The 72,089-nt window shown below is 35.9% G+C and overlaps 6 protein-coding genes across 9 annotated transcripts in view; 1 reads left to right on the plus strand and 5 right to left on the minus strand.

The window, feature by feature from the left end:
- Positions 1-5,313: 5,313 nt before the first annotated feature.
- LOC116170110 lies at positions 5,314-6,027 on the minus strand. The gene is made up of 3 exons (XM_031486303.1): positions 5,977-6,027; positions 5,404-5,697; positions 5,314-5,352 (listed from the first exon to the last, which is right to left on the minus strand). The coding sequence occupies exons 1-3, from the start codon at positions 5,992-5,994 to the stop codon at positions 5,314-5,316; spliced, it is 351 nt and encodes a 116-aa protein (XP_031342163.1). The 5' UTR covers positions 5,995-6,027.
- Positions 6,028-8,976: 2,949 nt separating this feature from the next.
- On the minus strand, positions 8,977-31,333 carry LOC116171022 (MAGUK p55 subfamily member 6). Of its 4 annotated transcripts, none has more exons than XM_031487654.1 (9): positions 30,940-31,332; positions 24,022-24,143; positions 11,788-12,096; positions 11,507-11,734; positions 10,756-11,224; positions 10,541-10,710; positions 10,319-10,492; positions 10,156-10,230; positions 8,977-10,079 (listed from the first exon to the last, which is right to left on the minus strand). In XM_031487654.1, exons 1-9 carry the CDS (start codon positions 31,061-31,063, stop codon positions 9,903-9,905), a joined length of 1,848 nt encoding a protein of 615 aa, XP_031343514.1. In that variant the 5' UTR covers positions 31,064-31,332; the 3' UTR covers positions 8,977-9,902. The 4 variants fall into 4 exon arrangements, with proteins under 4 accessions (XP_031343514.1, XP_031343512.1, XP_031343513.1 ...); XM_031487652.1 differs by having other exon boundaries at positions 11,462-11,734; positions 30,940-31,323; XM_031487653.1 differs by lacking the exon at positions 30,940-31,332 and adding an exon at positions 29,973-30,212 and having other exon boundaries at positions 11,462-11,734.
- Positions 31,334-33,888: 2,555 nt separating this feature from the next.
- On the plus strand, positions 33,889-40,574 carry LOC116171329 (nuclear pore complex protein Nup93). The gene is made up of 11 exons (XM_031488102.1): positions 33,889-34,174; positions 34,227-34,407; positions 34,457-34,747; positions 38,136-38,278; positions 38,331-38,561; positions 38,612-38,897; positions 39,094-39,307; positions 39,359-39,726; positions 39,779-40,015; positions 40,101-40,304; positions 40,356-40,574. The coding sequence occupies exons 1-11, from the start codon at positions 34,005-34,007 to the stop codon at positions 40,473-40,475; spliced, it is 2,445 nt and encodes an 814-aa protein (XP_031343962.1). The 5' UTR covers positions 33,889-34,004; the 3' UTR covers positions 40,476-40,574.
- Positions 40,473-41,434, minus strand: LOC116171330 (ADP-ribosylation factor-like protein 2-binding protein). The gene is made up of 4 exons (XM_031488104.1): positions 41,163-41,434; positions 40,825-41,113; positions 40,681-40,777; positions 40,473-40,627 (listed from the first exon to the last, which is right to left on the minus strand). Exons 1-4 carry the CDS (start codon positions 41,173-41,175, stop codon positions 40,553-40,555), a joined length of 474 nt encoding a protein of 157 aa, XP_031343964.1. The 5' UTR covers positions 41,176-41,434; the 3' UTR covers positions 40,473-40,552.
- An 8,110-nt stretch (positions 41,435-49,544) lies between these two features.
- On the minus strand, positions 49,545-51,038 carry LOC116170406 (pyridoxal kinase). The gene is made up of 5 exons (XM_031486777.1): positions 50,779-51,038; positions 50,434-50,677; positions 50,123-50,389; positions 49,872-50,057; positions 49,545-49,823 (listed from the first exon to the last, which is right to left on the minus strand). The coding sequence occupies exons 1-5, from the start codon at positions 50,947-50,949 to the stop codon at positions 49,717-49,719; spliced, it is 975 nt and encodes a 324-aa protein (XP_031342637.1). The 5' UTR covers positions 50,950-51,038; the 3' UTR covers positions 49,545-49,716.
- A 12,124-nt stretch (positions 51,039-63,162) lies between these two features.
- The window catches only part of LOC116170405 (protein FAM76A), a 10,375-nt gene continuing 1,448 nt past the window's right edge, over positions 63,163-72,089 (minus strand). The window contains exon 5 of the mRNA XM_031486776.1: positions 63,163-63,712. Within this exon, the coding sequence (XP_031342636.1) occupies positions 63,485-63,712 (228 nt within the window). The 3' untranslated portion in view covers positions 63,163-63,484. The remainder of the gene's footprint in view (positions 63,713-72,089) is intronic.

Below are 72,089 nucleotides of genomic sequence, written 5' to 3' on the forward strand. Positions count from 1 at the left end.
GGTTTTTGCGTATATCATTTCCCATGTGGGCCCTCTAAACGGCGGGGTTGCGTAAAAAATGTCCGATTCGATGAAATTTGGTACTTATAACCGAAATAAATTTGAGCTCCAAATGCAGATTTTTTTGATTTGCAAAAAACTAATTTTGGAGTCGTTATTTATGGGGTTATTTTCATGCTAAAAACTCCCCAGATACCAAATCAGAATATTTTTTGCACCCCTTTTTTTAGGGGTGTCTCCTTTTTGAGATGGGAACTTAAAAAAAATTTTTTTATAAAGAAAAAACAAAAAGCATAATATGTTCCAAAACCTAGGCAACCTAACTTCTGGTTTTTGTTTTTTTTTCGGTATTTTGGAGAATAAGTGCGAAATTAAAACCGATTTTTTATAAATTGCTCAGTTGCTAAGTTTTATGAGTTTTATCCTTCATGGTACTCTAATGAAAGGTCTCAACGAAAGGAATTCATTTCTACCAACTATAGCCCTCCTCCTCGACCTCTTATCGTGATCGGGTATATTCCCTTATACCTCAAGAACGGATTGTCGGAAAAGGGTACTCAAAAAGGGCAATTGAGACGTCTGCAAGAAATATATCCATTGGTGATGTAAAAACAAAAGCTATTTCGTTTAAAAAAATGCGCTTTATCTGCACAAGAGTTGTGCACAATTTATACTTGTTTATAAATCTATATAGGTATTATAAATAATAAAGTGGGTGATACATAATAAAAATAAATATCCCTTATAAATCAATATATTTAAGGTCTTTTATAAACTCATTATTAATTAATTATAAATACTTACATAAATCACGCAGTGTACATCCGTACTTACAAATAAACACCTAATTTGTGATTTAGAAAGACATCGCTCATTCTGCGAAACGTACACAAAAAATGAGAATCTGAATTTTCCTTATTAAATAATGTAATAATAAAGGCATTTTCAATAGACGAAGTGTCCACTATTGGTCTAAAACCAATCCACGTTTAAATAGAACGTCAAGGCATCAAGGTATTTATAAATATTTGTGGGATTGTAATGCTCGTTGTAATGTAGGTATGTTGGTATGTAAGTGTATTTAAATGTATTTAAGTACAGTTATTCAAAATACCTACTGTACAATATTAATTATTACGTTATTCTCGCATTTATTTATTTCAGTCGGAGTTCTTGAAGACAAATGTCGAAACAACTGTAGTAGGTACCTCGGTAGGTACTTCGTGTAGTACGTAACCTACTTACACAACGTGAGGTTTTTTCAGGTTGAAGGTATCAATTTTTGGCATTTTTCCGCAGGCGCTTGATGGTAGGCAACGAGGTAGGCAAACTTGGTTACAAACGTAGGTATAAGTAACTAAAAAGAGAACGGGGAAGAGCACAAATAACGATATAGTATGATATAGTTAAAAAGTAATATAGGATGTTATGTGCTCATTTTGAGTAATATAATAAAATATAATACTTATGAAATTTAAAAAAAATCAATATTATTAAAAAAGGGTCAAAAGTTTTTCAAAAAATTTATCTTTTTTCAATATTTTTGAATTTTTTTGAATCACTTGTTCCGTCGATTGTTTCATATTGTATTAGCAAAAAATAAATCAAATCAAATGTAAAAATTAGTAGGCGGAAGAAACGAAACTCGCCTTCCCCTGCGCTAGTTCTCCCTACATTATGAAAAATTATATTAGGTATATTATATAAGTTAAATTATGAAAACATAAGTTTTCTCAGAGATGTTTTAACGGCAACCATGAACCACAAGCGAGACCACAAGCTATTCCAACGTCTTCTTCTGTTACTTAAATCCCAGGTTAAATCCATCTTGCTAGATGGAAATGGCAAATAAAATGAGAAGATTAACACGCAGTACATAAAATGAAAATCAAAACAGTTCGCCCACAGCTTGCGCCTCGGTCTGCGCTTTGCTTGCACATAATTAGGTAGGTACCGCCTCGGGTACCGCATAGGTCGCCGCATAGGCTAACTCTGAGGCTAGCTCGGTACATTAATAATAAAGAGAATTTTGGATTGCGCCGCAGCTCACGAATTTCCATAAAAAATAGCAGAGAAGATACGAGGGGTTGATCACTCCAAAAACATAGGTTCCACCTGTGCAATATTGCACACATTGCACGATTATTGCAGACATTGCACGATTATTGCACACATTGCGCGATTATTGCACACATTGCACGATTATTGCACAATTGCACCATTATTGCACACATTTCACAAACATTGCGCCCATTGCACAAATATTGCACACGTTGCACCACTATTGCGCGTATTACACAATTATAATTGACTGCTTAAGCGTAACTATGTATTGTGGTGCTATTACAATATTGCAGACATTTCACGTAATCCGGGTACCTACATTACGTGTTTTATCTTCCTTTAAGTTGCATGTCTTAGGACCATTTTCATAATTACGCTAAAGTCTCCTTTAGCTAAAGTCGACTTTAAGGCAAATTAATGTTCTTTCTGAAGATAAACATATTCATAACTATATTCAACTACTCCCTAACTAATGTCCCTGTGGACCTTAAAAATTAAAATATGGTTAAAGTTCTCGTTAAAAGCTATCAAGCAATGTTTTAAAGCACCATGGCATGGCCGCAAAAACGAAATTTAAACAAGAAAACCACCTTTTCGTAATATTTACGAATATACATATATACATTTATTTTGTCGATTTTAGCAAACACTATATTTTGACAAATCCTCAGAAAACGTGTGCCGCATTCGAGTGTCAATACACGGTTCACTTAATTTTAAAACAATGTCTTGGTTTGAAACATCCGCCACATCGTCAGTTGCAGGGAACGTAAAAAAATTTCCGTGTCTTCTAAAAAATTTCACTTCATATACTTCCTCATTACGATTATCGGAATCATTTAGTCGTTTACTTAACACTAAGCCAATGTAATGTTTGTGGCTTTTCTTTGTTGCAAACTGAACTAAAACATAGTTTCCAATTGAAAGTGTAGGCTCGATTGTATCCGTCTCAGGCGATGTTATAAAAATCAAATTTTTCTAGACCTAATGCTTATATAAAATTTTGGAGGGAGTTGTAATGCCCCCCCCCCCTCTCATGAGTGCGTCCCTGATTTTTTTAAACATCTGATGTAATTAGTTTCATTGTTTTGTTGCCTCGAATAGATTTTGTTTTGTTTTTAGCTTCCTAGCATGTGCTTGGTGGTAGCTATTGCGATAGCCGTTTTTTGAACATTTCAAAATTTCATCAAATATCGACGTTTTAGACCATTTTAAGCAACTTTTAAAGAATAAAATTTTTTTCCGTCTGTATGTACGTACCTACGTACGTACGTACGTACGTTTGTTGGCAATTTTCTGAGAAAACGGCTCAACGGATTTTGTTGAAATTTTGTATATATGTTTTAGGCATACCGAACAGAAGAAAGCAAACAAAATTCATGCGCAAAAATCGTGTTGCGCATGCGCAGAAATGCAATTTTCTTATTTATGGAACAATTAAAACGAAATTTGGATGGTAGGTCCTCCTAATAAAAGAAAACAAAATGCATGCGCAAAAAATCGAGTTGCGCATGTGCAACATCAACTTTCTTATTTATGGAGCAATTTTAACGAAAATTGGATGGTAGGTCCCTCTAATAAAAGCAAACAAAATGCATGCGCAAAAATCGTGTTGCGCATGCGCAGAAATGCAACTTTCTTATTAATGGAACAATTTTAGCGAAATTTAGATGGTAGGTCCTTTTAATAAAAGCTAACAAAATGCATGCGCAAAAAATAGTGTTGCGCAACGTCCAACTTTCTTATTTATGGAGCAATTTTAACGAAATTTGGATGGTAGGTCCCTCTAATAAAAGCAAACAAAATGCATGCGTAAAAAATGCACCTTTCTTAAGCTTCCTTGCGAAATTTCATCAAATGTTGACGTTTTAGATCATTTTAAGCAACTTTTAAAGAATAAATTTTTCCCGTCTGTAAGTGCGTACATATGTTGGCAATTTTTGGTTTCAGCTAGGAAGCTATTCTGTCAAGAATTTGACACCTGGTTTTTAATTCATCACAGCCTACTTAATTAAAATCGAGATTAAAATATAAAAACCGTTGATATAACTGGTATCTTATTTTCAATATTATGTTATGATGGCTCGTTGAAAAGAGAATTAAAAAATCTATCAAGTAATCTAAAAATCCCATATGGCGCCTATTTAACTTTAGGAAGTTGTTAAATGTTCCTCAAAAGTAGCCATCTTGAATTTTTTTTTTACCTCAATTCTAAATTAAACGTATCAAAGACAGTAACTTTTATATAAAACTTTTTTTTATATCTCTTATACTTTCGATGATATAAGACATTCAAGGAAATGACCAATTTTAGTTTTTTTGAATTTACGTCGAACCTATGCGACATTTTGAATTTCCAAAAGGAAATTTTAATTAAGCATCTAAAAATACAAAACATTGCCCATTTAACCAATTCTCTATCCTTAATAATAACAAAGTTATCCATGCAATCCCACCCGATCTGGGACACACTGTATACCGCGATCTATAACACTTCGCACCCAACACCGCACAGCGCGGTTATAAATATTACTCACTCGAAAGACAAAAACCATCGTTGCATTTGTTTCATACTTCGTTTTATACCGGTTAGGTTCCTAATTGTGGGCGCCGAGGCGGCTGCATATTGCGCCTACTCCGAGCAGTAAAGCTCATATTGTATTTTACGAGGTATTATTATACGTATTGCACAAATATTGCACGCATTGCACAAATATTATTGCACACACACATTGCACAAGTATTGCACGCATTGCATAAACATTGCACACATTGCACAAATATTGCACGCATTGCACACATTGCACAAACATTGCATTACTACCCGCCCACCTATTGCACACAGTGATTAACCCCTCGAGAAGATAATCTAGACTCTGATGTTTTTAATTAATCGTGTCACATTTGAAATATGCATTTTTTGGCACAAAACACAAAACTTTAAATTATTAATCGAGACGGTCAATGAATTACCTACACAGTTTGGCACATGCAATTATCAAATCTTGGATCAAATCGTAACTTAGGTACACCCTATACTTATTTTGCTACAATAGCCTTAAGTATTTCGTAAAAATAAACCACCCAATAAACTCGTACCTACTTTAAATTGAGGATGTGATGACTGAAAACCTGGATCTACTACAATGTCCTATTCTAATTCAAAATCTCATATTCTCATCTGTTATAAACGTAAAGAGCTCAACGAGCGAGCTCAACTTCCAATCCAAAATAATTCCCATTTGGGAATCAGCTCTTCCGAAAGAAGCTTAGACCGCCTTCAATTACCTACTCATCGAATTACTTAACGTTGATTGTAGTGTAGACTTTGGCACTCACCTGATCAACATTCATTTCCGGCATATTCTTTTCCTCGAAATCCAATTGGGGTTGCTCATCGCTAGGCTCGGGGGAGTACGATTTCACTAACACTACGATATTTTCCTCGTCTACAGTCAGAAAACTACCGCACTGAGTGTTCGCATTTTGAAAGTTCGCTTGTTGCATTTCGGCGGAAATTGCGACCGGCTCTTTCATATCGCACTCCATTTTATTGCGAAACGGGAATACAGGTGTTGTGCGTTTGGGTTTAAATGAGTTTATTACGAGCGATAGAGAATTAGGTCTCCGGCGCTGCGGAGGTTAAAATGTGTTACTAATTATACGAATATTTACGCTACGTTAATCAAAAAACGCAAAGAAACAGGAAGCATAAACCAAAATTAGCGTGCAAATATTATTCATTCATGAACAGCTGATTTGTGTTAAAGGGATGCACTAAAAGTTAAGAGGTTAGGAGGATGTAAACTAACGTTTGATGTATGGACAAAAGTATGACGTTCAACAGGAAAGTTCTTAAAGTGAGGGAAATATAGACTCCTTAAATTATAAAATCAATCCACTAATCCTTACCAAAAACATGCAAAACATAACCACAAATTCACAACAACGTTTATACGTATTGTAAACACACACGTGCTTAACACTGGCGCCCTCTACCCCAGATACCGTTAGTCACCGTTAAACAGTAATTGTAAAATGGTATCAGCTGCATCCTTGGTAATATAGATGTCAGTATAGTTATGAGTGCGCCAAAGTCACTAGATGCAATTTCCCAGTGACTTTAGGCATGCTTTAGCCGCTTTAGGCACAGATAAAAGAGTAATGTATCCGTGCTTTATTATTATTTATATTTTTAAATTGACTGGGAAGATTTCAGAGCAGTTGTCACGAGAAGCTTACATACTTTGCGATCTTAGAATACTAAAGCGTACCACTACACATGTACATATTTCTATTTTCTACGTAGGTATACTAATAGCTCTGCTCACCCCATGTTATAATTAGTATATTATTCAACGAGCAAGTAATAAACATGAACATTTTATTTCATGTATTTCATGAACCACTTAATCAACATTTCATGAATATGTTATTAAGCCGCAGAGCAAAGCCATGCAAGCTTTATAGGGGAGTCGATGGCGTCCGTCTGTCCGTGAACACGATAACTGTCAAACGCTTGGACCGATTTGCTCTTTGCACAGTTGACCTATATGCCACAAGTAATAAGCCTATTGAAAATAGGTCAAGTCCAATGACCCCTTGGGGTCACGTGTCTCTGTCTCTGCCAAACGCTTGACCCTCGTGAAGATGCCATTTCACTTTATGAACATTTAATTTTATAAACATTTCAGTTCATGAGCATTTCATTCCATAAACATTTCATTTCATGAACATTCCATTTTATTTCATGAACAGTTATTCTTATTTCATGAACATTTCGTCTCTTTTAATGAAGATTTCATGTCATGAACATTTCATTTCATGAATATTTCGTTTTATGAACATTTAATTTTATTTCATAGACATTTTAATTTCATTTCAGAGACATTTAATTTCTTGAACATATTTCATTTCGTACATTGCATTTCAATAACATTCCATTAACATCTCGTTTCCTGAACATTTCATGATCATTTTATTTTATTTCATAGCCATTTCATTTTATGAACATTTCGTGTCGTCTCATACGCATTGATCATGAACATTTCACGTATATTGAACATTGCATTTCATTTCGTGAAGATTCCATTTCATGAATATTTCATTTCATGAACATTTCATTTCATGGACTATTTACGTCATCAACGTTTCATTTCATGAGGATTTAGCGTCATTTCATGGCCATTTCAATTCATGAACATTTCGTTTCGTTTCATAAACATTTCATTTCGTTTCTTGAATCTTTTCAAACTCATCAAGAGCAAAATGCAATGATTTCACAATTATATCTCCCTCTTCTTGCATAGCTTGCTTGCGAGCGGAAAAAAGCGCTCGAACGCGGAGCACTTTACGTAAACGCTCGAGTATCGAGCACCAAGCGGTCGCTCCGAAAAGTGCTCACGAGCGGATCGCTCGCAAGCTCTTTTTTCGCTTGGAGTGCTTTTTCGAGCGGAACGCTCGCGAGCAGTACCCAGCTCTGATTAAGTGCACTAAAAATATTCCTGCTGGCCAGATAATTTATTGTATCCTAGTAAACAACGTAAAGATTAATTGTAAATAAACAGTACCTAATCAAATTTAGCGTTTTTTAAATCCGCACGGAGTTATACGCGGTTCTAGTTTAATTCGCCAATAACTCGCATAAAAAAGCACGCAATAAAAATGGTACCTAGTCACTATCGAAGTTCGTTGCTACGAAGCGTACCTCGCACCCCTATTTTTCCACTTTTCCTTCCCATCTCAACCGTGTAGGTACATTTTTGATCTTGTTTTGCCCAATATTTTTGAATGACTTGTCTCTTTTTCACAGCAGCTACTTCTATTGGTTGGCTTTCCTGGTGTAATATTTGACCTTGGCATGCTTATGTTTCTGCTTGACATACCATTTTTTGAATAATATCGTGCAAGGTTAGCGTTGTTTCAAGCTTCCCTTAACGGATACATGCGGTTCTTACTGTTTGCACCATGTAGTACTACGCTAGTACTTATTCAGAGATATTTATTAAGAAGTAGACATAAGGATTTACGGGTATTGTTTTCCCTGTCTACTTTTAAAAGACTCATCTGAAAAACGCCTAATTTTATGCAACCAAACTTACTTCTTAAAACAAATAAAGATCTGACTGTCATATTAATTAATTTGAATACTGTTGCTTTGGATTCACAGAAAATAAATCTCTTACGCTCCTTTGACTGTTACCGGCACTACACCAATTCACAATACCAACTTTTTCTTCAGTGGAATACATCGCACAAGCACTAAAATAAAAATACGGAAGCCAAAGCCCCAATATTCAAACTAATTAAGATGACAGCCAGATCTTTATTTGTTTTAAGAAGTTAGTTTCTAGGTTAGTTTGGTTGCATAACATTAGGCATCCTTCAGAAGGGATATTGTCTTTTAAAAGTAGACATAGGGAAAAACACGTAAATCCCTATGTCTACTTCTTAAAAAGTATCGCTGTACATTTAAGTAGGTAATGCTTTATTAAATAGTATGTGACACAAGCTTATAACTAAGTAGGATCACAAACACATGAAAACAAATGTAGTCACATAGACGGTTATCTATTGGATAGGATGAACTAAACAACAAAATTGCTTGCACCATTTGCTCACTACAGCTCCCAGGTGTATCTTTCTTCTGATCACCTATGTCTGACCACACATTACCCATTCATGGCTGATGCCCTGATGAACATATATAACAGCGACATGTGTCGCTGGCGTTTCTAACCCTTCCTTCCTTCCTTTGTAAAAATAAGCATTTTCCTAGAAATTTGCAAGATAAATTTATAGTCATTTTGAATGATTTATTGGTTAGTATTTACAATACTGTTTTGAAACAGGATCATTTCTAGTGTTGTTCAAGACGTCTGAGAGTTAGTATCACAATTAAAAAGATCTAGACAAAGCAGAAATAAAATTTATTTCAATAAACAACATTTGAATGTATATGCTTATTTTTATAACACGCTATAATATGGTGTAGCATCAAATCTCCCTGAACACATGGACCGTTGTAGCTAACAAATCTATAGCACAAAGTAATAATAATTATACTATAAAATAAAATATCTCTACCTATACAATTTTAGTACGTTTTTACTCGCATTCTTATTTGCATTTGCAAATTGATTTAATTCTATAACAATTAATTGACGCAAAGGTGATGCAAAAGAGTGTAAAAAAAGCTTCCTCAAGACGTGTGTGTTTTTTGGTGATTTATATTAAGTAGGTACCTTAGATATATTCAATAAAATCTCTAATAACTTAGATTAAAGTGTTATCACATGGATACTTTGCAGGTTTCATTAGAATTAGGCCTAGTCGTCATGTAAGAGATTAGACAATTTTTCGCAATGGTTAGTTATGTCTGGTGTAGGCTGTAGAGTGTAGACGTTGCAATTGTATGGAAGAGGATTATAAAAAACAGCTAGGCAGGATTGTGATTTTAAGAATTTTTCTGGGCATAGTGGAGAGCACTTATGTAGGAGAATTGTGTTACTCAAAAAACATTCGATTATCATGGTTGCGTTATCTTCTGCACTTCTATGGCAGTAGCCTTAAAATTATATACATTAGATTATCTTAGACTCTAAATCAGACTGTAAAAACTTGAAGATATGAAATGAGAAATATAATATTCGATGTTCACATGTCGGCAGCTTGAAGCAGTTACATACAAATACTTAGTACTATTTCAGAATGAGCATTTACTTAATGAAATTGCCTCAAATTTTGAATACACCCCTTATTGATTGCATTGCAAACTGAAGTACCTACGTAATGGAATACTGCTATTAGCATAGGCAGAACTTCACTGCTTAATTAACTCAATAAATCCAATTCACAGGCACCCACTGATGTTCAGTTGCTAATGACTCTAACGCTTCTATGATTTTTCTAAACGTGGAATCAAAGTCGTTGTTAGTGATGACTAAATCAATATACTGGTCAAATGTGCGTTGCATGCTTGCACTATCCTCTAAAGTTCTCTTGAGATCTTCTTCCTAAACAAAGTGTTACTTTCAACGTCAAACAGTAGGTACCACTATATCACAGTGATACAACAGAACGAGCACTTACCTCATACAAAGACGCTAAAGATTCTAAAGTTCGCGCCCTTCTGGAACTGTATCGAATTGAGCTCTGGCGGTCAAACTAACATGCAACAAATCATTACATTGAACCAAAGATGCAAAAATAAAATTTACAACAATCATTCCCATCAAAATCAGGACAAACTTACCGATAGATTTCGATTGGAAGCTCTTAAATTTCCAGTACTCCTAGAGACATCATACAAGTCCTTCAATTGCTCCATTCCAGGTGCGGCTATAAAAATTACGTATGGTAGGAAGTCGGTACTATTTCGTAGCAGTTTTAGCGCTTGAGGACTGCAGTCCAAAATGCACATTTTCCCCTAAAACAAGAAGGAAATACAAAGCTGACCTAGCAAAAATCCACACACCTGCTTAATGATCTCTCGAATTGTGTCTAAGTGCGTTCCATATAAATGACCATTATATTCGCCATGTTCCAAAAATTTGTGGTTTTTAATTTCGTCCTCCATTTCGCTCCTCTCGGCAAACCAATACGTTTGCCCATTTTCTTCTAAGACGCGAGGAGGTCGCGATGTCCCTGCCAAAACGTTAAAATTTCCGAATTACTTCCAATGCAACTTACATGGACAAATCGTGCCAAACTTCTCGGGATCGCTGTTTATTAAACGATTTTTAAGAGTTCGCCTTCCCACGCCCTGAGTGCCTATCAACACCAACGTCTTTCGCTTGAAAGGAGGCATGCGCGTGACTTCCTCGTATAATAGCAGTTCGGCCTTGTCGAAGTCGCTACTGCTTTTCGATTTGTAGAGATACTTCTTTTTGCGTTTGGCGATCCGTGCGCCGCATATTCCAATTTTGTGAACGAAATCTGCTTCTGGAACGACGAAAGCTTTTCTACGCTCTTCCAATTCTGGAGAGGGTATCAGACCCGCCGGCCCGTCCAATCCATATCGCTTGGCCTGCCACCAATTTGGATCTTTCTGGTCCACGATTTGCAAAATGTCTCCGCGGTCAAATTTGAGTCCTATCTCTTTGCATGGAAGAAGAGTATCTTCTTGGGGATCGTACTCAAACAAAGCACGCATGTAGCACTGGAATACGTGGGTGAGTTAATGTTTGGTAAAGTACTCCTAAGGGACATCTAATCATGCAAGTCTACTGTGACACGGACATTTTGTACAACGATTTAACGTACCGTGTTGGAATCCATTAGTAGAAGTTGATGGTTAAAGTCGAGTAAAGCCAACTAATAATAGCAAAGTGAAGAATTTTGGTTAACTTTTCCAAAATGTTAGTAACAAAAGGATCGCAAATAAAAATAAGCTTACCGTTAACTTTTTTTGTTTACCACCAAGTGTGGTTCCTGCGGTTACCTGGGCAGCATGTGTTCCGGAAGTCTCGACCGATTCTCTCGGACTAATCTTCAGCGTAACAGACTCCTTTGCACGAGCGATTTCGGTTTGGAGATCTTCAGGTGTGTAGACGACGGCTCCGTTGACTTCCAAAATGATGTCGCCCACATGAAGCAATCCCTGCTTGTCAATTGAGCCGCCTCCCAGTATCCTTGCAATGACGAGATTTCCTGCTCCGTCAACTTCGACCTGCAAGGAAATGAGTTACAGATTTGTATTTAAAGAAAAAATTATTAATGTACCGTAAGTCCAAGGGGTTCGTCGTACTTTCGACGTATGCCCACCATGCGTATCGTTTCTGAAGGCATTCCGTTAATTTCCGGAAATATGTGATCAATTTGCGGTTCTCGATATTCTCCTTTTCCCTCTCCTATCTGATCGTGTGTATTAATTAGAGCTTGAAAGTGTGGTTTCGATAAAAGTCTGGCCAATTCTCGAGCCTCTCGTAGTTTCGATCGATTACAACGTAAAGTTAATTCTTTGACAAGAGCTATGTTGCCCAAACACACCGGCTTAGATAACTTTGGATGGTCTTCTAATCGATCCTGTACCTGTTATGATGGCAATAAAACATACATTAGAATAATAAACGCATTTATTTAATCTTAATGTATAAGCACAGTTACAAAATACTTGTTTATCTAGTGCAGTAGTAATTATCACGAACCGCGTGCTTTAATACAATAACCTTCCTTTATGTATAAGAAAGATATTATCTAATTATTGCGAAAATATGTCTAATGCTAATAAGTGGTATGCACTATGTTCTTAAATATTAATGCACTACTTATTTGTAAAGTCATGTTTAGTAGATTTGATGGTTCTCTTGGATACTCCAGTGGTAATAAGATACAGAAACTGAGCCTCAAAGCTGACATATCCATATCCTTGCACGCGAATCTTTTTTTCGATATCGATCCCTATATTTCCTTGTCTGTTGACAAAAGTATTATGAAAGTTTTGATAGTTACAATAACTATTAAAGCGTGACGTATCGTCTTACAAGGCAAGGCAAACCCAACTTTTGAAAGGAAACCGTATTTTGCGTCCATAAAAGCAAGAAAACCACCAAAATTACACAAGATGACTCTATATAGGCACAGACAACATATACTACAGACGGTCAATCTTAAGGGGAAAAAGCACGCTAGTTTTGTTTCAGATGTCCCCTTATTTAAAAACCTGCTATCCCTCTATTTTGCTCCATCTATTAGCGTATACAACAATGTGTTGGTTCTTCTACAGATTTCTTTTATTGGAATGGTTTTGCAAATTGTCATGGGAAAGAAGTATTGATACTTTATTTTTAGAAAGCTGTCCCACAAGAAATCCCCATATTTACATCTGGGCGAAGTGCTGATAATCTTTGCAGGTACACATACAAAGCAAATATCACTTCATATTCGCAATTACGTATTACTCGTTGTGTTTGGGTGCATAAGAAATGATATAACTTGCACCACTTTTCGAATTCTCGAAAAAAAAGTGTAATCTCCCTGTGTGTTTATATATCTACGTACCCTCCTTGCCTACTTGTCTCTCAGTTTGTGGAATAAATCTTGCAATCAGCAATTTAACTTCATTTAACTTGGATAAAGGAAACCTAAACGTAAGCAATGTTCGAATGAATATTTGCCTCATATGTAATAAATCCCATATGAGGTGTGGGTGTGCAATTATCGGTCAATTACAGCGGTAGGTAATTGCATTGTAGAAAACGAAAGAGCCCTGCGATAATTGCACATTTCATGGGAATTTTATAAGTAGGTAAGGTGAGTTTGTAATGTTTATTCGGGAAATATTCCCCCGAATTACACTCGTGCATCAAAATAAACCTAATAATTTTTAGCGCATTTTCCAACGAAGTTGGGTGCGCTATTGCAGCCACTTTCTCTGTCCATCCGACTGTCCTAGGCCACAGTTTTCAAGATATTTAAGTAGTTCGTTCTTTTGCATTCGGTATAGCCGCATCGCTCTGGTACCTGAGTCAAAGAAAATCTGCGTAGGACGCGCAATATCAACTGCGCAGTTATAAATGTCAACTTCCTTATTTATGAAGATATTTCTTTAAAATTTTAACCATAATATGCCTCTAGTAATGAAAAACATAGCGTACATAGGTATGGTCTTTTGGGGAAGTATTGATCAATTTATGGAAAATGCGCTGACGTTACTCGCCTTAGGGCGAAAACCTTTTTAATTGTTTATTCAAGTATCTTATCAGTAAAAAACTGCGTTCGGTTATTTTCATAATTTGTTAAAAGAGCATTTTGATGCACTTGTGCAATTACCAACGAAAATTGTCACAAAGCAAAGTTTTAATAGCGATCCTCGAGATGGTTTATAATTTTGTATCTATTACTGTCTACCGGTTTAGTGTGTTGTTACTTCACTAAACGAAACCATGTATATTGTGTGCAAAAAATCCCCTGAATCCGTAAATGACAGTCTAGCTGACCGGAAACTCCGGGAACATATTGCTATACACAAGAAAACGAAGAAAAAATGGGAAAATGTCGTTTTTTCGCATTTGACTTAATTAGGTATCTCGTTAACTATTCCTCTTACGGAAAAAGTGAAGAGAACGAATTTGTTTAGAATCGATTTTCCTATCAGATAGAGATACAGTTGGTATGATTTTTATTAAACAGAGTGCCAAGGGCCTATTATAAAGTTACTTTCTTGTTCTATTTCTGGGGTTTCCACTAAACTAATTCCACAGTCCGTCGATTTGCAAAACTCATCGGGAGAACAGACAATTGTTGGAATAGGTTGTTTTACGGTTCCACCATCCATAAAAATATTGAAAACGCTCTGGGAGTCATCCAGTTTGAAAGACAAAGCATCGAGAAGGGCGTATCAACAAAAACAAATGTTAATTTTTGGGTTACTTTTTTTGTATTTTTCCAGAAAAAACAATAACATTTAAAAATGAACGGTTCTGTACCAACTGAAAATTCGATTCTAAACAAATTCATTTCTATGAGCTCGAACAATAGTTATAGTTGACGAGATAATTGCAAGTCAAATGCGAAAAAAACTGCATTTTTTCTTGTTTTTTTTGTGTATAGCAATATGTTCCGGGAGCTTCCGGACAGGGAACTACATAGAATATACTTGGTTTCGTTGTGTGTAATGAAATCTACTGAATGAGATTGCTGTTCATCTGATACGATAAGGGACCGAGGGAAAAGGGCGGTATTCGGTAAAAATATTTAATATATTATATATATCCTTTAATGGTTTCGTTGTTCTAACCTTCCTGTCTCAAAATTTGACAGTTTTTCGAATTTTTTTGGAGCGAAACTAAATCGCAAGGGCGGCTAAGTATTGCATTATTGAGGCACAGAGTAAAACCTATCCTACTGTCACATAATTTGAGGCATTTTATGGAAAAAAAGAAATTTTTGAAATGACCTTCGCCAAATGTTTATTGTTTTTTTTAATTTCAAATGGCATCCACCTAAACAAATAGCTCTGGATAACCGAAAATACAACATTTCCACTGATAGAAAAAACCACACACTCCATAAGAAAATTTCAAAGAAAAACAAGTGAAAACGTCAATGTGTAGGAAAACCTTCCGAACGCTCGTAGATGTTATACGTATACCCTGTATACATGTACAGGGTGAATCAACGATTACGCGGAGTAACTTAATGCCTTGAAGATTTTTCGATAGAGTGCTTTTGTATTATGATATGGTTGAATATTTTCCAAATTTTAAAAATATTTGGAATTATACAGGGAACACAAGGAATGGTACATTTTTTAAAATAGAACCCCCTGTATTTGAATGCATTTTTGAATTTTACGTGTAATTGTATGTCTTTTTTATTATATGGTTAATATCCGAAAAACTAGTAGTTTTAAAGATAATTCGATTTGTAAGAAAAATTGGGCATTTGCAAGTGTCAGTATATTGTCAAAATTTTTATTTAAATTTTGATTCCAGGTTTTATATCTTTTATCCTGGGTTAAGTAAAAGTCAAATAAATACATCTACTATGAAACATTAACAAAATAATAAATAAAGTTGCAAAACTTCATATTAAAAAATTTCACTTTTTTTTTAAATGAAACACCCTGTATATTTTTCTGTGATCTTTTAGCTCTTCCAAAAACCTTCAACTTTTTACGAGACTTTTGATAATAGTGTCATATACCTATCTCTGATATTTTTCAAAATATCTTGGTATTTCTGGTTTTTATATTCTAATCTTAAATAAGTTATATGTAATTTACATAATACCGGGGCCATGCAAAAAAGGCAATTTTTATTGACCTCGTCCAAAGCTAAAATCATATTTATTAATTCATTATCCAGTGTTCCAGACAAAATCTTCACCCTTTATAAACGCACGTTTCTAATCGAAATTAACGCCTTAGGCCCGGTTCACATGAGCTGCTAAGTAATCGGCACGCCGAGATTGGTTTCTATCGAGATAGGCAGAAATACGTTGAGAGTAAAGGGGCAATGGGGCGCCCGATACCCTGCCCCATTACTTCCAACTTTCCGACTATCTTGATAGAAAACAATCTCGGCGTCCCAATTACTTTGCAGCACATGTGCACCGGGCCTTAGCTGTCATTACGTAAAAAAAAAGAATGCTTCGTTATATATCCATGAAGTTCAAGGAGATGTATTTATTTCATTATCTTGCATCAGATATAAAATAAAACAATCAGTTGTAAACAAACATTTAAATTATAGATAAAGAAACTGAGTGGCGAGGTTCAGCATTGAGAGACGGCTGCGCATGCTGTTCTTCCACCTAATCACAGAAAACAGAGAAGAAGAAAAAATTGCTTTGTCTAGGACAGATAGCGTACGATGTAATAGTTTGACAATAATATGGAAAAACGTCAGAAATTGACAGTTTTTTTGTTACTGTTTTGTGTATGTGCGATTCTGTCCCAAGCTTTTCAGCTCTTCTTTTTATGTCATATTTTTAGACATAATCAAGAAGAGCTGAAAAGCCAAATTTGGTTGTAAACGGTTTAGCCGAAAATGAGAGTACAGACCTAGCGACATCATCGAGATTTTGTTTGTTTCGGATTCTTTGTGCTACAAAAAAGTGGGAGGAGGGGAGGGGGCAGTTTTTACTCCCAACGCAATACGTGCACAGTGGAAAGTATAAATGAAGGAAAACGGCTAAAGAATAAATTAAATAAAACTGGAAAACAAACGAAACATTGGTTTAAATCAGTTCATCAATGTTTGCTTGAATACTCTTTTAAAAGGATTCAAGTGGAGCGATTTAAGAGAACTCGCGGAAGACTATTGTAAACAAAAGCAATTTGATAACTGAGCGATCTTTTACAAAGAGCCACTTTATTTTTTCGCTATAACTTTTGTGGAAATGCCCAAAAATAGACGTAACGGCAAACGACGTATATTCTTTCGTACACATACTTACATGAGCACGACCACATTGGGTGCTTAAGTATTTTTGTTGTAATTAATTCATTATAAATCCGTATTCGTAAAATTTCATTGAAAAAGAGCGCATTCGCATACATATTCCGTTATATCTGAGTTCGACAAAATTTTACCCCCACTTTTCCCAAATCAAGTAAAATCATGCCTATAATTTAGGACTAATTAAAGACTAATTTGTAGCCACAAAATTAGAATTTGTACCCGCTTAGTTCTGCCAGAAAACCGATTTTTAAGTGGGTCTGGAGGATCGTTCGGTAGGCATTCAGTTGTATCCGATTTTTGGGTTACAAAGTTGATGATAAACTCACATGTTAAAATTCTGGTACGGGCCGGGCCACTGGTGTACTAGTTTAATGGCAAAGCAAGTACTCATTGCAAAAATATGAATCATTAAGGCGATGAACTGAGATATAACGACAGATTTTGTGCGATAATTTTTAAACGTATTATGTATTACTTTTACTAATTCTGAGAATTGCCCTTGTTTAGTAAAACATTGTTTAAATAAGGTATATATTATTTAAACAATGAAAACTAATTTGAGTACAAATTACTCTTTAATTCACAATTTTTGATGCAACTAATAAAATTTCAATCGGGAAAAGTAAGGATGCTAATTTGATTTCAAGTTAGCATCCCCACCTTATAAATCTGTTTTACGGCAGAACTAAGCGGGTACAAATTCTAATTTTGTGGGTACAAATTAGACTTTAATTAGTCTTAAATTATAAGCGACAAAGCTTGTTTTGGACTTTCTGTTCGTCCGTCCGTCTGTGTACATGTCTGACTTCGTTATTCAATGCTACAACTCGCGAACAGTTTCGTATTTTCCAATTATGTTTTCAGTAGAGGTAGACAATGGTCAATACATATATATAAACTTTTAAAGTCTGCGAACTAGATTTTACTGGTAGTACCATAGATGTATGAGTATGTCTATTATCTATAGGTAGTACCATTGAATAAAAATAGTGTTTTTATTCAATGGTAGTACTAAGCTGTAGCCCACACACCATAAACCCGTACTTTCATTTGGTGTTTAACTATAAAATGCGTTAGCCACAATAGCCGAAGTGGCGGGAAACGTCGACTTTAGCCGCTATGACATTTCGAACAAACCATTTATTAAGCAAATAAACTGTTCAAACCAATATAGACAACGAGCGACAAACACAGATGAACGGAGGAAAGTCAAAATGACCAAAATGTAATCAGTTAGTCCCTTGGCTATTGTGTACCTATTATTGAAAACAGAATTGGAAAATTCGAAACCATTCGCGAGTTATCATGTATACAGACGGACAGAGAGTTCAAAATTATGAGCCAGCTGGGTCGCTCGTTAAAAGGGTACGTTTTCATTATTTTGCAATGTTACACCATAGCCCACATAATGTCCACCACCCCAACATGAGCTGGTGCACCGATCAGCACAATTTAGATCCTGTTATAGGACGGGTTGTAACCCCAAATTAAAACATTTCATATTTCTGTTAATATTGACCTCACCAAACATGCAGGCAGTTAAGGGTGTTAATTCGTATATTTGAATCGAATCAAAATCGGATTTTCAAGATTTTTGAAATTTCAATCGCTTACATAATGGACAAAAATTGGAAAAGAGCGTATTTCACAATCACTTTCATAGAAGAAACGATTGAATCCGAATGAAGCTTTTCAACTGCCAAAAAGAAAAGCTAAAAACCGAAACAAATTGCGATTTTGTGCCTTGACCACGTACCTCACTCGTCCCTGAAGAAAATTGATTTATCGGCAAAAAAGTATAACTAAATCATTTAATTCTCTCTAATATTATTTACTTATTTAACAATTGTATATCCTGTTTATTTATGCGATTGTTTTCATTACAACCTCTCCTTGTGCAAGAGTAGGTAGTCTACTTTAGGGAAGTGGTTACTGGTTAGGACATCAAACAAACATAAAAATGCGTACAAACTTTACCTTTACCGCAATGCAGAAGGGTGAAATGAAAGAGATAGTTTAGGCCGAATTTATTACGGGATCGAGAAAGTGGCGTTCTTATAATTTTTTCGATCTAGACAGGTTGCTTTATACCGAGGGTGCAACTGGCAGGTAGTTTGGGGAAGTCTGGTGTCATATCTCTTTGTTTGTAGACGGTAACAGCGGGAGGCTATTAAGCCATTTGTTACGCAATTATATAGGTACATCTTACACCCGAAACCGTTTTTCGACTTTTTAGATTAAATCAATTTATGCAACTTATTGGCCTATTATTATTTATGTATATAGGCGAACAATACTTGATTAACTTTTTGATAACGGAACACGTCACGAGAAATAATCAAAAAAGTCGTTAATAAAAGCGGTAAACAAGCCAGGTAAGGAATTTATTCGTGTATAAAACACGCTGTTGCCGCTTCTTATCATAGAAGCATTCACAGGTGTGGCTCATTTACCTTTAAATATGATTCACTTTAATTATAAATATAACGCTTAAGAATGCACTGTCAGTGCTGAGGAAAGCAAACAGAACTCAGCAAATTTTCACCTTTTTGATAAAAACGGATTAATCCATGTAAACAAACAGGTAATCAATTAGGCGGCGTCACTGCTGACATCATCAAAGAGAAACGATTTAACACACTTCCGTAATAAAAATGTATTTCGTCTTTATACATACGTACGCACTTTTTCGCTATTTACCTTTGCATAAAACCCACAACACACTAATCGCACATTCGCAGCGCACCCCCGATTTTAATTTTTAAATATCAGTAGGTGTTTACCGCGACATATACACTTGAAATGGGAACCGACTTCACAATAAGGCTACTAGTGGGGGACCTCAAACTTCTCGGGCCCCCACGAGTTCAACCTGAAGGGTTAAGTGCTTTTATGAACGACGAAAACAATTAACCTAAACGTAATTATTTTTATTGATCTCGCTAGTCATTGACTTACATACCTAAATATCAACATTATTCAGAAATAGGGGTGAATAGCCCAGGTACGTCGCTAACGCAAATCAATAACTCAATATACGCACTTCTCACCACTCAAGCTTGAATCGTAGACGACAGGTATTTAAGGCTTAGGCTCTAATTGCTTCAATTAGTGATTGATTGTTCAAATTCCTTTAGATTTGCAACTTGTGAATTAATCGGTAGCACAACGGCGGTGATTTTCAAACTGCTATTGTCTACGGGTAAAAACCATGAAATTTTTTCCTGTGCGGCCGAGACTTTTTCGTTGCTCTAACAAAAAAACCACGACCTCGCGTTATAATTTAGGAATAATGGCTTGTCAACTTTTAAATATTACCGGAAAATAAAATTCTTCAAGAAAGAACCGTTCCAAGAAAAGTAGGTAACTTTCTCGTGATTTGTTAAAACAAAATCTCCAATTTTATAAGTAGGAACATACAAATTTTAGCCTACAAAATTGTGGATTGCAAGTTAGAAACCATCAATAATTATGACGTGTACCAAATAATGCAACAAATTAGTGCAATTCGGTAATCGGTAGGTACACGATGACCTCTTTTAAATGGATGATTCATATCTGACATGGGTCCTCCTCCGCCTTAAGTTAATTTAATGCGATATATGTCAATTAAATTGTCGTTTATTCAATGTCGTATACGCGTGCCGGGCAGGATATATCCACATAATTAACAAATGAGTCAGTTTGTAGTGTAAACCAAAACGATATGAGGTAATTACCAGTGATTTGACGTTGTTAAGAAAAATAATTATCATTACAGAATTCTTTGGCAGTGATTCACGCCATTTTCTACGCGTATTTAAATTAGGCAATAAATAAGCACCTCCACATCAACATTGTATAAATAAAGGTGTAGGTACCTAAGTAAATCAATGAAAATCAAAACCTTCCACATGCAAACTACAAAACTAACCCTTTACACACAATCCAACTGGACACGGGTGTCGTTATATACCTATGGTGTTTGTAGGAACGGCGCCAAAATGATTCAACAAATTTAATTAAATTTTCGTTTGTACACGTTGTATACTATATACAGGGTGGTGACTTACGTAACGCATCATAGGGATTTCAATGTAAAATTCATAACATGCGATTATTGGCTCCCCAAATTATTTTAGATCAAAAATGTATTAAGGTTTTTTGTAGAAAAAAATTTTTTACGTCAATCAACCGTATTACTTTTCATTTTTTTGCATAATAAAGACGGAAAATTGGAAAAATAAAACCCGCATCTTTTTCAATCATCTGTGAAGCCATGGAATTTTCTAAAACAAAAAGATATCCAGTTATCAATATTAGCAGCAGTTCGAAATGGATTTTATGATCGACTTGGTTACTGTCTTGTAGTTAATGGTAACTTATTCGAACATTTATTGTAAATTGTTATATTAGGAAACCCTTTTCAGTAATTTAGTCTTTCTTTATGTTGAATTCGCTGTTCTAAATATAATACTTTTTTCTCCAACCACCTGAATAAGACGCTATTTTGTGACAGTGTTCGGTACGTAAAATTGACGTTTTGCGGATTAATCGCTTTCACCATGGCAACTGTACAAAAAGTGGATACTTTTGGTCCTAGTACCAAAAAGAAATTGACCTTGAAAGTTGGCCAATTAAAAAATTACAATCACGGAGATATGTCACATTGACATCGTTTTACATTGCAGGTTGTAAGATATTTCTATACATACAAATCAAATATTTTTGCATATTCAATGGAAATAATGATGTTACCTATACGTATGTACATGTATTGAAAATGATTTACGCTCGCTATTTTTATTTAAACCATGTGTAACGTAATTTACATATTCGATGAACGTAATTTTAATACGTATACAACCCGCCGTCGCGCGTAACGCCATCTACTTCAGACCCATTGCACTATTATCTGTCATTTTGAATTCAAAATTTGAAAAAGTTAATTGCAATTAATTTTAATTAAAAAACTGTATGGCAAGTTTTTTATTTCAATACAAAATATAACAATATTAATTGTGTATATAGAAATGACTGAAACTGATAGCGACATGGATTGCACTCCGCCAGAGATTTTAGAAACGGCAGAACATGCTACCTCAAGATTTGCTCCCTACAAAGTCGCGAGAGGTGAGAAGTAAGAAGTAAGAACGAATAGGTTATAAGTTAACCTAAAAACTAGAGTGGCATGACACGTGAGGACAAGAAAGCAGTTCTTATACTAGTAGTGAAACTGTGACTGAATCTAAATTCGAATATAATTTGAAGTAAAGGGGGTTGGAGAAAAAATTTTATGTTTTATTCGTACAAAAAATGCGTTTTCGGGACTCGGAAGGTTGCTGGACTCCGCTAACGCGTCGTCCAGCAACTATCTTCCTCGTCCCCAAAACTGACATTTTTTGTACTAATGAAACAAATAACTATTTGATGGAATTTGATTTGTTTTATAGCTGACGTTCCATGGCATGACGGATATTGGCGTAGTTTTTGTATTATAAAATTCCATGGCATCACAGATTATTGCAAAGATGCGGGTTTTATTTTTCCAATTTTCCGTTTTTATTATGCAAAAAATTGAAAAGTAATACGGTTGATTGACGTAAAAATTTTTTTTCTACAAAAAACCTTAATACATTTTTGCTCTAAAATAATTTGGGGAGCCAATAATCGCATGTTATGAATTTTACATTGAAATCCCTATGATGCGTTACGCAAGTCACCACCCTGTATATTATGCAGTGTATAACGGTGTATGTAGGTATAACAAGTCCCTACAGTATGCAAAGAAACTTGGCAGTAGAGGGGGACAAAGGGACTAATCTACTCTAATTCAAACCGAATAGTATAACGTTTCGACCTAGGCTGTTGGATATGGGTATGACATACCTATCTTGCACATTTTGTAAAAAAACAGAATGGAAGTCTCACTGGACGCCTTGCGTTACTTGTAGCACAGATTCTGTGCTTGTAGGTTTCATCTCAAATTCGCAATATTGACACAGGAAATGCAATTCATTCGGTCTTCCGTGCTCAAGGAACGAAAAAGTTGACTGCTATTTGGTTCTTGAAAGGTGTAACCATTGAATTTATGATAGTTATAAGTTCAATGGTGTAACCATTGTTTAAAAAGTATTTAAACAATGGTGTAACATAGTATGTGTCGGTGTCGTGTGTCCTATTTTGGTCGAGACTGCAGTGTAAGTATCTCAGCTGTTTCTAAAGATAGTGATTTGTGGTTTTCGCGACCCTGTCCCACTTTTTGTGAAACTTTTAATACCACAAAGAAAATCGATCTAGCTACTTTATTTCTGAGATACCTACCTACATGGCGAAAACGAAAAGTTTGATTTTTTGAGATGTTGTCATATTTTACTACCCATGTATAGGAAAAAACTAAAAAATCCCTTTTGGATTGTTATACATAGAATACCCAGAGACTTGTTATACCTAGACCGCGCATACAATGCCACTCGCGTATAAAAGAGTGATGCCAACATGTTTAGGCATCACATCATACTCGTAATGGCCAGTTCAGCGATATAATCCCAACAAAAACAAATAGTGAAGATTGGAGCGCGAAAGTTCTTGCCTTTACGAGTTCGGTGGGTGGCCTACCATGTTGACAACATTCAACTTGAGCTATGCGCGGTCTAGGTATAACAAGTCTCTGAGAATACCTAGTAGAATACAGTATCTAATAGTGGCGTAGTGAAAAAACAATTTTTGGGCCACCGTTTCTGAGATTTGAACCAAAAGTAAAAACCTGAATGTTTAAGGTTTTTTAATAATATAGGCCATGGTTTCATAGTCATAGAAATTTTGATTTGTTTATTGTATCCGTGATAATTGAGACAACCGATACCATCAATAAAAATAGGCTTGCGGTAGAAACATGTCGTTTCAAAAATATGATTACAATATAATATAGGTAGGTACTATTATACTAAACAACAAATACGTGTGGACAAAAAATTGTCGCATCTCCGAAAAGAAAGGTGACAATCAGAAGAGAATGAAGGTCTTCACTACATCTTAACCCGCCGATTATTGGATTTTAAACTTTACTTACTTTAACTAGTCTTTGCATTACAGGACTGTCCATCAACCCTTTGAGGAAAATAAGATCGGTTTCGTCAATTCCAGACTTTCCATCCAATTCATCGATGTTGTCTCGTAAATCTTCCAGAGCAGCTGCAACAAAAATGAAGTTATATAAATCGGCTTGTTTCTGTCATACTTTGGAATACATTTGACCATAAGCAGATATTCTCAAAATCACATGCTCCTGTGACTAGCTATCCACAGATTGTAATTTTGATAGACAATCTAGATTGGCCTGGTAACTGGTTATGAATTAATTTTAAAAACTAAGACAGATACAAAATAAACCCCTAAAGTGCATTTAAAATAAGCGGCAGAGCACCTCGGCGTGATCGAACACAATTGTAGGAATGCTCTCAGAATCTTTTGGAGGAAGTGATAGAGCCTTTAATCACGCAATCTATGGAGTGTCGAGTGGACGACAATGGGAACATGCTGCTAGACGAAGAAAATATGCACTTCTACAAGATGGAGCTTCAATACATTATGTTTTGGCTGTTAGACTGTGACGCAATCAACGGTATTCTAGTAGATGGATTGATTTCACGAATTGATCAGCTTGATTTCTTTCTTTGGAGACATTTGAAAAAGGAAGTATGGGATCTTGCATATATAAGCACTATTATTACTCGCTGCAAATGTGATTTTATTAGTGACTTTTTTATGCAATACAATCGTTTTTTTACGAATTGTTCACTTTTTTGATACGTCTATACCTATACTCCGAGGTTTTGCGAACAACGATCCACAAAATAACTTTCACAAAATATCAACAGTTAAACCCAGGGTTAAACCGCTTCACGGACACCAACTTCCTAGTGCAGGAATCGACGATGGTTTACGCCGTTTACCTATGTCTTGGACGACCCCTGCTTGCCATAAATCATGTAAAAGCTGTAATAAGTGCAACCGTGCTGATAGAATTGATGAATTGCCCTATATACATCACATGAGAAAATTTATTACAATCCACGATTTTTTACAGTTATCCTTATCGTCACTTTATAAATATAGGGGGCCAACAAAATCTATACCTAACTTGCTCGCTAACTTGAAAGACCCTCAGAATTGATTTCTTTCTATCGCGTGGAAACGTGTCTGCATTTCAAACATGTATCATTTTCATTCAGGCAACTTTATCATAAAAATTTGTGTTTCTGCGTGACTGCTCCGAATGTGTTCCTGTCGAATAAATCGAATCAAATATTCCGCTTGGCAATAACATATGTATATAGTACAAGTTAAAAAGTAATCGTAAACGATTTACAAAAAGCGCATTTCCACTTGTATTCATTTCCCATTTGTAAGATGCAACTTCTGTTAAAATCGTAAAAATCCGACCACGAACATGAAAGATAGCGTTGCACATGTGCAATACATTTTTGACGTGCTACTTCAATTTCAGTTTATAAGAAGAATTTCATTTCAATGCTTATCTAAATAAGAAAGTTGGAACTGCGCATGTGCAAATCTAAATTTTGCAACTAACATTAGATTATGCTTCCATAGATAAAAATGTTGGCACTACGCATGCGCAAAATAAAATTTTGAAACTGGTGTTAGATTTTCCTTTATTCCAAGCACCTATGTATCAAATTTCATTTATATGCTTTCATAAATAAAACAAGTTGACACTGCGCATGCGCCAAATTTTGAAACTGGCGTAAGATTTTCCTTTATTCCAAGTGCCTATGTATCAAATTTTGTTTAAATTCTTCCATAAATAAAAAATTTGGCGAGGAATGGGTTTAAAAAAAAATCTTTTTAAACACGTTTTTTTATTTTTCTGTTGCGGCTATCGATTTCGACCTAACTGGTCATCTTCAGGCCGAGCGTCATTTGATGAAGTGAAAGTGCATGTGAAATTTTAACGATGTTATATATTAGTTGTCAGGAATGAAAATTAGTGTACCAAAAAGTGAGGTTGTGTATAAGTATATTAAAACGTGTGTAACCTATAACAGAATTTTGAATCTGGCGTTCGATTTTAATTTATTTCAAGTGCCTATGTATCAAATTTTATTCAAATACTTTTATAAATAAAAACGTTTGCAATTCGGTTTATAAATGGTCGAGATGAGAACAGGGTACTGTGAATTTTGATTCGATTCGACTCAACTTTTGGCATTGCGTATTATACCTATGGCTAATATGTCCATATTGAATTTCATGCAATTCAGTTCATAACTAACGGAGATGTCAAAGCGATCGGACATTTCTAAACAAAGTTATCGTTCACACGGATAGGAGGGAGAGACAGATAAAGGAACAGACGGACAAGCCAACAGACAGACGACAGACAGCAATACAAAATTATAAACGATCTCTAGCATCGTTAATAAACGGCAAAAGTGTAAAATTATGGAACATGTAAAAAACGGTTTGTTGGTTTCTTTACAATAACTTTTTTAGCAATAAACGCAGAAAAAATTCCTTCCTTGGTGCAAGCCTCGACACCATAACGAACCAAATAGAGAAAAAGTAGAACATTAGCTCTTAAGATAAAGAACTAGTAACGTCTCAAGGAACGAGCGGACGGACGGGCGGACAAAGTGGCTACAATAGCGCATTTTTTTTATTTTTGTGGAAATGCGTTAAAAACATACAGAGCTTCTCTCAACAAAATTGTAGTTTTTACAAAAAACACGTTATGTTGGCAGATAACAACGGAAAATCCGTTAATATCAGTCATCCTTATTAGCGAGCTCTTAACGAGTTTATAATTTTGCGGTGTCTGTACGTCTGTCCGTTAGCACGATATCTCGATAACGAATTGACCGATTACGATGAAATTTTGTAGATGGAATCTTTATCAAATTTTTAAATCGGAGTTCGTGAATTGGCAATATAGCCCAAAAAATAATGAAGGCCCTTTTTGACATCTCCGTTAGAACCGAATTGCATGAAATTCAATGGGCTTAGCTTTAGGCATATAATACGCAATGGCAAAAGTTGAGCCTAATCGAGCCACATTCACAATGCCCTTATCGCATCTCGACTATTTCTGAACCGAATCGCAAACTTGGGCACTTGGGCTAAAAGAAAATGCAACGCCAGTTTCAAAATGTACCAACTTTATTATTTACGAAAGCATTTAAATTTTATACATATTATACACTTGGAATAAGAGCAAATCTAACACCAGGTTCAAAATTTGGTTTGCACATGCTATAGCTATACCCAAGAGCTGGTTTGCTATATTTGTTTACACGTTTATTTTGAATTAAGGTTAGTAATTTCAATTCCTTCTGTGGATAATGCTTCGCTATATAGGTTTTGTTTTACCAAACTCGACAAATATACGCTATAAAACGTAGGTACTGTTTTAATGTACCTATATCTCCTATACGAGAATGTTTTGTTTTGCTCTTGCATAATCAGAAACAACGTTTCAAGTTAGTCCTTCTCAGACTCAACCAATTCTTCATGAACTCCATAACAATTCTTGGGTCAGTTATTTGCCGGCGATATTTATACCGCGTTAGGGCAGTTTAGACAGTGTTACTTTCTTCATTTTTCTGATTCACATAAACTAACAATCTTTCATGGCGCCTCGAAGTCTAGCGAGATTTCTGGAATATTCGCTACATTATAAACAACTAACGGCCGGTTGCAGGAAAGCGAATTATAATCTAAATCCTACATTATTTGCCAAATCTGAGTTTAACCAAGGATTTTGACATTTGATTGGCTGCCTACTGCTATTTAAAACCAATCAAATGTCTGTGCAACTGGCCGTAAGTACTATAAATTATAACAATAAATCCTTGCAAAAATATAAGGAAGTAGCACGGGCAAGTGCTTTGTCCCCCCGAACATGTACGTTTACTTACCAAACCCACCACACGGTAGCGTGCGAGCAGTAACTGCAATCCCCGAAACCTAATCTAATCACTTCTTCGTTATATTGTTATATTGTATACAGTTTTTTTTAAATAAACCTAGGGTCCACAACATTTCTTATGAGAGCTACGCCCCAAAAGTCCCAAAACTTTGAATTATGTTTATTCTTTATTTGGTTTCTCATAAACCATAACCGATAGAAAGACGCAATTGAAAATTCATTTCTGAAAATTCGAAGAATAATTCCATCTGCCATTCTTGACAAAAAAGTCAGAATTTCAAGAAATTTACTGGATACAGTTCCACAGTTTTTGCATATGCTTTAAAAAAACCTTTTTAAAAGCTCGTTTTTAAGAGTCTGCCATCTTGGAGGAGGAATGTTTAAAAAAATTGTTCGTGATCGGAAAGAACGTACCCACAATCGTAGCCAAGCAAACCAAAGAAACGTTTGTTTTGGTCCTCTCGCTACCTGACTTTGACATTGAAATTGCTACACCCATGGCCAGATCTACATATTTTGAGCCTATGGGCCCCTCGAAATCGCCCCCCTCTCCCCCCACCACTTAAAAGCATTTTATACCCCAACCAAAATTATATTTTACTCTTTACAGAAATGTGTTCGAACGATTTTCTTTCTCCTAATTTGCTCAGATTGATTTAATTAGTAGTAAAACATTTTTTATATTATTAATTATGGGATTTATAAAGTGTTATTGAAACAAAATATAATATCTGTGGTTTGAATTACAAACAAATAACTGTTTAATTTTTAAAGAAATATACTCATTTTTTAATTAATATTTCCACATTATTACATCAACAGGAGATGATCATGGCACTAAGTCTAATTTTAGTTTTAAACATTATACGTTATTACGTAATATTTACAATGTGAAATTCAGAAGTGGTTTTCCAAAATAATAAAAGATATCAATTTCAAATAACGTATTTCAAGTTTCTTTTTCAGTGGAGTTATTAAGATATCCACCAGGATCTCCAGGTACAATCATAAAATTGGTAAAATGGCTAGAGGGCACCTTAATTAAGAGTTTTCAACAACAAAATTGCGGGAGAAGCCCTAAATTGTCCATAATATTAATACACAGTTCACATAATTTCGTTGAAATGTGAGGTTATGTTACTCCATATTTCATTATTACTTTTAAGTTGGTAAGAGTGTGCGTTATCCTAGATAGTACTGTAGAATTACTTCCCAAATTTATTTTTTTGCCGCCCCTAAAAATTTGCCGATATGAGCCCGGGCCCACATGACCTCATGGTAAATCCGGCCCTGGCTACACCCTGCGTATCACAAAAATGCGCTTAAGTAGCTCGACACATCGAGTACTTTTCTACTTTTATATACTTGTTTTTAATCAAAATCAGTGGTTCGTTTTGCAATTAAAGCCCTGTAGCATTGATTATATGTAAGTATATAATCAATGCCTGTAGGGATAAGTAGGTATACCTACGTAACAAGAGAGTTACAAACTTAGTAATCAGAAAAGTTGAAACGGTATACCGACGGTGTTTCCTCAAGGATTTTCATTTAATTAGAGAAGTTGGTAGATACTAATTTTGAGTTTGCAAAAAGCGAGGCAAAAAGGCAAACTTTTTAAGCTTTTAATTGGTAAAAAGCGAAGGCAGAAGTTGTCTAATTCCAGAATGGAACATGGAACAATCCAATGAATTCGTGGAGATGATCCCATGAAAATACCAGAGTGAAACGAAATCGAATTTTACAAAAGTTTTCTAGTCTAAATATAGAATTATAGTATAAATTACAAAACCGATCGATAGACTAATTTACTATTTAAGGAAGTAGGGAAGTCTACAATATTCGACCACTAATTAAATATGCGCCCCAAATCAATCGACACATGAAAGAAAGCGCTGAAACATTTAATTGCATTGCAGTGCTATTCAGTTTAGAGCTTTAAGTCATGCGATGGTTTCAAGCTGTTCGTGTTTTCCACATGTTTCAAATTGATCAATACGAGAAAAGCTCGGAGAAAAGCGATGTCTCCAAACGTATGACAATTGCATGGTGTGAAATAAGGAAAACGCCAAACTTACCATCTTCGCTCGATTCCACTGGCTTATCAAAGACAATTTCGCTACAACTATCAAGTAAGCGGCATTTCTCCAGTTGGACTTCTTTGCTTAGCTTTTTCATTGTGCCTATAATAAAGGCACCGAAAGGTGATCGTAACAAAAATTTCTTTTGGGCGGATGAGTAAAAGTAAAATCTCTACCACTACGTGTCGGGGAACATATTTATGTTACGTAAGGGGTTTACGCCATTGCGTCTGTTCCACGCCGCAATTTCGCGAGCACTGCCAGCCGCAGACACAGCCACAATTTTCAGGGATGTCTTCTTATGAACGCCCGGTTGCTATAGATACAAACGGCCGTAGTAAGTGAGAATCGTTGTGGCATTAAATTATGTATATCGAGCTCAAATTGTACGAATAAAATGAAAATTTTCAAATCGATTTTTGTGGCGCGACACTAGAAACCAGTGCAAGATAGGTAATTTATTATCTATCAGGCCAGTTATTTGGTGACAACTGTACTTGCAAATTTTTGCCTTTTTGGATCAGGTGCAGCAATTTCCGCAATAGTGCCATCACGTGCAAAAATGTCTTAGAAAAATTAAATGGTTCTAAATGGAGAACAAGGCACAAGACTAAGAAAGCGCTTGAATTATCCTTTGTTCAGACGGTACAAGGCAAAACACAGATTATACGAAAACCAAAATGTTGAGGAACGGACAGACCGATAGACAAATAGAGTAGTGTCATAATAGCTGCTTTCCCATTTGGAAAAATGCGCCAAAAATTATCCAGAAAAACCATTACGGCAAAGAATAAAACATAAATAGGTTGATAGTAGCTAGGGAAAGGAACGAAAAGAACTGGGTCAATGAAGTGTACAAAGCTGGAGATGGGATAAAGATATCAGATTGCTATTTAGTAACCAAGCTCTTTATTCAACGTAATGAAGTTCAAAATACGCTACCCTCAAATTGATGTTTACCTACCAATTCCGGACGCAATTTTATAAGTTGACGTTAATTTTCCAAAAGCTCGAATGTCTGCACACCCACGCAATGTTTCAGTCAAAGGACGCTGCCTCCACTTTGTTCCGCAACACGTGCGCACCATACCGAACTTTTCTTCACGTTATTTAAATTTCGAGATAATTTTATGGCTTTATGTAATGAAATTGTTTGCGAAACGGGTAGGTATGTATCCCAAAGCTCCAGGCGCGTGGGGTTTCCGTGAGTAGGTAAATTTAGATAAGTAATTTAATTACGTGCAACGCGCAAAGATAAATAAATGAAATGAAATAATAATGCATGAGCGTTTATTGATTTGAAATGAACTCAGTATAATGTTTTTAGTCCGAAAAAACAGATCGAGAAAATCAGATACGGAAGCGTTTTAACGTTCGCGCAAATGAATTATACTGGAGCTTTTGCTAGCATAGCAAGTCCTGTTTTCGCGGCCCACGCAACATCCTCTCATAGTATCGATAAAACCCTACTGGCTTCTTTAAAATTACATTCAGGCACGGCATTGTTGATATATTGTTTTCTGGGGTCTCTAAGGGATGATACGATTGCACAAACTGCACCATTTCGCCCCCTTTCGACTCTCTCTTCGAAATGGCTCGTTCTGTACTATAGGTTGGTATATCATCCCTTATGCAAAAATAGCGACCTCTATTAGTATACGAGGGTAGCGTTATTAGTTTGAAGACACCAATGTATCTTTTCGCAGGCAGACACTGACATCTTTTTATGCGTATCGATTCCATAATTTGCATACCATCAATTCATTTTTTCATATATAAGGGGCATAGAGATATTGTCATACTCATCCTAAATCGTCAGAATCAAATTTTTTAGGGCCATATAAAAAAATACCGTTGATGATGATTTCTCCAAACAAAACTTTGTATTGAAAATCTGTCAACCATGTATCATAGAGCTCAAATAGTGCCAATGTCTTTTTTCTATTTCGGTGTCCCAATGATGATTTTGTACAACTGTTTTCGGCACAAAGACAGTGATTATAGTCGTTTTTTTTAGGAAATATTGGCAGTTCTAGTTAGTGCAGTAGGTACTTCGTTGGGTACTTCCATGTTTGAACTTCAAAATGTCAGTCTTACTACGCTGCCAACCTAAAACTTAACGGCATAAAAAGTGTTCCCAACATAAAACATGTTAGTTCTAATGTTCCCTATAGTTTCTGATAATGATTTTTTTAATTAAATTAAAGCACCGAAATAGAAAAAATAGTATGAAAAACGCGTGTTACAATGCTTTATTGTAATACTCCTATCTTGCGGACACTCGTGGCTACGCTTCGCGTCGCCACTCGTGCCACAAGATAGTCGTATTACAATAGGTCGCATTGTAACACTTGTCTTTCAATATACTATTGTATTTTTTTTGTAACTTATAGATGGAGAACATAAAACAACGAAATCGGAAAATTTCCATTTTTCTTACATATCTTCGGAAGTAATCGGAACTTTCTGGTGTTTAAAGCATAACAGTAACTCTTTAATTGTGCCTCCTTTCTCTAATTTGACCATCGCCGTACCTTCTATGGTTTCGGAGATCCCCATGATAGCCATCCTTATCTTGGACACAGTGTAAATTCGAATGATTATTTATTGGATGGCATTCCATTTAAATAACATCGAGTTAGAAAGACCATGGTCAGTTCTTAATTGATTTACCTTAACACCAGAAATATCTAGGTTATTCTAGGAAGATCGAAACAAGGAATTTAAATACATAAAGCTTGATTGTGTAGAACAGTAGAACGTCACAAAAAACACAACACACCACGCTATAATTACACTGATTGGACACGCAAGGTTCTTAAATAAAAAATATATGTACCATATTCGTTTTTCAACATATTTCTGACGCACGGCCTGATGATGGGCAATATCATGCCCGAAATCGATCGCCAATAAAAAATTATTAAAAATATGATTTACCTGGTCTCCCCTATACCCACCTAGAAATTATATCACTGGAAAAAGAATAACTCCATAAAAAATAGAAAACTTCGTCTTAGATAGTGAACGTACGTAGTTTCTTGCGTTTTTACGAAATAATAGCGCTATTATGATTAAAAGATAGTGATGTTTACATACCTATATAAAAAAAAATTTCCATCAAATAACACAAAAAGTAAAAATTACTTCCATAAGAAAAAACAAAGTCGATGATGGTTGACTGGAGACGAAACGTCAAACTTAAAGTGGCATCTTGTAGAGGGACAAAAGTGGTCAGAATAATGTATCATTTTTTGCAAAGTTTCGGCTTTTTCCGGATATCTCCGAAAGTAGTCGGAATTTTTAAGTTTCAAAACTGCATTTTGTTAAGCATCAAAATACGCAACTTTGCCAAATTTAAACTACCTACCTATCTCTTACAGTTCCCGAAATCCCCATGGTGGCTCTCGAATTTGAATCACCCTGTATAATTGCACTGGTGACATTTAAAATTTTTGGAAGTATCGTAGTAAAATGTGACGTTTTAAGGTGTAATTAAATTACATTGATTGCAAATGAAATTTTTGCAAGTGTATTTACTCTCACAGCCGTAAACACACAATATTGATTACATTTGACCATTGTAAATAAACAAAATGGCGAGAATTTACAATGTGCTACCACCAGAGGTCTCATTGTTAATCTGAATCGTGAATAGGTGACAGTACCATCGATGGATTTTTCCTTTTCAATATAATGATCCATGGGTTTGAATCATAGACCCCTTATTCAAGCAAAAATGTGTAGGTAGGCAACACGCTATAGTCTTTGATAAATAGGATGTGATATAAATATTTTTTATTATGAGCATTGAATATGTACTACGAGGTAATTTACAGCGTGGGTTTAATTAATTTTGGAAGGCACTGTATATCAAAGCCGGTCATCTACAATAGACATGACATGGCAACGTCGCCACTACGATGCGAAAATAAATACAAACCGTGTCGGTTTTGTAAATGTTTGGTTAGGAAGTTGTATTTCAAAAATCTTCGTAGTCTCGCTTGCATTTTCTAATACAACAAGAAAATGGACACCTCCGACTTTAGCGAGCTTCTTCAAGAAGCGGAGAAATTAACGTCAACCATTGAAGGGGTTTCGGAACTACCTAAAGTTGAACGTTCATTGCGACAAGTGCTCGAAGACTCTCAGGATCTTTACAGTCGCGTTGCTCATTCGGGTGCGCAAGATATCCACGCGTAAGTATTTATACTTCTTCATTAATAGAGGTTGCGAGATATTCAACTTTAGGAATTTGCTGCTTGGTTCGCAAGGAGTTGACTTGCCAAGAATCGTACAGAAACTCGAAAATATCAGTACGAAACATACTTTCGAACCTCTCAAACCGACTTACGACACTGATGTGGATTCATACCTTGAAAATCACTTACAAAATCTCATTCTCGGAGTTGTTGAAAAGGAATTTCAAAAGGTAAAGAAATGAGTAGTTTGAGGTGGTGTGATAACATAGGTACTTGCAGTCAGCTGATGTAATCAAATCGACCTCGTGGGAACATCAAAAGTCAGAGTGGAATCAAGAGAGAATCAAAATTATAAATGCCATGACATCTGCTTCTAAAGACTTTATGTATGTTGGAAACGAATCCAGTGTTTTTACCGAACCACGTCGTACACCATCTAGCAAATTGGGATACCAAGAAGGAATATTCGCAGCTGTGCTTGCTCAATATAATCGAAACATTTATCAGGGTCTCAAGCGGCCACATTTGTTAAAAGAATTCGTTACTGCAGCAAAGGAGTTCAACAATACGGTATCTTAACTGGAAAATGTGGGTAAGGGGTCTAGACCACAATGCTCAATGACTGTAATGCCCAACTTCTAATTATGACCACAACTCCCAATTTAAAATATGGCGACAATAACCAATTTTAAAATTAGTTGGTCATATTATTGCAGTTTCTTACTTTTCTGAAGAATTTTGTATTGTTTGTAAATAATAATCTTTGACCAAGAGACTTATTTATGTTCGCAACAAAAAATTTAAAAAACTAGATCTATGGCTAACTTTGGACCAGTTTTTCATGTCACAGTTAACTCCGTCTGATATTTAGTTTCCATGGAAGCAAATGTATTCGTATAAGACAATCTGTCAGATAAGTTTAACTGGATTACTTGATCAAGAACTGGTGGTAACTGGATGTTTGATGTATTTCCAAGGTATTGTATTGGGTATTCTTTATTTTTGTGAAAAAATCTCGAAAAAAATAAACCCTATTTTTAGCGCATTTTCCAACGAAGTCCGTCCATCTGTTCGAGGCCTTAACTACTCTTACAGTTTTCCTTATATTTAGTTTGTTCTTTTTGAATTCGATAGCTTCTAGCTCTGGCACCTGAGCCAAGAAAAATCTTGATATCACTGTGCGCATGCGCAGGCTGCCCAATATCAACTCTTATTTATTAAAATATTTTGTTGAAATTTTAATCACAGACACGTATTCCATATAGTAAAAATCAGATGTGCGCACACTGCGCAATGTCCACTTTCTTATCTATGGAGCTGTTTGTCTGAAGTTTTAAACAAAGATGCTTTTCATAAAAGCAAACGTATCAGAGTAATGTGCGCACGAACAACTGTCTTATTTATTGAGATATCTTTTTGAAATTTTAATCACAGATCCTAGTAGTAAAAGCAAGCATATCACATATTGCAAAAATAAGATGCGCGAATGCGTATATTGTGCAATGCCAACTTTCTTATTTATTGAGATATTTCTTTGAAATTGTAACCATAGATGCTTTTAGTAAAGAAAAACAGTTATAGCCTTTTGGAAAGTACTCAAGTGCGCGAGAACGGAGAACTGCGCTAAAGTTGTATTAAATCAAAGTAAATAAATTATTGAGCACTACTAGAGGCAGAAGTAAACAAAGTTACTACGAAATTTTACGCTTTTTTAAAAACTCCAAAATATGTAGGGTGGTACCAAAAGTAATGACGAGATATTCTGTATATGAGAATATTTCAATTTATTAAGTAAATCGGGTGGATTACTTACAAATAAACACAAAGTTGGTTTATTTTATTTGAATTTGACCTCTCATTGTTGTTTTTCTTTCGGGAATTGTTCGTAATTGCGTAACTTTTGTTCAAATTTTATCGCTGTTATAAATTGTTTATTTAGATTTTTAATTCTATAACGTGAAATTCCATCTTAAAATGTAAGACACATCTGGTCGTTTGCGATAAGGAGTTTTAACAGGCGAAATTTAATTAACGCACATCTAGTGCTAATACCGAAGACGCAAGTGTTTCGAAGAATTTCGCTTTATTTCGGCGTAACTGGGGACGTTTTGCGCGTTCCTTCGAAGCTATTCCGATTGTGGTTGGCGGATTTGAAAAATGGTGGTATTTCTTTAAATATTGGAAACAACCTTAAAATGAGGCTACTGCCGCTGCTGCTATTGCTGTTGCTATTGTCGCTACGGTTATAGATAGTGTATTTCACCTTTCACGGCCAAATTATTTGGATTATTAAAAAAAACGAAGTAATTTAAAATTCTTTCAATTTTATTTATCGACTTCGTGAGCTTTTCTTTCTTTCATGGATTTTGTTTTAATTGTTTCATGTGTTACGAAATAAATTTTCGTCAATGTCAGTCAAATTAATGGTGTTTATTCGAATCCTTTGTGCGACCCAGATGGAGTTTTCATGTCAGATTTTTCTATTCGTATCCAAGATTTATTTCAGAGATTAGGTTATTTTCGGAAGTTGATCGAGGCAACCAGTCCCTCAAATTGAGAAATTTGAAGTCAATATTGTGATTTTTCTTCTAGCAGATGCTGCATGTGTATAAGGAGATATAAACATCTCAATTTTTATTTGTTTTGAGCTAGCTGGACAGGTGTTTTGTGGGTGGTGTAGTGCCAGCATGCCATTGCACACATCACTATACTTAAAAAAACCATTTCAATGCATGGCATAGATGGCTACAGGTAACGAACATTACACGCGACAAACGACAGTTGTTTTTCAAATTCTGCCCCCTTTCAAGAATTTATTAATCAGAAATTAACTCCCAAATAACTCCCATTTAAGAAAATTTCCCTCTATAAGCAAAATAGTAAACCTTTCAGAAATATGTATATCTACTTGCAAATGTTCAAGGTCAAAGGTTTGCATTGCATATGGAAGAATTATTAATTTTATCCTTAATTAAAGCTACACGGGGTTCAAAAACGCTTTGCATGTGTTCTTCAAAATAAGTATTATTTTTATTATTTTATTTTATATCAGATGAATGAGTAGGCTAAGTCGCTCATTAACTGTGAGGGTAGATAAAGTGATCACTTTAGCCGCAATGGTAGATAAAGTGAAACAGATAATTGTGCATTCTAATGACATCTGTCAATCTGATTTCAAATGGGACGTGGAGCACGATATAAAATGACGTTCAAAACATGTACAATGCCATTCCTATGGAAATGACCGCGACGTGAGACCTTCAGCATGCTATTTTTGACGTCTAAAGTAAAGTCGGAATTGTCATTGTTCTGCTGTTTTGTATTATACACGACGATAACGAGAAACTAACCATCTCGTAAAAATTAATTCACTCAATGGTTACTTAGAATATCCCTATACCGTCTTATTACCGGCGCATAACTAACGACTCATTTTACAAAGGCTCTTTGGACTGCGAAGCGATAGGTTTGTTGGTATTTTGAACGAACATTGTGCTTAAATGACTATTACTGTCCAATTAGATGTCACTGGTTTATTTTTAGCCTTTTATTTTTAAGTGAGCAGGGTTTCAACAAAGGCTGCTGTACCAAACACAATCCACTATACATTTACAAATATCCTGAACCTGCCAAACGCCTGTATATTAAAACTGTGCGCATCTAGTTAGCGACGTGTAATCGCAATTTATAATTTCTATTCTGAATAGATGAAAAAATATAAACAATGATAATAAATAATACGTTTATCGCCTCATTAACTCAAATGCGATATGTGCAATGAAAAAAAATCAAACAGCCATTATATTGATGTTGACTTTATATACGGACGTCATTAGGGGTTCAGCCTGTATCGACGATGGGGTGTTGTGAGAAGCTTAACACTAGGCTGGGAATATTAGGTTGGACATTGTGGTCAGACCCCTGCGTACATTGGAAAAATAATTGCGGCAATTTTTAGAAAGTAAACGATATGTGGGAAATTATGGAGTACATGACTCAGCTTCCCGCTCTTCCATTAAACGAGTGCCCTTTAGTTACTCGCTACCATAAGATAATGATAAAAACTTTAGTTGGTCAAGCTAAAAAGTATTTAGAAGATAGGTTTGTATACTGTCTCAAGTAAAACTATGAGTTTAATACTGTTGGTAAATAGGTACAAGACGTATATGACGAATGTTATAAATGAAGATTTAACCAATGCGCGACGTGGTGGTGTTCCCGGTACATATTCGTTGGTGAGGAGCTTCGTTAGTGTTCGCCTGCAAGGGGAATATGCCGGATTGGAGGGTGGAATGGTCGACGATCGACCTGTTTGGCCGGTCATCTACTTTTGCATTCGTAGTGGCGATTTATCCGCAGCTTTATATTGTTTAAAAAAGGCGGCGTAAGCAAATTCCCTTAACGATTTGCGTATTTAAACAAAAAAATTTGAAGGTTTGATGCCGGGGATATAATGCAGTTATTGGAGTTGAAAATTAAAACGCCAGGTAGTGCGGAAATCGCGACATTAGAAGGAATTATCAAGCAGGAGTATAAATGTACAGTACACAATTCAACAGATCCCTTTAAGCGGATAGTCTACGATGTATTGTGTTGTGGAGAGATGACTGATGAACATTCCGAAGTTGCGAAAACTGCAGATGATTACTTATGGTTAAAGCTTAGTTACCTTAGGTTTGAATGTGATCGAGATGATTCGGAAGCATTTGCGAATTTGCAGGTATGTTTATTATCTTTGTCATATTTTTGTTGCCAATTCCTTTTTCAATGTTATGATAAGATGATAAGTCATTCCCTCCTAAAATACACCAAACCTAATTTAATCACTTTTCTTTAGCCTGTAAGAATCGGTGCTCATTATGAGATGTTTGCACATAATGCAGTATTTTACGTTTGGTCTATCCTTATTCTTTTAGGCAACTGTATTGGAACAGTATGGCGAAGTTCACTATAACGCTATGAATCAGCCGCATGTCTATTTCCAAGTCCTAGCTCTAACTGGCCAATTTGAAGCAGCGTTAGAATTTCTCGCGCGTATTGAGAAGTACCAAATTCACGGTGCTCACATGGCAATTGCACTAAACGAAATGCACCTATTAGCCCTACCGAAAGCACCCACTGCGCCATTATGTAAGTAGTATTTGTATAGCCTTTTGAAAATACAAGTGACCGTTTTTCAAGTGTGCATTGATCCAGCGGACACTAAACCAAGTCGTCGATTAAATCTTTGTCGTTACATACTAATTTACGTGCAAAAATTCGAAGCTATGGCGCCAGGGGAGGCAGTGAACTATTATTATATGTTGAAGAATATTAAGAATGAAAACGAGAATATGTTTATTAAATGTATAATCGATCTAGCCATCGAGACACGCCAATACGGAAAGTTATTTGGAAAAATGGAAAGTACGGGAATGAGGTCGCGAGGATTTTTAGATGATTTTATTGGTAATGATATCAAGATGGAAGATGTGTTGAATTCGTTAGGGGAAGCGCTCAAGAATAAAGGCGTATTTGAGGATGCAATTGAAGTTTACAATATTATAAATGTATGAGCCATTGTTTTTAGGGGTCAAGTGAGTTCAAAATTTCATGTTGTAGAATCAAGAGGAAGTCTTACGGTTGTTTTGCACACTGTTGCCACAGATTGTACATCTTCAGACAACAGAGGGATCCTTACGTCAACAACTATCCCACAAGGCCTATGAATATGCAGCACATTACTCAAAAATTGGATACAACTGTAGCCAGAGTACGGTCTCAACTTTTCTTCTGTTGAAAGATTTGTTGAAATTTTTCGACGAATACCACACAAAGCAGTATCAGATGGCTTTACAGGTAAGTTTCTTGCATTCTACATATTTAAATGTTGACTGTATTAACGTGCGACATGTAGGTAGTAAAGTAATCAAAATGATTTCAGACTTTGACTGAAATTCAGATACTACCACTACATCCAAGAGAATTAGATGAACGAATCAGTGGTTTCGATAGGTTAAACCCGAATGTTGTCAAAGTACTTCCCGATATTATTTTAGCCACAATCAATATTTACTTTGCTCAATATCAGAGCATCAAGTCTAACGATTTCACATCCATGAAGTACCATGACAGTTCAAAGGAAACGGTAACAATAAATAATCATTTAGGCAGTACAAATAACGACATACTCTTTCAGCAATTGGAGTTTATACGTGAACAGGCAAAAACTCTGACAAGTTTCACAGGAATGTTACCGTATCGAATGCCTGGTGATATCAACAGCAGACTTGTTCAAATGGAAATATTAATGCACTAATTTTTGATACGTTTATTTTTTGCCCGACATGGCTACATCATACTTTCTTACAAATAAACTGTTTCTGTCGAGTTTTATTAAAATGCAGTTTCTGCTTCATACTTTGAAATAATAAAATGTTTTGATAAATCCATCACTTTTCCTTCTTTCATCTGAAAAGATTCTGTAGTTATAGTATATTTGTCACTAGAAGATAGAAACTTACAGCCTTATAATCCAGAAACTTTTCTTTGAACGCCAAAAAATTAGTAAATGTCGACAGAATTTCAAAAATCTCTCCATCCAACTCATTCTCTCGTTTCCTACAACTCACTTTACCTTCCACACTTTGCGATGAAGTCAAACTTACTTTAGTTCCTCTTCTAATCGATTCATATCAAAATTATCTACTTGCTTCATCAGTTGGTCCTCGATATATTTTTCAATGGTCTCGTTATATTTTCGAAAAATGTCGCTGTAAATAAATTTGTTCTCGTCCTGTTCTTCGAAATGTATCCAATATTGTTCCATGAAATTGGAATGCAGTTGAACAAACCGGTCATCCAGCAGTATGTCTTCAATGCATCCAATTATGTTGTAAAAGTATTGATCTGAAGAATTTTGGCATTCGTTGGAGATATCTATGTCGATAAGGTCACCTAGAAAAGTATGTGTTGTATTAAACCAAATTCTTAAGTGGGTTTTTACCTGATTCAGCCATTTGGATTGTTGTGGAAGTAAATTGCTTTGATTAGGACAAATTTTCGAAAGTGTGTGTGTAGTTGTTACCATAGCAACTGATGATGTGATCAATATTTTATACAGTGCGTAATTCGATCTAAATGCAAATTTAAACCTATAATCGAATTCTTCAGTAGCACTTGATGATATCAGCCTTTTTATTATATTTTTCAAAACCATACATTATTGAAATATATCGCAATAAACAAAATTGGTGATCGATAAAGGATTTTTTGATATTATTTTGCCTCATATCGAGCACAGGAGTAAACAATTTGGGTTTATTAGCTGGCTAGGACCCACGCGCCGCTTTGGGTTATATGAATTTTTCTTCTCGGGAAGTCGTCGAAAAATGTAGAGAATGTGAAAAAAACAAAGGAAAACATTTCAATTGGGCACAAGAGATAAATTTATGAAATATCCCAGTACGGAAGTGCTACAAATACTTGGCATTTTAAGTCTTCGCTATAGGAAACCTGGACTTCTGGAACATTGCTTTTTTTAAAATGAGTTTTATATTTTATTGCTAATTAAATTAAACTGAGGAAACACAGAAAGTCTGCTCTTGGTCTATCATACTTCCTCTGGCGCACTCTTATGGCATTTTTTATACTGATGCTGATCACAATCGCACATATTTAGTTCAAAACCTAATAGTGGAGCGAAATCGGGCAAAAAAGTCGTCTAGAAATGGGAAAAAAATTTTTGAAGGTATAACATGATCAGACCTAGTAGAGTATGTAGATATTGTAATTCTGCATCCGAAATGGTCTTTTACGACATTTTCCGGTGGTCATGACATTTTTTACAGTCAAAAAACCACTCAAAAGTGTCTTCATAAAAATTTATGTTTTTAGAGATTTACCCCGGAATATCTCGGCTCCCGCACGAGTGATTGTTATAATTGTTTCAGTTCTATAATGCCAAATAGTACGCGCTTCTAACTACGCCTATTACATCGAAAACATGATATAACTACATTATCATAATTGCCATCAAAGTCGATAAATCGATTATTGAGAAGCGTAAACTTCACTCTGCGAGAAACTTTTTTATTATTTGAGGAATCTCTACATGTATCGTACGAATTGTAGCTGATAGTCACCAAAAGTTTTTGGTGAAAGAATTTTAGTGATAGGTCTTACCGTTTTCGAGTAAATGATATTTCTATATGCAGCTCATGCGCGTCCGCGGTCCGCCTAGCAGCGCACTTGCTTGGCTGCTATCTGCGCCGGCCGGATAGCCGGCTTGTCACCTGTAGTGGAGCGAAATCATGCCAAAAACTATAATGCCAAATGGAAAGCGCAGCTGTTCTGCATATTATATTGAAAACATAATGTAACTACATTACCTATCAGAAAAAAATACGAAAGTCGATAAATCAATTATTGTGCAACATAAACTTCACTCTGCGGGAAAATTTTTTGAATTATTGTTGGCAGTACTTCTAGTGTTACAGTTTCTGTGAGCACAGTAAGATGGACAGGTATCCAAATATTACTTTATATGGACCATCCAACATCTTCGATGTTGTCGAGTGTTGGTTTGCATTGTTTCCTGCGGTACCACACGTTTAATTGGTAAAAGTATAGTGTTACGGTGAAAGTAATTAATGTCATTGTGATAAATTTATGGTTCATTTCCTTTTTAAACTTTAGGGGAAGGGAAACTACTGCCATTTAGGAAACTACGAAGATATTGAATTTAAAAAAAATCATTCTGGAGGCTGTTCAATAAATTTTCCTACTTCAATTATCATAGTCACAGTCACCGGTTATTATGAATAACTCCCGCAGATTCTAGTATCTTTAATGTTAGGGATTGTTCCACCTGTTTGGAGATATCTGTATATATTTTTATAAAACATGACAGTACTATGAAGTTAGGTTATAAAAAATGACAGCTATTCAGATTTTATTTGTCAATTTTTTTAGGTTGGCAGCAAATTTGCCCAAAAATGGCGGATGATTGCGGTACTTTCTATATCTAGTGACTTTAGTGCTTGTTAAAGTCACTAAATATAGAGTGCTTGTTAAAGTCACTAAATATCTTAGACCATATAGTACATGGACTGCTAATTGTAACTAAAATATGGTCAAGGACATCGCCTGGGTATGTGCGTTTCAGGGTAAACGAGTCTGTCCGAAGTTGTCCGATGAGACACGATTTGAGACTGTCAACCTATAAATTAACAAACGTCAATTAATTAATCGCCTAGATATCCCAAAAAAAGCAAACTTATTCTTATTTGTGGACGTATAGCAAATAATGAAGAGCATTTAAAGCTTCCCGTACTACGCGGTTACTATAAAGCTGCTCTTTAAGCGATCCTAGTGGTGTTTACACGACTTTAGTTTTTTTTTTTTTTTTTTTTTGGGATTGGGAAATCCTTTCCGGACACCTCCACGTCGCCGTTCTATTGTGGAGATAGTGTGGGACTTTCACCCACTAAAACCCTTCCCCAATTTACGCTCTGCGCTCTACCTTGGAACCGTCGGCCGACATTACTTCAAGGTAGGCGGTAGTATGGCTCCGTTTATCTGTCAACTTTCCTTTTTAGTATATCTGTTATCATGTTAATGACTACCTTCCACCCACTTTCGTTGCTCATCATTACTTGTGCCACGTTCTCCACAGTTATGTTTGTACCGCACTCTATACCAGCCTTCAATCTTGCTTCCTCCCACCTCACGCATTCAAAGATGGTGTGTCTTGGCGTGTCTTCGGCGCCACAGTAAGCGCACGCGCTGGTCTCTCTCTTTTTAAATTTGGCCAGATAGTAGCTGAAGTTGCCGTGCCCCGAGAGAGCCTGCGTGGCCTCGTACGTCAGGCTTCCCCATTTCCTGTTGGCCCAACGCTCCACATCTGGGATGAACGTCTTTGTCCAGTTTGTACCTGATTCCTCCCACTCCTTCTGCCACTGCCTGAGGGTTTCCTGCCGCGCGGCTCTCCCGGTTCGGATTTTTAGGTTGGCGTCTTGCCTTTCCCTGATGAGATATTTTATCGGGGGCATCCCTGCAATAGCTAGTGCACAGCCTGTCGATATCGTCCTGTAGCCCATTATAACCCGCAGAGCTAGCTTCCTATTGACTCTTTCTAAAAGTTTCTGGTAGTGCGCGTACTTCAGCGCCTTTGCCCAGATCGGTGCACCGTATAGTACAGTCGAGAGTACTACACAGGCTAGCATTTTCCGCTTTTCCGGTTTTGGGCCCTTTACGTTTGGTGTGATCTTGGTTAGCTGAGCCAATTGTGCGTTCCCCTTTTTGACTGCTTGGCGCACATGTTCCGTCATGCGCAGGTTTCTATCTATGTACACGCCCATGTATTTAAGATATGGCGATGTTACCAGGGTCGTCTCTTGGAAGCTCACCTCCATCTCCTTTACCTTCCTGCCGCCGTAGAGGAGAGTCATCTCCGTTTTCTCCCACGCGATATCAATTTGCATTCCTTTCAGCTCTGCCGCGAGTCTATGTAGGCCATACTTCAAGGTGTCCTGTAAACTTTTCGTGTCTCTCCCTTTGGCTACGAGAGCTAGGTCGTCTGCGTAAGCCACGCTCACTATGTCTGGGCCCATGTCCAGTCTAAGGACCCTATCGTAGAAGATGTTCCACAGGGTCGGTCCGAGAATCGAACCCTGTGGAACTCCGCTCGTCACCGATCTCAGCCTCCCGTCTTGAGCTATGATAAATCTCTTATCCAAGTAGGATTTCACGATGTCTAATAGGTAGTCGCTGATTTTCGCATTTTGTAGTGCCTCGATAATGCCGCTCCAGGGTGCCGAATTAAAAGCGTTTTTTATGTCCAGGGTTACCATGATGCACAGCTCCCTGTTCTTCGACGCCTTCCCCATGATATTCGTCGCCATTTCGAGGGCTTTCTGAATTGCGTCCATGGTGGTCCTGCCCTTGCGGAATCCAAACTGGTTTTCACTTAGCGCTCCCATTGCCTGTATTTCTGCCTCAATTCGATTTTTTAAGATACTCTCCAGGACTTTCCCCGCCACATCCAATAAGCAAATCGGGCGGTATTTAGGGGTCGATTCCGTCGCCTTTGCGGGTTTCTGGATAAGGACCAGCGTGGCCCTTTTCCAAAGCTCCGGGTATCTTCCCGTCTGGAGGCATTGTTCTAGGATCGGCGCAACCTCTTCGACGCACTCCGTAAAGATGTATTTTATTGCTTTGGGCGGGATTCCGTCCGGCCCTGGTGCTTTTCTGTCCTTTACTCTTCTTGCAGCGGCTATGACCTCTTCTGGTGTTATTGGTCTCACGTCTGCTGGTTTGGTTAATGTTCTTTTCCAGTTTTGGGTCTCGTGCGTCGGGAAGAGGTCCGCAATGATGCCCTCCAGCTGGTCGTCTTCTACCCTCGTATATTGCCGCCTCCTCATCCTCCCGGTGGCTATTTGGTATGCCTTCCCCCAGATGTCATTGTCGAGTTCTCCTATGAGGGTCTTCCATGCGCCGGTCTTCGCCTTTTGGATAGCTTTTTTTAGGACTTTCTTCCTTGACTTGTACAGCTCCCTGAGGTTAATCCCGTCTGCCTGTGTTCTGAGATTTTTTCGGTTATTCCTTACCATTGCCCTTCTGGCAGCTACACACGCCTTCCTGGCGTCGCGGATTTCGCCGTTCCACCAGTAGACCGCTTGTCGTCCGGGTCGCGTTGGGCATTTCTTATTGAAGAATTTATCGCATAGTGTGGATATATCTTTCATTAAGGTTTCCGGGGTTCCTCCCTGTGTGATCCGTAGGGGGTTTTCCTTGCACGCTTTAAGAAACTTCGCCCACGTGCTTTCCGATATTTCCCAACGTGTTGTGTTTTTATTCTCCACTTTTGGGGGAGCCAGTGTCGATACGCAGAACTCAATGGTGCGACTTTTGTTTACCCTGAGATTCACATACCCACGACTACAGTGCCCTCTATCCGTGCCGTGACCATCCATTTTGTATTGAAAGCATAGGGCGAATAGCAGTCCATGTACTATATGGTCTAAGCTAAATATAGAGTGCTTGTTAAAGTTACTAAATCTAGTGACTTTAGTACGTGTCGCCATTATGACAGTTGAATTTTGAATTTTGATTGACGGCTTATTGTGCTTTAAGTATAATTACTATTCATTATTACAATGAATTATGCATCTACAAATCGAAAACGTAAATGTTGTGTGACAAATTGTGAAGACGTTTCCCAAAAATGGAGCCCGAAGTTTTTATAGAATTGGTTTAGAATATAATGTGGAAGAAATTTACACAAAAGTTTTTGGTTTGTGAACGTCATTTTTCTGGTTGCGCTTTAGAACCTGGAACACGAAGAGGTTTAAAGCGTGTGGCAGTTCGCACATTATCTTTAGCAGGTAACACTAATTGAATTGTAATAAATTGCTACATATTTTGCTTTTAGAACGATCTTGAGAGTATTAAAGTAGAGTTCCATGAAGTTGGAGTTGTTACTTATAAAACAAGTGGTCTGTACTCTTTGAAGCCCCTGACTGTTGAGGTGCATCGGCATTAAACTGAATTTATCTGGATCCCTAACAAACAAAATTGGACTTCACTGGCTGGATTCATTTACCTTTTAGGTTTCAGCTAGTCAAATCCAATGTTATTGTTACAGATCCGGAGAAATGCAGTATAATGCGGACGTAGCTTACATTTTAATATTTAAATTTGGCGCCATTCACGCAAAAGCTGCTGAGAACATACACGAGATGGCGCGTCATTTTTACATTACATTAGAGTTTCCATTCTAAGTTTGTTGTTCTATGGTCCTGAATTCCTGATACATAAGTGCTCCTCGGCCATATCTCAGGAACCGTTCGTCGTATGACTTAGGGGTAAAAAAAAATTATTGGGTAAGGTTATGAAGAATCGTTAGAAAATATTTTCAAGTTCTAAAAATGACCACCAGAGGGCGTAACTGCCATCTTAAATTTTAAAATTGCATTTTCTTTAAATTCGCATAATAAACTAAATATTCTTTTTTTCACATTTTTAAAGAGAACCAGTTTATCTATCATTTTCGTAAAAACAAAAACTCAGTTATTTCAAAAACAAAGATGGCGTGGGGCGTTCAACTGTTTTTGCAATAACCTGCTTTAACTTCTTAACCGTTTGACCTATTGTAACAAATTTGGTATCGTTGAAAAGAGCATTCCTTGGGAGAATCAACCAAAATATAGTTAATTTAGTTGAACCCTTCTCCGCCAGGGAGCTAGTTTTGACACTATGATCCACAATCCTAAAAAAATCAAATGGAATAATATGACTTTTTCTTTATGAAAAAGTAGCCAAATAACACCCAAAGATGCATTATAAAATAATAACAGCCGTAATTTGTAAGTTATTCTGCTGTGTTTACATTCAGAAAGTGCAGTTTTTTGAATTTGAATTTGTCTTTTCTAAAATGCCGATTTCTGTCCAAGAAGCATTTAATATGCTGGCGATATATTTTGAGTATTTTCAAAATGCGACCATCGCTTCTATTTGCGTTATCCGAATCGACCACGAACCATCCTCGTCAGCATATTAAATGCTTCTTGGTTAGAAATCGGCATTTTAGAAAAGATTACATCAAATTAAAAAAACTGCACTTTCTGAATGTAAACACAGCAGAATAAATTACAAATTACGGCTTTTATAATGCATCGTGTCTCATTTGTTTAATTTTCCAAGGCCTACCTAAAAGTGTAGGGTGCTTTTCTTTCGCGCCATCGACAAATACCGGAAATACGTCAAATAAGATACAATTTAAGCATTCTTATTAATTAATTAACTAATCTCCCAATATTTGAGGGTAGGAACGAGATTTTGTTAAACGGTTTTCACTGGCCTCTTTGAATGTTATTTGGCTACTTTTTCATAAAGAAAAAGTCATATCATTCCATTTGATTTTTTTGGGACTTTGGATCATAGTGTCAAAACTAGCTCCCTGGCGGAGAAGGATTCAACTAAATTTACTATATTTTGGTTGATTCTCATTGCCCAAAGAATGCTCTTTTCAACCATACCAAATTTGTTAAAATTAGTCAAACGGTTAAGAAGTTAAAGCAGGTTATTGCAAAAACAATTGAACGCCCCACACCATCTTTGTTTTTGAAATAACCGAGTTTTTGTTTTTACGAAAATGATAAACTGGTTCTCTTTAATAATAATAATAATAATACGTTTATTCTCGCGTTTATTGGTACAAGCCCAAAGGGTAACATGTTCAGCCACAGCTGATCTTCCACATGTACCCAACAATACATCACATAATACAATACAACAGAATACACAGTAGTAGAGCACTTTAGCTTTTCCCCTACCAGTCTTTTTAAGAAGTTTTAAATTTACCTCCCACACACAAACACCCTAACTCTCACAGACACAATTGCGCATAGTGCATGTAATGGAAACCCTCTACCGCAAACCTCATAAATTCAACCGTCCTGCTCATCCAATAGTGCTTTTTTATAATTGAACTTAAAATTTTGAAATTTTATCGAGGTGATATTAAGCTTGCACGTATTGAACCACTTGCATACAGAATATTTAAATGATTTTGTGAAAAAACTGGTACTGAATTTCGGAAAAATGTGAAATTTTTTTTAGTTTATTACGCGAAATTTAAAGAAAATGCAATTTTAAAATGTAAGATGTTTCTATTGGTCATTTTTAGAACTTGAAAATATTTTCCAGCGATTCTTCATGACCGATCTACCCAATAATTTTTTTTACCCCTAAGTCATATGACGAACGGTTCTCAAGATATGGCTGAGGAACAGTCTTTTTGGGTCAGCCGGTACAGTTTGAAATGTTCTTAGGGGTTTCTCAGCATCAGACACTGATCAAAAATTACCTGCCATCTCCTATGGATACTTTTTGACGCCTTGCAGATGAGGATGACTATAGATATGATTTTTTCTGCATGCAACACAAGAAAAGTAAAATTATTGCGTGGTTTTAAGATTTGATTTAAGTTTCAAAAAGAACAGTAAAACTTGACCTTGACCTTCCTTCCGAACACACTGGGGCGGCCATTATTATTCTGCTCCAGACACCAATACCGATTTACGCCCCTGTGTTCATTATAGTCTTGCCACAGCTTACTTGTGGTCATGTTTTTGGGACCACTATACTATTTTCAAGAAGGTGGAAATGTCAGGACATATGAGTTATGTTTGTTAAATCTTCAACTCCAAATGATATTGCAAAATTAAGATTGCTCTATTCTGAATAGTTGGAATTATGAATTATTGGTACCCTTGCCACAAACTATAACACAAGGTGTTCTTTAAAAATGCATACAGCTGTTGCTGTTCTGTGACAATTTTGTTAATGACACAATTAGATTGAAAAGAATAAACATAATATTGTATTTTAAACACAGTTTACTTTATACAATAAAATTTCATTACAATTTACCTATATGTTGATATTCTTAAATTTTTACAACACGTGTTATCAACACCACATGTGCGAATATATTACCTAGGTACATCACTGATATGGAAGACAAGATTCTAAGTCATTAACCATTAATCGATATCTTAAGACTTATTTACATCAACAGCAAAAACCACACGTTGCGGATTTTCAATCAAATTCTTACTTTGCACTAGCTTCAATTCCATATTATGTCGCGAATCTCCAACAGCTGGAACAGGATTAAAGTGGCTAAGTTAAACTCAAATTGAAGAGTTACCTTTTGCATAATCCCACGTTTTCTTTAATACTGCCTGTAAGGTGTTAATGCTATTTTCCAGAGCACTCTTCAAGTTATTAGTTTTGTGCATCCATGCCAAAATCAAAGCGGCAAACAGATCGCCGGTTCCTGTGAAACTCGTGGGTAATTTGGGAATGTTTATTGTCAACGCTCTTCTGTGCCCATCTGCAACAAAAAGAAATCACTTTTAGTATTCTCGTAGCATTTCGCTCGAAACACAATATTTTTACCTGCATGGCTACTAGCCATAGCTACCAGGTAATCATCATTTCCAAATTCAGTGGATGAAATAACTACCGTTTTACAACCTCTTTGATGTAAAATATCGATTGCATCCCATGCGTCCTCAATTGTACTCACTTTTTTATCTGTTAACAACTCGACTTCAAACTGATTAGGCGTGATAATATCTGCTATAGTAACAAGTTCTTTGTAAATCGGTAGTAATTCACTTCGCACGTACAGTTTACCATTATCGCCCATGACCGGGTCACATACTAAAAATCAAATTTTTAGATGCTGCGATTTTAGGCATAGGTACCGTAAATTAAGTGGGGATTTTTCGATTTTAGGTCAGACACCAACGATGCGATTCGATTTAAGACTTGAGGCGAGCCAATGTAGCCGGTTAGTAAGTGAGAGTACGTGTCTAACCCATTTATTGCAAGTCCTTGAATCAATTCATCTAAATCGGTGTCAGATAAAATTGGTCCTTTAGTGACTTTATATCCAGTGTGATTTGAAAATTGCACAGAATTTATTACGTCTACATCAAAACCCAGTAACTAAAAATTGAGGTTATTTATTTATTGATCTCGTAATCGCTACCGTCTGCAGCGTTTTCAAAAGTGATGGCTTATTTCAATTAAATTGCACTTATGCATACCTGCAATGGTAAAGTTGCACTTTTATTTCCTACATAACCTGAAACCACATGACTTTGTATTGATAAAACGCGCGGGGTGTCGTTCATTTCGATTTCGTAAGAAATTTCTTGATCAATAAGAGCCTTGCTTTCCAAACTGCAGGGGTTATTCCCCAAGTTTAATATGCCCATAGTACATAGAGAATGATATCGTTGGAAAGATACATAAATAATTGCTTCGGTGCAAGATTTTATATCATATAAATTACTGGCTAATGATGTAATAAATAATTAGATAAGGATTTCACATTATTTATTACGCTGATTACGCATGCACAGTGAGACAGACGTAAGAGGGAAATTCAGAGATTGGAACAAATATTTGTATTAGTAAAGAAGGTACACAAAAATTTGTAGGCTACAACAATAATTACTAAAGTTTATTTTTCATTTTGGCAACAAAACAGTCTTATTTGAATTTGTAGCATCAAACTTTGCCAATTTTCATTAGCCACTGTGTTGACAAACCCACAGAAAATTTCGAAAATTTAATTCCAAACTAAGTACAGCTTCATATTGTGCGTTAAGAATACTACAACAGGGCCGGACTGGACAGGGAAATACCAGCGAAATTCGTGCAGTTTGAGGTACCTACACCTCAAATGGTCTTTAATTTACTATGCGATCAAAAATGAATTGCTGACAAGTCACCATTGTAATTTTTGTTAACATGGGAAATCGTCAGAAATCGCCAGAAATATTTCAATTCATGTATTCAAATTTCAAATTTTCTTGGAGGTTTAACACCCCATAAATTTGTAAGCCACGCGGCCGCGCCTATGTTTGTCAAAACATTAGTCTATGAGGGCTAATTTTCTGAATGTAAAAATAAATGTATGAAAATCTGTAATCTATTCTATAACTCTCGCCAGGAAAGATTGCCGGTCACAGCACACCTTGTCTCGAACTACAATTTATGTTTTTCTTAAGATGCGAGCGACTTCCGGAATAGGATCGTGCCAATGTTAAACGAAAAGTCTTTTTGTTCAACATTGACACGATACTATCCTGGAAGTCGCTCACATCTTTAGAAAAACATAAGATTGTAGACCGGGATCAAGTGTTCTGTGACCGGCAATCTTTCCTGGCGAGAGGTTTATTTTGAATTTCCTTGTCTTCTTTATTAAAAAAATAATACAGGGTTTCTTAAATTGAGTAGGATAGCATGGCTATCCTTGTTATTATTATACTTACAGATTCGGTTAAATTGGCAAAGTTGTGTAGTTTTTTATGCTGATGGATATTCCGATGCGCATTTTGAAAAAATAAATCGTTTCGTAGATGGATGGAAAAAAAAGTGAAATTCGACATTTTTAAAAAGCTCAAATATTTTAGTAACAAAGAGAGCTATCGAAAAATGTTTCAAATAAAAGTAACATAAATTCTATGGCCGTAGAAAAATTTTTTTCAAAATTGCGGGCTTCGAGATATTGACATCAACTTCCTTATTTTAAATGGACGCCATATTGGATTTTTACTCAGTTTGACAGTTTTTTTTCTCTTTCAAATCATATATAAAAATAACAAGTTATGATTCAAATAATAAACATGGGTAAAATTACAATTTTTACAAAAAAAAAAATCTTTAGGAGTTCAGTCACAAACTGACAAACACATGTACAGAAGAATTTTATATACAACAAAGATAAAATTAATGGGTCGGTTGTACATTGGAACCCCGAAAATCCGCGAGTTACTGTGGAAACTAACTTCCAGCGAAGATTTAATGCGTGGTTCTTGTAAACAATTAATCGGACTATTTTTTATTGACGAGACTCTCAATGCGCATCGGTATAATGACGCTTTGAATGAAAATCTTCGAAATTTTTCTGGAAGAATTAAATGGGTTGCATTTTTAACAAGACGGGGCCGCACCACATACCGTTCTACCGAATAGTAAATTGGTTACGCTACCATTTTCCTGCAAGGTGGATAGGCACCCACGGACCAGTGCGATGACTGGCACGTTCGTCCGACCTCACACCGAGGGATTTTTCCGAGGCCATATCTGAAACCGGGTTTACGTAACAGTGCCAGACATGTGGACGATCTGCGACAGATCTGATTATACATGATGCTTGTCACCAAATACCACCAAACGTTGTGTTAAATTCAGTATAATTCGTAGGTGTCAGTGTGCATTGAACGAAATAGTTGCCAATTTCAGCAATTTCTGTAGAATGAACAGCATTTTAATTGCTATTATTTATAGCTTGAAGTGAAGGTTTGTAGGGTGAGTAGGCTCAAAAAACCAGACTTCGTTTAGTTTTTTTTAATTGGTAATCCAAATATTTCGGACGCAGTTTGCTGTCCTTCCTCAGTGGGACCAAATTGTGTGCACTAAACACGTCGTTAACAAAATGGTGGACGCCTCCATTTCTTGGTGAACAATTATTACATCAACAATTACTGAACAAACACATTAAAATTTTTTGGGTAACATAAATTTGATCTGAGACCCAGACGTATAAAATATCAGGACATCATGTACACAGATCAAGTCATTGAAATGCACTGATTGCTAAATGAGGAACAGTTTTGGACAATTGACAGGAAAAGAGAATCTTCTCCCTACAAACCTTCACTTCAACACCACGCAAGGCCGAAAGAAAAGAACCTTTTTAATTATTTATAGCATTTTTAATAGAGACAATATTATGTAAGAAGAATTGTTTCCATGGCATGCTGCAAAATTTTGAAAAATTAGTCTTTATTTTTTTTGGGTGAGAAATTCTATCAAATTTAATTAAAAAAACATAATCATACCATTTAACATATTATTATTATGTGGTCGTTTTGTGGTATTTGACAGTCATTAAATATGGTTTTTGTTGCATTGAATTCGGACATAAACTGTAGGCGCTACAGCTTTCGGCGATTTTAGCGCATTTCCAAAAAAAATGCGCTAATGTGGCCACTTTGTCCGTCCGTCCGTCCGCTCGTTCGTTGAGACGCTACTAGACTAGTTCTTTATCTTAACAGATTAAGAGAAATTGTTCTCCGTTTTTCGCTATTTAGTTCGTTATGGTGTAGTGGCTTGCACCAAGGAAGGAATTTTTTCTGCGTTTATTGCTCTGCCTGTTGGTCTGTCCGTCTGTTCCTTTGTCTGTCTGTCCATGTATCTGTCCGTTGTGAACGATCTTTGTTTAGAAATGTCCGATCGCTTTGACGTAGCTTCAGCCATGTAATACGCAATGCCAAAAGTTGAGTCGAATGGATTCAAAATTCACAGGTGTCCTTTTCGCATCTCGACCATTTATAAGCCGAATTGCAAACTTTTTTATTTAGTAAGTATTTAAACGAAATTTGCTCGGAAATTTGATACATAGGCACTTGGAATAAAGGAAAATCAAACACCGGTTTCAAAATTTTGTTTTGCGCATGCGCAGTGCCAACTTTTTTATTTATGGAAGCATTTAAATGAAATTTGATACATAGCCACTTGGAACAAAGGAAAATCTAACGTTAGTTTCAAAATTTAGGTTTGCGGATGCGCAGTGTCAACTTTCTTATTTAGGAAAGCATTGAAATGAAATTCTTCTTATAAACTGAAATTAAAGTAGCAAGTCAAAAGTGGATTGCACCTATGCAACGCTATCTTTTATAAATGTGGGCGGATTTTTACGATTTTAACAGGAGTTGCATCTTACAAATGGGAAATGAATGCAAGTGGAAATGCGCTTTTTGTAAATCGTTTACAATTACTTTTTTAACTTGTTTTAAATTACACCATGTATGACACACATAGATGCGCCCCCGAAATAAATAATTCGTCCCTGTTTTGAGCCTACAGTTGATTGTCGAGATCATATCCCAGTATTGAGTGCCGACACATGCCGACCCGTGTGGCGCAGTTCATTTGAAGCTGGACTGCTGTACTAGATATTTGTAAATGTCTAGTGGGTTGGTAGAGCAGAGCAGCCTTTGCTGAAACCCAGCCCACTCAAAAATAAAGGCAAAATAAAAATAATAATACACATATCAAACAATTCGATAATTTCCACATGTCTACGGCCGCGTCCATGTTTAAACTTAAATACCGTACATGCGCATGTTAACTTTCTTATTTATGAATATTCGTTTGCGATTTACCACGCTTCAACCATAAAAATGCTTGGGGAGCACATAGCCGTGGGGAAAGTAGTGATCTGTGCATGGAAAATGCGCTAAAGTTACTGGCCTTAGAGAGAAACTCTTTTTTCTTGTTTTTTTGTTTATGTCAGTGTAATTACATATTTAACTTTTTTCCTAATAGTTTCAGAGTGATGTTCCATTGGCGTTTCAGAACATTTGTACTTATTCGTATATCTTATTGGTAGATTATGGGGAGGGGGATCTTTACACATAAACATTTAAAGGTCGCCTGGCACACATTCAAAATCTACGATATAGGTATAATGCAAGAAGAATCAAGACCATAGAGAAATTCTTACCCCAACATTTTCGAGATATTCACAATTAAATTTTCGCATAGCCAGTAGATGTGTCTCGTCTAGAAGGTCTTTTTACCCCTTGAGAGTATACCCTCCTCTGACACTCCGTTTTGCAGATATTTGCACTGAAAGTTTTGACATCACCAGTAGATGTGTCTCGTTCATACGTTCTACTTGCCCTTTATAAATACCCTCTTCCGATACTTCGATTTCAAGATTTTCGCTTGGACTTCACCAATAGATATGTCTCGTCCAGACGATTAATTTTGCCATTGTCGGTATACCCTACTCCGACAATCCGCTCTTGAAATATAAGGAATTATAACCGATCACCATAATATATGGGGTCGAGGAAGATTATGATTGGTAGAAATTGATTCGTTTCGTTAAACCCTTCATTAGAATACCATGAAAGATAAAATCATATGTCTATCTCCCCTCCCTCCCCTTCACTCCACTCGTTATCAAGTTATCTCGAAAAGGAGTCGCGCATGAAAGTTTTATAGTTAGTAGAAACTAATTCGTTTCGATGAGACCCCCCCCCCCCCCCCCCATTTTCAAAAGTTTTACCACCACCACTAAAGGCATGTGTATGAAAAATCTACGATCAATTGGTTGTTGTATGCAAAAGATATGCACGTTTTTTTACTGTAAAAAAACAGCAGCTCAGGCAGTAATTCATGGGGACCCTAACCGAATGTGATGGCTGTTTCTGGCACACCTTTAAGATATAGGCTACCTCTACTACAACAAAACCCACGACTCTAGGACCATTCCCCTAAAAGTAGTTCAAAACCGCAGAAGTGGGTCGGGACGGACAGACGGACGGACAAAACCTCGGACAAAACGCAAAGATTCCTACACAGAAGTGGCCTCAAGTACCATCAGTACCTAGTTAAGAGAACCAAATACGAATTTTCTTAGGAACTTTTCTGCTCGCTTTTTTGTAACATACTTGAACATAGAAATAGAAAAAAATATGATCGTAATACAAAACAAAAATTAATAAACGAATAAACTTCGGTCTGGGTTATAAATTTCCGGTCCGGATCCGCCTTTGACGACATGATATGTGTTCATTTTCCGTTGTTCAAAAGTATAATCGCTACACTAACCACACTGCTTCCCTTTTGTAATAATATAAGTAATAATAGAGCAAATGCGTAGACGTGGGGTAAAGAAAATTAACAATTGCTTATTTTATTTACGACAAAAAACATCGAAAACAATCAAACTGGATGTGATACAATTATTGGATTAGTCAACTAATAGGATAACAAATAAATAGAATATGCAAGCAACGGCTGAGGTGATGTGATACAGTGGAATTTACCGGGTTAATCTTATTCACTATATACCTCTATAACTTATTTTCAGGTTTTGCAAAAATAAGTTTAATATACAATTGTTAATATAGGCTGCCCCAAAAGCGATCCACAGCCTCCAACTTGAAAATCTAGATGTGACACCGTGTATTTAAGAGCAGGTGATGTCCTCTTGAATAATGACTATTCTCTTAAAATATCAAATGGTAACAATAGAAGATCAAAACCAAATTTGAACTTAATTGATAGTTTTGTTATTAGTCGAAGAAAATCGCCCTCTATTACTATAATATTAGCACAACCTTCAAATTTTTATACTACTAATAAACTTCTCGGGAATGTCTGATTGCTTTATGACTGCTATAAAATTAATATGTTGTATTACCTATATATGATAAAGGGAGGACAACTATCTGGGGGATAGCCTAGAGGAGGTGAGAGCTAATTTTCACTCGACGGTTAAAATATCTCTTTATGATCTTTGCACAATAGATATTACTTTATTGTACGAAAAATAGTTTATTGTCAGATGGGTACAATGTATTTCGTTTATCTGTAATGACCCGGTTTTTGACGAGTACATTTAATTACGACGATTAAGTACTTGGTAAATGCATTAATTGTAACTTCAATGTCAACTGTAATTCTGATGATACCAGAATTATCAAGTGATATTATGTACAAGATCCATCAAGGAGTTCTAGTTAGTTGATGCGATTAAATTATCGAATTCATATAATGTAAAAGCATGAAAATCTAGGAGTACAATGCAAGAGTTGCAACAATGATTTTTGGACGTGATCAGGTTCGTGCCAGTACTATACCCTTCATTAAAATAAAAATTCAAGACACGGAATTAACAATCACTGATGTTGCTAAGAATTTGGGGTTACATTTAGATTACAGATTAAAAATTTAAAGAACACATAAATTGTAGTGTGCAAAGCTTTTGCTACCTTGAAAAGGTTATACCCAAATAGACATATTCTATCTGTTCAAACAAAATATATCTGTCTGATGCTCTTATTCTATCGCATTTCAACTACTGTGACGCTGTATATGGTGCATGTATAGATTCGACATCGATTGCCAGAATTCAAAGGGTTCAAAATGCGTGTCTGAGATTTATATATGGCATTAGGCGTGGTGATCACATCTCACATAAGATAAGAGAAGCTGGATGGTTAAATATGTCCGAAAGGAGGTTCTTGCACACTGCAGTATTATATCGTAAAATAATAGACACAAAAACTCCCTCATACTTGTTAGATCGATTACGCTATCGTACCGACATACATAATCTCAACCTGCGCCACAGAGGCTTATTAGATATACCACTCCACGCTACAGAAAATTTCAAAAAATCGTTTTCATATAACATCGCTAACGTCTTAAACTCATTATCGCCCAATTTAACGAGCTTGAATTTAAATATGTTTAAGAAAAAATTAAAAAGTGAATTGCTGCAGTTTCGCATCTCAATCATGATGTAAGGAATTTGCAAAAACTCCTATTCTGTGTCTATTACTTTTTTTAAAATTGTTATATTGGTACTATGTATGTATTAGGAACTTAAGTGCATGTGAGGGGTCGTGCATTTGCATTTGCATATTTTCGTGTCATGTACATAATATATATATATATATGTGTTAGGTGTTTACGCTTGCTACGTGTTTAGGCCACATGGAAGAGCAGTGCTTACTCACTGAATGTGGTCCTTTTTCCACCTTTTGCTTATTTCTATTTTTGTATGTATTTTTTTCCCTTTTCTGTTTTTTTTTTTGGTGGAAATAAACATTATTATTATTATTATTATTATTATTATCACATAATTTTGGAAGACGAACTAGTGAAATGGAGATTATTCCACTTCCAAGACTGTACAAGGCGGCTGTCTGAATATCGAGCGAGCTCGAGGATCTAGCGGCAGAATCACCCACATCTGAATATCTATTCAGATCTGGGTGGGCAGCTGGTGTGTTCTTCACATCGTCGTTCGTTGTAGAGGAATAGCTTACAATGGCTGTTAGCATTTTCGGATTTTTCAATAGAATTTCTTTTTGGTTACAAAGATACTATGATTTTTTGTTACAATGGGACTCAACTACTCAATTATTCAATTATCAAGAGACCGCCTTGGAAACAAAAGATGAGCATTCCCTACAAATGAACTTTTCCAGGGGAAACCGAAGGCCAATAAAGCGGACAGGGGCGACGAAATTGAAGTAGAGCAAACAGAGTCTAGCTCCGCACAGCCTAGCCTAGGTGTAGCAGGCAATAAGTAAGCGATGGCCAAGATAGTTCAGATTAATTTACGTTACCCAATAAATGCATACCTACGATTCAAAGAGAGATAGAGGTTGCATTGGTCCCTGGGTAGTGGGTATACAAAAATCAGTGTAGTTGCTATAAGAACACTTAGCATCTAAGGACTACAATAGCCAATATGAGTAATGGCCGTGGTTCAACCTTCATTGACAAAATCCCGAGTGTAACGAACCGGACGCTATACACTTAAGCCTAGGTGTTTCTGGTGGAAACATTTTGGAACTGTTCTTCGAAGAGAAAAAGTCCTGTGGAAATCAAAAGTTGGGAACATAGAACAGTCGCATAATAGCAGCTTTAGAAGTCGCTGAAAAGACACAGGAATTGCCATTGTGGCATCAAGGACTCACTCGGATACGGGCGGAGACTAGGACGCTTTTAATATGGCAAAAAAACAGCTGAGTGGGATATATGTCGTACCGAGTTTACTTACAGTGTACACTAAACTCATAAGGAGAGCAGAGAGGGTCGAGTCCTGGGGAAATACTGCAAGAGCATCCAAATGATGCCCGAAGCAGCAAGACCCCAAACAAATTTAGCAAAATTTACACCAAAAATGTAAACGATTTCAAACAAAAGGTTAACGGTATCAAACACGTCATGATTCTGTATTGAGGTTAACTCAAGTCAACTTCAAAAACAAAGATCGAAACTCACAAAAAAATATAAAATGTTGCATACAAAACACAAATACGATGTGTGTTGAAATTTGGCAACCGGGTACTTTGAACATTAAGCAAGGAGGCTATTGATTTTCAGAACAGGGTCAAAAGTTATGGGACTTCGAGTGATTCGGGAACAGGCTCAATATCCTCATTCCCTAGGACATGTATCGAGTTCGGACTTTCGCTAGATTAGTAGGTATTAACAATTCAATATAAAATAAAAAATCTGGGATCTAGGTCAAGTTTTGGAGCAAAATGTACCCAAATAAAATTATTCTTTTCACGTGAATTTGAATTGGAGTAAAAGCTTTCAAACGCATTCTCTTGATGCCTAAAGAGTACATTTGAAAACTGCGTGTGTTTGATTCAAAGATATAAAATTGTCAAAATAGTTATTCATGCACCAAGATCGTTGGAACATAAAACAAAAGCATTATTTCGATGCCCAAGACATGAATTAGATGCATTTTTGGCGACCACATAGATTTTACTCAAAACATATCAAACTTAATTGTTATTCTTGCAACGAGATCTTTGGAAAAAAGACCAAGAATACTCGTATATTATCGCAATGCCCATTAAGACATGAATTTAATGAATTTTTTGCTACCATATGTATTTCGATCAAAGTAGGTCAAAATCGCCATTCGTGCACCAAGATCGTTGGGAAAAAGACTAAGAGCATCACCTCAATGCCCAAGACATGAATTTGATGAATTGTTGTTGACTATATGTATTTTGCAAGGTTAAAATAAATGGTCGTTAAAAAAGTGAAGATACGGTAATAGGGAGGATCCTTTGATTTTCGTTGTATCGGTTTTTTTCTTATGTATTTTGTTCTCATTTGAATTATAATTTTCCAGCAAAACAGTAAAACCAACAGTAGGGGAGCTAGCACGAAATCCACTGAACGAGAATGATCAAAATTTTAACCGATGGAGTTCCATTTTGCCCTATCAGAGTATGCTAAAATCGATCGTCTGCCGCCTCAGGTAATACGACTTAAGGCGCTGCGGGTACTTCTTGTGGTACCAATTCTAAAAGGTTGTTTTTCGAAAAAATAAGTTATACACCTAATGAAAACGTTGATAATAGCTCTTAAAAAAATATTTAAAAAAATCGCGAACATTTGATAACTCCGTAAAAGAACAATTCTTAGTCGGTTTTTCACGAACTTTCTACGGATATACCTAGGTTACCGTTGGATGAATGAAGCTAATTTTTTTTACAGACTAATGATAGGTACAGCCAATGATTATGACAGTGTTTCTTTTTTAAGTTTTTTCTCTAATTATAAGATATCTTATAATGTTAAGATAATAAGACAATCTTATAATTAGAGAAAAAATTTAAAAACGAAACACCGTTAAGTCATTAGTAGTACCTATCATCAGTCTGTAAAAAAAATCAGCTTCATTCGTCCAACCGTAACCTAGTTATATCCGTAGAAAGTTCGTGAAAAACCGACTAAGAATTGTTTTTTTACGGAGTTATCAAATGCGCGCGATTTTTTTAAATATTTTTTTAAGAGCTATTATCAACGTTTTCATTTGGTGTATAACTTATTTTCTCGAAAAACCATCTTTCAGAATTGGTACCGCAAGAAGTACCCGTAGCGCCTTAAGTCATATGACCTGAGGCGGCAGACGATCGATTTTAGCATACTCTGATAGGGCAAAATGGAACTGCATCGGTTAAAATTTTGATCATTCTCGTTCAGTGGATTTCGTGCTAGCTCCCCTACTACAAGGTTTAATTCTGTTCGGTTGAAAATCGAATTTTCTCAACACAACTACTTCCATGCCAATGCCGCAACCATACAGATGGATCAAACTGTCAAACTTTTGTGCACAACAAAAAACCTTTTCTAAAGTAGTCTTTGTAAAATGTAGAGGAAAAATGACGTCATTTCAAACTGCCAAAATCCAAAATGGCGCCCATAACAAAAAATAAAATTACAAAGTTGAAAGGACGCGCTCCTAAATGTACACAATTTCGTGGAATTCTCTCCATTTTCGTTGTCCGGACAATAAATGCAGTGGAATTTTATTTTTCGAATTTTCAAAAACTAATTTCGTTATAAATTCGTAATTGTCATGTTCGAAAAGTCCCAGATAGGTACTTACCGAATTTCGTCGAAATAAGAATTTTCTTTCACACCCCCATTTAGGCGTTCGCCCTTTCGTGGTAGGAATTTTGAAATTTTTTTTGGAATATCGGAAAGAGCAAACCCCAAAACCTATTCAAAGACGTACATGCCACCAGACTTTGTAACTTATGGTTGCTGGGTAAAAAATTACAGAAGAAATGCAAATTTCACCACTTTTTTGAGGGTGGCTCACACACGAAACACGTTGGACCCTCGGTTTATTTGGAAAAAATGCTTGTTTTGATCCTCACTACCACCCAATTTTTATTTTACGTACTTGTATTATGAAGGGATTTCTTAGATAATGGCGCGGTGGCTTTTGAAAACACTTCGCTAAAATCAATTATGAGAAACGTACAAAACAAAGGAATGCACATGGCGGTCTACAAGTGGATTGCCTGCATGTTAGAAAACAGAAATCTCCATAACCGTAAACGTACCCTATGGGAATGTCCGCAGTGAGGAGTATTATGCACACTACTGCGGTCTCTATGGACGACTTGCAGTTGCAGGATCTAGACAGAGCAGGGTGTAAAACTATATACTGACGATATAACTGTTATAGTTTGTGACAAATTTGAGATTAAGTATTGTGTGTGACAGAAAGCAAGCCACTCTCAAATTGATACAAGGGTCTATAGGTAAATCCATCAAAATCTCATTCAAACCATTGACCAGGAAAAGAATCCCATGGGACTTGTGAGCAGAAGCATATTTTCTAACTAACGCCAAAAATGCCCCATTGGATATACTAAAGATGGCTAAACCCATTAGTACATATGAAGCCATAGTGTGTTTGAAAAGGTCTCTCATCAAAATAAGTCTTATGGTATAATTAGCGGTGATTTATCAAACTATACAGGGTTACTATTGTAATGATACAGTTTCAGCTAAAATAACCCTGCATAGTGAGATAGTTCAAAACTCACAGGTTCATAATGAGAAAAAAAAGAATAAAATAAACAATTTGTGTGCATTTATTTTATATTTCAACCACTCTTGATAATTTATAATTACATGGAAATTTAATTATAAAAATAAATTTTATACACAATCATCTTTTACCTGCCACACCTTGGAGCTGCCAAGAAATGGCGAAATAAATTGACTAAAATATGATAAATAAAATTATGCCACGTTCACGTATCAGAACCGTGTATCACACAATTTTAGTTACATTAAATAAATTACCTTACAAAACGATTAAGTTAGTTTCACAAAGATAACTTAGTTCTACTATGTAATTAAACTGTACAGCCCACAATAGGAATTAGAAGATGTTTGTAACTACCTACATAAAATTTTATGACCAATTTTATGTTAACAATATTTATAACTGTTTTAACAGAATCATTTTTTTGCTTATAATAACCCTTGATCTGAAATAATCTAGTTCCTTCAGAAATTTTATAAAAATTAAAACAAAACACAATTAAAATTTTTGTGGCATTTTGATATCAGTATAGTATTCACTACCTTGTACAATGCAGTGATGGTTCACATTCGTGATGGATGCAAAACTTCGAATCCCATCAAATATGATCATCCATTACCATATGACAGTGATACCGCAAGTCACCTGGCAACCTCTTCATCTTTCTCTACCCAAAGTAATAAATCTAATCGCTGGTGCCACGAAGACCGGTCAATTTCGCAGACTCATAAACCCTAATGTAATAGCCAAATAAATACTATGAGTGCGCAATAATCAAAATTCACATAATTCTAAAAAAATTGAATAGTATTTACACAAATTTAGACAAATTCGATTTATTGGGTACTGGGACTATCGGTACCGCTACCACTGTTGGCGTTCTCTCTGGCGATTGATAGGCGATCGCGTTTGTTAATTTTCGAGAGACTCGCAATCTCTTTCAGCAATGATTGGATTTTTGAATTCAACTGCTGGCATTTATCGTCGTGCTGTTTCTGTGCGGCGTTCATCTTATTTCTCAGTTCGTTCTCGGTCGTGAAATGTTTCGCCTTTAACTCTGTTATCTAAAAAATTTCGCTTGTGAGTTAATGATAAATCAAGTGATACGTATGTTATATAAGGACTAGCACATACTTTGTTAGATGAATGAATCACTTTTTAAGTCATAGCGATTTCGTAACGAACCCTATTACTAGGTAGTAGGGTCGTACTTTTGTACTGTATAGTTTTTGTTTTGTGAGTCAAAACAGGAGTGCCAGTCCTATTTGCTTTGATTCAGGTATAATCTGTTCACCCAACAGATGCAGTTAAGCCACTCCCAATAAATGTTGGCCAATGTAATAACAGACCCGTTTCACAGTCACAAAATTATAAAAACCGGGAAATTTAAAATCGCTTGTCACATTGTATGACTAAGTTATAAATTGTTGTTTTGAATATTGACCTCTAAACACACAGCAGTACATAGTTTCAAATTGTGTATTTAGTTCAAAAAGATTGTTTGTTCGTATAAATGAAATTAACAGAAAATGGCGTCCATTCAAATACGTTCACAACAAATTATAACTGTCAATTCTGACAGCCAGGTCCGTTGGTGACGTCACATATGACTTAAACTTGGGCAACATTACAAGTATAGGGATCGAGCAATCCTTATATTATATAGTATCCTTGGGCAATTATAATTGGAAGCAAATAGTTGTGTGTGCTACAGGTTTTGAAAATTCGGCCAATTAAAAATGTTCATTTAAATTTGCCAGGAATTTTTTGGGAGGAGCTTAACTGCATCTGTTGGGTGAACAGATAATCGTTGTGATCTATAGTCTGACAGCAGCAGGTTTGGCTGACCTAAACTTTACAGCTTAAGAACATCGACAGAAATAGGACTCAAAACTTATAAGATGTTTTGGTGCATAAGGCGAACAGCACGGTAAAACCTAAAAACTAGTTAACAGTATAACGAACTGCCAAAACCTTAAACGTATCACTGGCAATTTCACATATACACACTAAGGGCATCTGCACATTCACGTACTGCGTACTAACAGTAACCTTTGCTCAAATGTATTTTGGGAAGTTAATGGTATCTCTTGCTGACCACAAACTGGACAAGGTCTTGCTAGGCTAGCCAAAAACAAGTGCAAACAACTTTTAGTCAAACGAATTGTGCACTAAACTGTCTCTCTGCCAGCACCACAAGTTCACAGTGCTTGATAAAAACCATAGAAAGAAGTTTTAGTCAAGTAAATGTTCCCCGACCATCTGTTTAGTACCGCTCACTACCTCTCGCAGCATCCTAAGTCAATGCAACATGAAGGTACATGCATGCATTACGTTTGCCTCCAACTTTTCCAAAGTGGTGAACATGCCTGATTATATAGAATTTAGGAATTCATTTACAGTAGTTGTATTTCAGCCTGGAAATGAGGAGGGTAATCGCAAAGCAACTTTTTACAAGCATAGTCACTGCAAACTATCTTTTTATCTGCACTAAATAATGTACTTAATCAATGCCAACTTGAATGTGTGCTAATGATTGAAACAAGTGAAAAACCGGTCCGTGAAGTAGTAGTTGTGTAGCTCTAGACGAATTTTAATAAAAGATCTTAGTATTCACTCAAAATAATCAGTTCAATTAGACACAGCACCTCATTTTTCCAAAACTAAATTTTTGTGGCCAGTTCTAATTACAATACATAGTTCCATAATTTAACTTACATACTGATATTGTTTTCTAGTTTCACTTGCACCCAAAATAGATGTACAATTCTAAATAAACTATACCCCTCTCCATCAAAAAAATTCTTACGAAGATGGCAAATACGTTCTTAGCGTAATTTGCAGAGGTTGGATGCGCTATTGCAGTCACTTTCTGTGACCAAATATCTAACTACTCCCATACTTAGTTTTCAAAGTATTTAGTTTGGATTGTATTGGCTTATAGATCTAGCACCAGAGCCAAAAATCAATCTTGGCGATTAATGTGAGCACTCGTACATTGCGCAATGTCACCTTTCTAACTTAGGGAGATATTTTTAGAGTATCTTGCATCTGATACTTGGGTGAATTCCCGTCCGTCCGTCTAAGGGTTTGAGATCTCAGGATGCAGATCTCATTGAAGACTGCGTTTTTTTCTTATTAAACAGGTTCTAACACTTAGGACGGGCCAAAGACAAATAATTTGAAAGTGGCAACTAATAAGGGCCGACTTCTGTCTCTCTTACAATCTTTCGTTCCCTTCTTTTTGTCGCGATCTATTATGCAAAAAAAAGGCGCGCGCTCAGGGGTTCAAACCCGCGTCATCGTAATGGAAAGGCGGCGGCCTTGCAGTTGCGTTACACGACATCCTATTAAATATCGCTTATACAGCAACAAACTAATAGGCATGAACAATGATCTTAAATTTATTTTATTTACTCCGAAGCTGTTAAATACACTTTAAATGTGTATATCCTGCAATATATGCAATTTTGCAAAATAGTTTTTATTATTACCAAAGTTATTTAAAATATTTCAAAATAAATGACACATTAATATAGCGATTTTTTCCCTCTACAAGATGCTAGTTTTAAATTTTAAGTCTGAGGTTTCGTCTCCGATTAACCATCATCAATTATGTTTTTTCTTATGGAAGCTATTTTCTTTTTTTAATTTTCAAAACTCCATCTTGTTAGGCATCCAAATACGCAACTTTGCCTAATTTAAACCTACCTATCGCTTACAGTTTCTGAGATCCCCATGGTGGAACTCGAATTTGAATCAGTCCGTACAGAGCGACGAACAGCGACTTAAAGGTGTCCAATAAGTTTCCGCTTCTGCGCAAGCTCATTGCAACTTTGCATTTATTAAGATCAACGAAACTTTAACCGCAGATGCTTCTCTCAAAACATGCGGCAAAAATTTAAGGGGCTATTCCTTGGACTATTCTAAGGATATTTTGTCCTTTGATGATTTTTGATCTCGTTTTTGATAGGGCGCTTTGTTTCGAAGATACGGGGCGAAAAAGAATTTCGGCAATAACAATTTATTATTTACCACTTCGCTTCAATGCTCCTGTTTCATGAAGTCGTTGATGTATACTTTGGGAGGTTTTATTGTTTTAATATCACAAACAGAATCAATCTAACTATATTTCTGAGATACAGGGTGAAAACCAAAAGGTGACCATTTTGGGATCTTATCATATCTTACTACCCATGTAAGAGAAAAAGTTTGAAGTGCCTATTTTAGATATATTTACGTATAATGGAGTGGAGTAGGTAGTCAAAAAATTTTTTGGTCCATAGTTAGCAGTAGTCAATTTTTTGCTTTCTTTTTCCTGATTACATTGGTGCAAGTATACCAGAACCTATAGCTATACAGGGTGTTTCGAAATTCGCGCACACGGACTATGGGATGGTGTTATACGACAAAAACTGAACAAAAAGCTCCTCTACAAGTTTTCCATCAGACCGCTATTCTTGAGCTACTGTGGTTTTAAAAATCTCCGCCCCCCCTTCGCTGCGCCACTGGTTAAACTTAATTCCAAATTAGAATACGGAGCGATTATATGGAACCCCTTTTACCAAAAATATGTAAACGATATTGAAAAAGTACAAAGACGATTTCTAAAATATCTACACTTTCCGATAAATGGTTATTATCCCGACCAAGGGTATTCCCAACACCTACTACTAAGGAAATTTGACTTGATGGCTCTTAAAACTAGAAGAAAACGTATTAGTATGTCTTTCCTATACAACTTAGTACATAATAATATTTACTGCTCATCGCTGCTAGCTGTACTAAGATTTTCTGTGCCTCCCTTCAACTTCATACATGGGACTGTGTTTAAGTTGCCAAAATATCGAACAAATATTATGTTCAACTCCCCAATTTATGAGATGTGTTATTATTATAATAGTATTTGTAACTCTGTTGACCTTTTTAACACTACTTTAAAGAATATTTTACAACTCGTCAATGAAAGTGTTTAATTTTTAAGGCTTCTGTTTATGTTCATTTAATTATTATTATTATCGAATAATCTACTACAATTATCTTTGTTTTTGGTTGATATCATATTTTGTTTAAAGTATGTTTTATTTCTTTCTATCCGCTAGTGAATGTACATTGTAACTTAACATTGTCCCTTATTGGTAAATCTGTTGGTGACAATACATATTATTATTATTAAATATTATTATTATAATAACACATTTTTAAAAACAAAAGAAGGTTCAAAATAAACTATAATTATGACGAGTACGTAATTACAACAGTTGTTCAAAATGTACGCCGTCTGCTAGTAAACAAGCTTCAGCACGTCAAAAAAAAAAGTGCCGGTCTGATCAAAAACTGGTAGAGGAACTTTTTATTCAGTTTTCGTTGTATAACACCATCCCACAGTCCGTGCGTGCGAATTTCGAAACACCCTGTATATTATGTATCATATTTTTCGAATTTTTGAAATTACATGTTCTACCGTCAGCCATTTTTATTGTCTGGTGTCAATAAACAAAACAAAATTTCTATGAATCCATGGCATGCTATTTAAAAACCGTAAAATATGAGGTAAAATATAAGTATTTTGTTTGGCTCATGGCTAAAATTAAAAAAAATACCTATAGGTTGTGATACATCAATGGAATGAACATTGGGTAAAATCTCGGAAAGGGTGGTCCACTGAATTTGTGATTTTACAAAGTTTTTCTCTTGAAAGATACATTCCCAAAAGTTCCAAGATTGATTTGCATTTTTTTCCAGTCATTTCTCAAAAACCACAATACAAAGATGAAACTAACACATTTTCCAATGTGTTTAGGTATACCCTTAACAATTTTGCAAAAAATGCCAACAAAATGTATATCCCAGAATCAGAAGGGTATCTGAATTTCATGGTAAACAAGTCTGTCCGATGAGACATGATTTGAGACTGTCAAAGTTTAAATTAACAAATGTCAAATTATATAACATTAAAAAATGTTATGTCAAAGATTTTAACAAAATTAAAACAATTCAAATATATTTCTGAAACAAATTTTTTGGAATTTTTAATTTTTTTTTAATCACTTGAATCTTTCTTACATCATTTGAACTTTGTTATATTTTTGAAAAAGGAATGTAATGATATCTTTTCAGATTAAAATATACGGGGTGTTAAATTTAAAAAAAAATGGGGACTCAATAACATTTAATCTGTCCCATATACTTATTTTGAAAGCGGCAGATTATTCAACAATCATTATAAAGAAACTTTTGTAATTTCTGTATTTTTCATTATGAAATTGACAATTTTTTTATTTTCTCGTTCCGAGCGAATATGTCAAATTTTGAGGTTAAATTTAATGCAAAGAGAGCACATGATGTCTATATCATTTTTTTGATAGTATTAACAATTATGGGGATACCCTATAAAAATGTTGAAAATGGGACACCCTGTACATCATTCACACTTAAGACATAGAGGTCTACTTGAAATTCCGCAACACATTACCACTTTATATAAACTCGAGTATAAACTTATTCATATACAGTTGATATGTTCTGTGTCATCAATGGAACACATATTGAACAATTATGGTTGTTAAAAAAACCAGTACCTGAATCACCCCATACATACTTATTTTATTTACGTAACTGAAATAGTTTTTTTGTACTGAATTTTTGTAACCCTGAAGCATTGCAATCTGCATTGATAGTAGTCTCGTTTCCATGTCAGATAAGTAAAGACAGTATCTACTAAGGAACATAAAAAAATACTTCACAGATTTATGCTAGGGATTAAGTGGAAGAATAGATTTTGGTTTACACACTACACTCTATGCATTAATATACCTTCCAAACATTCTTTATTACCTATTCTTCAAAATAATTCTAGAAATGCCCCCCCCCCTCCGCCCTCTAATAAAAAATAAGTCTGAATTTTAGAATTACAGAACTAGTGGAGATGTACCTAAAACCTTAGTGATTAGGGTGAACTTGAGGAACTTTTAGCGTATTTTTTAAAACTTGAAAACAAAGTGCTATTATTTGTGTTTTGTCCGTCCGTGCATCCGCTTCTCCACTTCCGCGACCTAAATTTTTTTGCAATAGGATGTCAAAAACTGATTTTATACCTACTTCATGAATGGCGATTGAAACGTCGCAAAGAGAACATGAACCATTTGGACGAGTGTGTTAAATCACGTTTACGCCCATCGGTATGAACCATGTTGCAAAGAATTTCACTTGCATTAAATAGCATATAATTTGAAGGTTGTGTAGACAGCCTCCAAATGTGTGTCTAAAGGGAGCCCCTCCCGCAATTCATTACTTATAGACAAGCTGGTTTAAAATGGAATGTTTGTTTATATGTCTCTTATGCCTACCTAAGCCGTTCAATCAATTGAGATGAAACTTTGGAGAATAATTGGACGTATAGCCGCGAAGGTTTTCAATTCAATAATATTGCGAGGTGAGGCGGCGAACCGAGTTTATGGCCCATCTGGCATCTGGACATTGTCAGATAGGCAGTACTAAGTTCGCTAGGTCGACTAGTGTTTAAAAAATGAAGCGACAACTTTTGAATGCTCTTACCAAATTGCGCCAAACTTTGTCGACATCAGTCTCTTGGGATTAAGAATTTTTCCCACAGACGGTAACACGAACTTATAAATTAAGATGGACTGCTGATCAAACAGTTGCATAGAGGTAGAAATGGCCCTAGCATGGGTGCCGCCATGATGTGCACATTTTCGTTATTTTCTAGAATTTTCCTAGTGCTCAAGTTTTGAGACTATTGCAGCCTGGGGAAATGACATGTGTCACAGTAATTTCTTTAGAAAACGTGAGGTTAATGCTTGTTTATTAGTTGATTTGAAATTCGCGCCCAGTGAGCGCACATCATGGCTGCCCCCATGTAGGTGTCATTTGTCAATTCAGCAGTAGCAGTCCATCTTAATTTATAAGTTCGTGGATGGTAAATACACTAATACACATGTTTCATCCAGTTTACATTAAATGTCCATTGGTGCATAGTACTCTTAGGTTTTTCTATTGAGATTTGTAAATAGTGAAGAATTTGACATCCTTTGACCAATTTTCTGGTGATTACTTTGAAAAGAAATACATTTGAGGCTTTCTACCAAATTTGCGACACCTATATTGCTATAACCAGTGCTGTATTGGGGGCTTTACGCGGGATACGTCATATATGTTTAAAAGTAAAATTTAGTTAGCGTATATAGAAATGACAATTTGTTAGATACAAAAATATACGTTCATATACGTAACTTTAAAGTTTAAAACATTGCTGAAAATCTTGTACTGATAATTCTTTACTTTAGATAGTGCTTTTGCTGCTACTGTAACTTCTGGGTAACCAGTTTTCAAAATCCTAAGGAGACTGCAAGAGTTCCCAGGCAGTTTCTAGCACCCCACCCTTCAATATAACATCTTGGTGGCAAAACATCGATCAAAACGCTTTTTTCTAAAAAATTACAAAAATTGAGGCCCTCACATCTCCCCTCCATCTGACAAGTAGTCATTCCATACCCCCCTTCCGGTTAAACCGACACCTGCGTACCCTTACCCTTACCGTAATTGACCAATACACCACTGGATATGACCTGTCCTTGAGCAGGTCAGTGTCATTTTTGGTTTTAGTGTTTGACCCCATATGGATTATGTGATCGCGCTCAAAATAGGAAGTGCACATAGGTAGAGCTTGATTTTTGGAATGGGGTGCAGTTTGAGGTTATGTTCTATAAGTTTTTATGTTGGGCCTAAATGAAAAATAAGAAATTTATGTAGAATTACGAAACTGGTGTGGGTGCATTTTGAACCTCTTTGAAGGTTTAAATTTTGGGGCATTTGCTATGATTTTTTTTCCATTAAAAAAACTGTGGTACTATTTGCCCATCTATCCATCTACCCAAACCCACTTCTTCAGTTTTCAAGAGCTCTAAATTTTTGCAGCAAGTCTATACTGCGAAGGTGTGTGGCGTTCGAAATGTCTGAAGGGTCCCCATGAATCATTTCTTCAGATGCTACTATTCTAATTTGGTTGTAATCCTCTGACATACTGAGATTTTTTATTTATTTCTTTGGGCAAAAAGCCAAACGTCACAATGTTGCGAGACATCTTTGAAAATGGATGGGGGAGACATATTTATTGACGTGATCATGAAGAATTTTGTGAACAAATAAATCTCCCCAAGAAACTCACCTTAATAGTGTAGTTTAAATGTGTGCCAGAGGGTCGTTAAATGTTGTCTAAAGAGCTCCCCTCCAATTAAGTATTTACCAAAAAGTTATTTTAATAAGTAAAACATGAATAACTTTTCTATGCTCCTACAGATTTCCATGAAACTTAGCCCACATTTCCCTCTAGTTGTAGTGTGAGTGCAGAACAATATATCACACTATTTTCGTTTAAAAAATGTACTGTATCTGCACAAGCTTTGTTGTACTTATGCTTCT

The sequence above is a fragment of the Photinus pyralis genome, unplaced genomic scaffold, assembly GCF_008802855.1.
Source record: "Photinus pyralis isolate 1611_PpyrPB1 unplaced genomic scaffold, Ppyr1.3 Ppyr1.4_LG5, whole genome shotgun sequence".
In the NCBI taxonomy this organism is placed as follows: Eukaryota; Metazoa; Arthropoda; class Insecta; order Coleoptera; family Lampyridae; genus Photinus; species Photinus pyralis.

What these genes read in the sequence shown, in the direction of transcription:
- LOC116171022 (XM_031487652.1), bottom strand. Translation starts at nt 31,063, where the DNA reads ATGGTGCGCACGTGTTGCGGAACAAAGTGGAGGCAGCGTCCTTTGACT. An exon ending in ACGAACCCCTTGGACTTACG is followed by an intron (nt 11,735 to 11,787) that starts GTACATTAATAA and finishes ATTTCCTTGCAG; the next exon opens with GTCGAAGTTGACGGAGCAGG. An exon ending in CTTTAGCGTCTTTGTATGAG is followed by an intron (nt 10,080 to 10,155) that starts GTAAGTGCTCGT and finishes CACTTTGTTTAG; the next exon opens with GAAGAAGATCTCAAGAGAAC.
- LOC116171330 (XM_031488104.1), bottom strand. An exon ending in CGATTAGAAGAGGAACTAAA is followed by an intron (nt 40,778 to 40,824) that starts GTAAGTTTGACT and finishes AGTGAGTTGTAG; the next exon opens with GAAACGAGAGAATGAGTTGG. An exon ending in AGTTTCTGGATTATAAGGCT is followed by an intron (nt 40,628 to 40,680) that starts GTAAGTTTCTAT and finishes GAATCTTTTCAG; the next exon opens with ATGAAAGAAGGAAAAGTGAT.
- LOC116171329 (XM_031488102.1), top strand. Translation starts at nt 34,005, where the DNA reads ATGGACACCTCCGACTTTAGCGAGCTTCTTCAAGAAGCGGAGAAATTA. An exon ending in AAGCATTTGCGAATTTGCAG is followed by an intron (nt 38,898 to 39,093) that starts GTATGTTTATTA and finishes TTATTCTTTTAG; the next exon opens with GCAACTGTATTGGAACAGTA. An exon ending in AGTATCAGATGGCTTTACAG is followed by an intron (nt 40,016 to 40,100) that starts GTAAGTTTCTTG and finishes AAATGATTTCAG; the next exon opens with ACTTTGACTGAAATTCAGAT.
- LOC116170110 (XM_031486303.1), bottom strand. An exon ending in CGGAAATGAATGTTGATCAG is followed by an intron (nt 5,353 to 5,403) that starts GTGAGTGCCAAA and finishes TTCGATGAGTAG; the next exon opens with GTAATTGAAGGCGGTCTAAG.
- LOC116170406 (XM_031486777.1), bottom strand. Translation starts at nt 50,949, where the DNA reads ATGGGCATATTAAACTTGGGGAATAACCCCTGCAGTTTGGAAAGCAAG. An exon ending in GTGCAACTTTACCATTGCAG is followed by an intron (nt 50,678 to 50,778) that starts GTATGCATAAGT and finishes CTCAATTTTTAG; the next exon opens with TTACTGGGTTTTGATGTAGA. An exon ending in TATGGCTAGTAGCCATGCAG is followed by an intron (nt 50,058 to 50,122) that starts GTAAAAATATTG and finishes TTTTTGTTGCAG; the next exon opens with ATGGGCACAGAAGAGCGTTG.